The sequence below is a fragment of the Notolabrus celidotus genome, chromosome 15 (assembly GCF_009762535.1).
Source record: "Notolabrus celidotus isolate fNotCel1 chromosome 15, fNotCel1.pri, whole genome shotgun sequence".
Classification (NCBI taxonomy): Eukaryota; Metazoa; Chordata; class Actinopteri; order Labriformes; family Labridae; genus Notolabrus; species Notolabrus celidotus.
This window is the reverse complement of record NC_048286.1, coordinates 20,156,821-20,228,909: the sequence shown is the minus strand read 5'-3', so window position 1 is coordinate 20,228,909 and position 72,089 is coordinate 20,156,821. Positions and strand designations below refer to the sequence as shown.

Below are 72,089 nucleotides of genomic sequence, written 5' to 3'. Positions count from 1 at the left end.
CAATATCTGTTTGAGTCCTGCAATCCAGGCAACAACAGTAAACCAGGTGAGTGTGTCTCTGAGTGACAAGCAGGATAATGTATGGGAATATAAATATAATAACAATTTGCTTTATTCATCTAGCGCTTATCAAAACAAGGTTACAAAGTTATTTACAAATGAAAAAGAAAATAAACGAATAGATGGTTATGTAAATCAGTCAATCCTGCTCACCCTGTCGAGATTCTAATAAGCATAACTTTTAGCTCCCTAACGATTTTAACTTACGCAGTTACCTCTCCTATCCTCACTCAGTGCTTCCCTGATAGTGTTGCCTCTTTATAATAAGTAGAGTGCCTATATCAGAACATACTTTGCCTATTACGAAGTCAAACAGAAACTCTGCTCAAAATGATCAGGGGAAAACAAAGGGTTGAGTGTTTTGTAATGTTGACTATGTAAATTAGTTCCATTCTCTTCCTCCCACCTTCCAGCAGCTTCTGAATTATGAAACAATAAACAGTTTTATGCAAACACAACACATCCCTCGTTACTGTACCTGATTCAGGCAGGACACGTAGATCTCCGTCCTTGTAGTCATCCCACAGCTGGTACATGTACAGCACCGGGTCCTTCTCGTAGGTGATGTAATACCAGTGGGTCATGATGGGGGCTCGGGACAGCACCATGCCCCGCCACTCGTTTTTCTCCCCGTCCTCCTTCTCAAACAGATGCTCCACCGCCCGGCCCACCAGCTCCTCCGCCCCAGGAGGCACCTTGATCTTATTATTCACTGTAAAGGGAAGTCGCCTTGGTAAGCCTTATAACTGGAAAACGTTCTAACACAGTGTAGCCTTGCTTTCTCGTAACACTTTTTCCTCTCATGGTGCTAAAACAGCAGCAATCCAATCTGCAAAAAGCCCACAGTAGTCTAGCTGTTATGCTTAAAATGTATTTATCCAGTGCCTGATCATCTCTGAAGTTTTCCAAATGTTGTCATGTCCATATATTAAAATGGCTTTTATTGGGATTTTTGCATTAAACCGACGCTAAAATAACAGTTATTATGAACTGGGATGGGGGGGGGGGGGTACTACATAGAATTACATTTTTTTTCTTATTAAACATATGAAAAGTTTTACATGCTTTGTGGTGTAACTGCTTTAGCTTTTGCTCTATTAATAAGGGTCATTCTGAAATTAATGTTGTAACACTATAAAATGTCTAAGGGGTGAAACACTTGGGCATGATGCTGTTTTAGCTAATTGAGGTAAGGAAACGTTCCATGTCACCTTAATATCAACGATATATATCACATAAAATTGATCCCACTCACTGAATAAAGTTGAGTATTGATTGAGCTTAAAGCTAGGGTTGGTAGTCAGATTTAGATACACTTTTTGTTATACTGGTTAAAATTATCTTTATGTCCTGATGGCAATCAATACATAATGTGTTCTTAAAAAAGAGTGAAAAAAAAGCTGCTATCTACAGCCGGAGTAAACCTGGGAAAACACCAACCAAACCCCGTCATCAGGAGCCAAATTATGAAACCAATCAAATCCCTTCCTGCCGTTCTGCCCGCCTCCTGCTTGTACATTTCCCCGGCGTGCACTCCCCGTCCCCTGCCTCTGCTTCCCCTGCCTCTATTTACTGCCCCTCTCGCTCGACCTCGGGCCTGTCCCCTCTGACCCGATGAGGTGCTTTACTCAGGACTGTAGTCCGGATCAGAGTCTAAAAAAGCTCTCACCACGGGGGCTCTGACAAGCAGACGAATTAATGACATTTAGTAAGTCCTACAGAAAAATTATATGTATTATATGTGTTATAGCTTCTCTCCTGGTATCGTGTCACCGGTACAACTGGATAATGCTAGCATGACAGCTGTGAGTACTAACAGCAGCCATGTCTGTTTGTGTTTTTAGCTTTCACTATGATAATGTTTTGGTGTTTTCATCGTTTGTGTTTTGCACAAACCATGTGCTGAGGACCGGTTTTGAATCAGTTACGATCATATGGTTGCGAATCAGCGTCGCTCGTGCATGTGAGCGGGGGCGTCGTTTCGGAGGAGCTCAGGGTTCCTGAGGAAATGCTGCATTCAAATTCATGCAAGTTTTCCGTGACTACCAACCCTAGCTTTAAGTGATCACGTTAGTGTTCAGTCCAAGAGATTTCAATCACACTCTTACAAAACAGTTTCTTTTTGCATCTCGTTCTGCCTCTGACTTTCTATCTCTGACTTCACTTTCATCAGCCTTAAAAAAGGAAAAGAAAAAGATGGAGAAGCAGACACACTACACAACTCTTTCAGACAGAACAGTGGGGAATTTAAAACCAACAAAAGTAGAACTGTATAGTAAGCATGAGCAACAACAATCACAACACCAGAGGGACAGAATGAGAAATACACCGACTAAAACTTCAAACAGAGAATCCTAATGAAGTGCCAAATTATAGCTGGGAACAATTCCTGGTGTAGCGACACACACACTGAATATGACCAAAATAAAAACAGTAATTAACACTTCTTCTCAATTCTTAAATAAAAAAAAAATCACAAAGAAATATCAAATAGAAAGTTTGACACTCACCAACTTTCTCTGCTAGCACCTGCAGGTTTGACACCCTACTGTCTTTAAAGAGCTCGATGCCGTACACACAATCAAAGCCGTCATATTTGACCATGTAGAGGGAGCTGTTCACTGTGAGCCGCTCCAGGACAGTGCCTTTCCACTTGGTCACATTCCCCTTCTCCCTCCAGGTATGCTGAATCCTGCGGCCCAACAGGTTGTCTGGGTCTGCGGTCAGGGTCGACGCTGAGCTCTCACTCAGCTCTCCACTGCTACGCTTCCTGTGAACATAGAGGGAAGAGTTTAATGTATATCAGCTGTAGATCTGAAGTGGGGTCAGCTCTTTATGGGGCGCTTTAAGAGCGATGGAGTCAATATCAGTTGGGTTTTGTGGTTTGACTGTGAAGATAAAGCGAATATTTTCTACAGAAAAGCTACATATTGGTGTAGGCTTGTCTAATTATAATAATAATCATATGTCTCATGGTCTTAAATCTGCCCCCCCTCAAAGAAATCTTGCTTAATTGATTTCTAAAATTTAGTCATGTTCTCACTGATGAAAACTTGTTTCAGTGCCTTAAATATTGCATTACTAATATGAAACATTGCAAATTTAACCAAGTATCACAATATGGCCTAGGAGAGTAAAAAATTACAACATGGCATTGTTTTCAGTGTTGAAATATTTTTAAGATACAATTTTCTCACTTCTGTGTTTCTGTGTGCAGATTGGCAATTTTGTTCTTCTACTCCACAACATCTCAGAGATACAACTTGTACTTTTGTTCCACTACACGTATCCAACTCTTAAAGTTAATTTACACATGCCCATTTTTTCAGTAGCAATAAAACTCACAAATCTCCAATTTAATTCACTTTGATAAATTTCTTTCCTTTTTTTAAGATACATTTTTGGGCTTTTTCGCCTTTATTGGATAGGACAGCTGATGAGAGGCAGGAAATGTGGGGAGTACAGAGTGGGGGAAGACGTGCAGTAGCTGGTCGACCAGCCGGGGGTCGAACAGGCGACCTCTGCAATGAGGACTCTATACGTGGGACGCTTAGACCACTAGGCCACCAGCGCCCCAACTTTGATATATTTCTAATAAAATTGAGTTTAATGTAGTACAATAGTTAACTATTCAGAATTTAAAGCTCCTGTAGGAAACTTTTTGTTGTGGACAAAGTGGTACGTCTTATCTCTTAGATGATCTTGTGTGTAGAGGTAGAATTTTCTGACAAAAAATATAAATTCATTTTAACCAAATATATCACTTCCTATTAGGGTTGCAAAGAGGTGGAAAATTTCAGGTAAATTTGCGGAGAGTTCCTGGTAAATTTCCATGGGAAGTTAAGCTGGGGAATTTTGGAATTATTCCAAATTGGAAATTCTGGGAATTTATGGGAATTTAATGAAAAGGTATCATATTCAAGCATAAATAATAAGTGTTAAATATTTTATTGAACAATCAATTCTTTAATTGAAGAATAAAAACATGAATGTTGAGTTAAACATTACTCATCCCCCCGACCCAACTCATTCAAACATTAACAAAAATGCAATCCCAAAAAAGTCCCATTCTAAATGTTCAATGAAAAAAGCCACTCTCCCTCCAAAAAAGTCCCATTCAATCATAGACTGTATAAAATATGGACGTAGTATCCGTGACGTCACCCATCTGTTTCTGAAGCGCTGTTTTGAGGCCAATCATCGGGGCAGCCATATTGCTGCTGTCGAGCAAGAGTGATGTAAAGAGGCGGGCTTTGAGCCTCCTTGCCAACAGCTACAGTGTTCCCGCAGTCAGCTGTGCCTCTCATTGGAAGACTCGTAAGCTCAATATCTTTGAAATTGCCACGTTAGAAAAAAATTCACCCCCCTCTAAAGTGTGTGCCGATCGAGAAATGAGCTATCCAGACTACACTCGTCTTTTGTACCAGGCTGTGAACATGTTAATCTCTGCTGTAAAGATCGTCTTTTTCCCATTCATGTGAATGTGACTACCGATACTTCCGGAGCCAGCCTCAAGCGGATCCTCGATGAACTGCAGTTTTTAGCACTTCCGTATTGGACTCATATTTTTAGACTGGAGGTTGCCCCTTGCATTCAACATGCAAATAAAAAGTGCATGTAGGGGGCGTGGTCTCAATAGCCCTGCAGTAAGCAGTGTGCTATGTGCATGTGATTGAGGAACAGCATAGATATTCAAATGTACTTGCATGAAATGTGGTTGTTTTAGTCAGAATAATGCTAAAATATATTTTCCCCAACTTTATTTAAGTTCCCTATTAAGAGCCAACCTTCAATTTAGTAAATTCCCGTTACTTCCCATAAAATCCCATGAAAAGTTTCCAACTTTGAAAATTCCCAGAATTTTGCAACCCTACTTCCTATGGATCTTTGCTGTGTAAAATGTTATAAAATAGCTGCTCAGCAGTGTGCTGCATGTCACTTCGGCTGACACCTACCCCCTTAGCAGCAGGTTTAAGCATCGTAAATAATGATATAGAAATAACCAGTCTTTCAGCTGATGGTCTCCATTACTTGTGTTGGTCAAATGGAGGCATCAGTATTAATTGCATTCTATTTCATAACCAGTTAAAAGCTCTTAACAGGTGCTTTAACTGTCATGCCCTTTAATGCAGCAGAGATATATCAGATTTGATCCTTACCTGCCTCGTTTCTTTGACATGTTTCCATAAATTCACACAACCCTAAGAGACAAAAGACACATACCTTAGAGACAACGACAGAGCTTGAACCTTACATATATGAATGTAAAAGAGCAAGTTCGTGTACTGCAGATAAACCCACGATAGCCCAAAACTAACTCAGCTACAGTCATGCAAATTAGCCAACAGACTCCCATTACCGGATGTAAACAACATAACTGCGACAGGCAGAATGCTACAGCTACCTAACACAGCTCACTGCTAATTCAGGGAGAAGCTTGTACATTTATACAGCTAAGCGTGAGGCAGATAAATATGTAACTTCAGCAAGACTAACCGTGTAAATGTCGACGTGTCGAGTTTGGTGGTAGGCTTGCTGCTACATTGCGTCTAAAATTGGAAACAGCTAAGTAGACAACCTGAATAAACCCTCTCGGTGTGTGTGTCTTTATTTAAAATGAGTGATAGTTATGACCACTCGGCTCCAGTATTTCTTTACATAAGCTAGCCGAACAAAAGGAAATGCATCGCCGTGTAAGCGCTGATTTTGCACACTGGTTGTAACGTTAGCTTCTACATTAACATTATAAAAAATACAGAGGACCTTAAAATACACCTGGATTTCTGTGTGCAGCTGACAGTTTAATGAGCTGGAGCCCGTAGAATAAACAGTTTGTCCTACCTGGTCAATAATTTCACATGTGTTTGCCTTTGCAGAGCAGATTCCAACACCTAACGTAGGCTAGACACACGGAAACGATCATGATGTGCGGACTTCAAGAACCAGAGGCGACTTGCAAGCTCGCAAAGCATTCTGGGACTTGGAGTCCCTTTGAAAGGTTGCCATGTGAATAATCACATAGCTAATAACTTTGAAACCACGTGTAATGACGACGTCCACACGAGACGACGTTTTATGTTTTGTACCAGTTAGATATAAGTCTTTCTGATGTTTTCTTCTTTTTAAAACTTTGGGATACAGTCCAGCAAAATCAGTCCTGAAACTACATGTCCCATTAACCGCCAATACATATTCGTCAGTCATCAAGAATTTCTTAAACACCTCTTTTACGTAAAGTAAGTAACCTTTAAAGTCACAGAGCTAGAGAGCTAGAAGCAACACTTTGTAGTTTTAATTAAAGGCACTATGATGAGTTTTTAACTGGCTTAGAAACAGACTGAAACTGATACTGATGCCTCTTTATGACCTTCAAAAGCAAACAAGACCATCTACAACAAAACTGATACCTTCTCTGTTTTTAAAGCCTTAAACCACTCTGAGGGGGTAGGTGTCAGAACAGATGATTGACATCTCGCTTTAGAAACACCCTTTTCTGGCTGTTTTCATTGCAAATAATCACATTGTAAGATAAGTCCAAATGTTACAAGACAACAGGATGAGGTTATTGTCTGAAGACACTTATTTTGCATGTACAGGACAAGAGATAAGAGGTATCACTTTGTCCACAAGGGGGCACCAGAATCGATACAAGCTAAAAGTTCCTCACAGCAGCTTTAAATATAAAAGTAAATCATTCAGAGACATTAGCTCTTCAAAGAGTTTCTGTCTTTCATCTATTATAAATTAAACTACTTCCTTTTCATGAAGACTAATGACTTTTTTATTTTATTAAAGCTGCTGTGAGGAACTTTTGATTTATATCAATTTTGGCGCCCCATTGTGGACAAAGCGATACCTCTTATCTCTTGTTCTGCACATGCAAAAGTAGTGTTTTCAACAAAAACCTCACCCTGCTGTCTTTTAACAGCCAGATGTATTACTCAATGTGATTATTTGCCATGAAAACAGCCTAAAAAGGTTGTTTCTAAAGCCAAATGTCAATCATGTGGTCTGACACCTACCCCCTCAGAGTGGTTTAAGGCTTTAAAAATGACAACAGAGAAGGTATCAGTGTTGTTATTTAAGGTTTTGTTTGCGTTTGAAGGTCAGAAAGAGGCATCAGAGTTGGTTTCAGTCTGATTCTCAGCTGGTGAAAAACTCCTCATAGTGCCTTTAAAATATTAATTTAATAACCACAACCAAGAAAACCACTCATATTCAAATGATCTTTTCTTGTTTAAAGCCATTAATAAATATGGACAGCCATTTTTAATTTAAAAAAAATGCACCACACGAACTGCTCTGACGCTGAAACGCTATGACAACATACCTAAAGGTGCCCTCCTTATAGTTGAAATGCTTATTATTACCACAAGATGTCAGACTAAACACAAATTCTCTGCCTCTGGCTCTACCAGACTTCAGATGATTGACTGAACATTGTGCAGAGTGAGTGATGCAGTACCCTTGGGTGCCTGTCTGACAGCATTTTCAGGGTGGAAGCTTTGGTTTTATCTTGTGCCAAACCACCTGTATGTGCATGACTCACTTGTGCTGTGGTGCTAAATAAAAACAGTGTTGGGAGCAATCAGCAGCTCTCAAATGCAATAACTAATCAATGATTATGGTACTTTTTCTTATAATACCCCTTCTCCCCACCTGACTGTATATATTTGAAATTTGTTTTATATTATTACTGTATTTATATTGTCTTTTATACATGTTTTCTGCCTGTTTTTATTTTATTTGTATTTATCTCATGCACCTTCAGGAGCAGCACTTCTAATTTCATTGTACACCTGACAATGACAAATAAAGGCTATTCTATTCTATTCTATTATTGTTATTTTCATAGCATATTATTCACACGTTATTTACCTATTTGTGTTTAAAGGACTCACCTTAGTATGAAATGTCAGTACTTTCACAAACAGATATCTTTTTACATAAGGCCAGGTCAGGTCATGACCAGGTCAGGTTGATTAAAGTTTAAAATTGAAGTTTACAGAAATAAGCTTGACCATGGTGGGTGTTGTGAAGGCTGATTCCAGCACTTTTGGACTCAATAAATAAATAATATTAATAAAATGATAAATGATTCAGTATTCCTGGAAGTGCTAAAGCTTTCTAGCAGATAAATATGTACTTCTGTTTTGTCCTGCTTGAGCTGTAAAAAAAAATGTGTGACATCCAGGCTTTAATATCTAAAATACAATTAAAAAGTGAGTCAATTTGGCCCAGAGTCACCAGAAGGCACAGCCATATAGAGCCGAGTGTCATCAGCATAACCATGGAAAGAGATACCTTTCCTCCTAATGACAGGGGTAGCTAGGTGTGTAGGTCTGTTGTTGTCAAGGTTCGCTCTAATGTCATTCAGCGCTTTTAGCAGGGCTGACCTGACTGAAACATTTCTAATTTAAAGTTTAAATGTTGGAGTTTACTAAGCTTAAACATGGCGTTTTAGCTGCAGATTCCAGCACTCTTATGTTACTCCTTGTACCAATTTGTGGGGTGGCTGTGGCTCAGTCGTAGAGTTGGATGTCTTTCGATCAGAAAATTGCGGTTTGAGCCCAGGTCCCGCTATCCACATGCCAAAGTGTCCTTGAACAAGACACTTAACCCCGAACTGCCCCTGATGGCTGTACCAAGTGAATGGGATTAGTTAGGCTCTTTACATAGCAGCCTCTTCCATCAGTGAATGAATGTGGTGTGAATGGGTGAATGTAAATGTAATGTAAAAGGGCCTTGAGTGGTCAGAGACTAGAGAAAGCACTATATAAATCCCAGTCCATTTACCAATAGTTTTTCAAACAGGATCCAAATACAAGACCACAAACACGGTCAAAGGTTGTGTAACAGGTTTTTATTGCAAACAGGCAGGTGATAATTGTCAGCAGTAAACTTGATGGGACTGGGGCGACTCTGTGAATCAGTGGAGCTGGCAGGGAATCTGTGATAACAGAGGAACAGTAGCTGGGTAGTCGAGAAGAATGGGGCACAGGTAGCACAGACTGCATAGAGGCAGCGGTGTGGCTTACAGTTCTGACAATTAGAGGCTGGTCAGCAAGTTGTGAGGCACTGGAGACAGTGGCAAAAGGTGAGGCACAGTGAAATCCAAGAAAAATGCATAAGTAATGCAAAAAGAGAAAAATACTGAGGAGCCAACTGTACCACCACTGGGAGAGCGCAAACAGTCTGGCAGCATGTAGAGAGAAGTCCAGAGCTTGAGTGTGGCGGCTAATTAAGAGCAGACGAGGAACAGGTGCGTAAGTGGGGAGGCCGTATCCTGGAGACCACGCCCAGCCACTGAAGAGAGCACAGGAAAAAACACAACAGGCAAACACTACAGAAGAGTATCAGGGCCAGGGATTAGAAAACAAATAAAAGAGGACAATCTTTTTCTAATATGCACTTTGAGCAAAAGGTTAAAATGTTGAGAATAACATCAAACTTTTGTGAACACAAACTCTCATTCAATTTTGAGAACAAGTCAACATTAAATATAAACAATTATGTAAAAAAAGACATGTTGTTAAGTGATAGTTCTACTTGAAGCTACTTCAAGGTCAAAGCTACTATAGCGTATCACATTTCCAGTATGCTGTAGTACTGTGTTCATCACTGTTTTAAACAGATCAGTCTTAAAAGAGCTTCATTTTGGGGCACTGGTGGCCTAGTGGTCTAAGCGCCCCACATACAGAGGCCATAGTCCTCATCGCAGAGGTCGCCGGTTCGACTCCTGGCCGTGACCATGTCCTACATGTCTTCCCTCTCACTCTGCTAACAACATTTCCTGTCTCTCTTCAGCTGTCCTATGATAAAGGCACAAAAGCCCAAAAATATAACTTAAAAAAACAAAAAACCTTCCTTTGAAAATATGTATATATCTATGTGATGGAAACGAGAAGAAAAGATGACTGAAGTTGTTCATTTCAGTTACATTCTAAAACACCTGAAAAGTAAACTTAAAGTTAAGTTCCCTGCAGTTAGCATGAAGCTAGTTACAGATGCATCATAAACTGAAAAGATTAACAGCAATCTAGACGTTTAAAAATAACGGAATAAATAGCTGCAATAGGGCGCCATTGGCATCGCGGTTTAAACGCGTGACCCATATGTAGAGGCTATAGTCCTCATCACAGCGGTGGCTGATTCGAGTCCTTGCCACGGCCATATGCTGCATGTCTTCCCCCACATTTTCTGTTTCTCCTCAGCTGTCTTATCAATAAAGGCAAAAATGCCCAAATATATAACTCTACAAAAACAAAACAACAAAAAACAAAAACAAGTAGCCACAGTAAGAAACACAGCTAAGGTGTAAATGATCACAGACAACACACAGTTTGTGCCCAGTTCTTCTCCCTCTGCTGATGTGATTCCCTGCATTCAGGTTTCGGTTCTGTTATCACACAGATAAGGGGCTGCCATTTCTTAGCCAGCTGCTCAGTTTACATAAATTAGATACATTTTAAGATCCTTGTATAACAAAGTCAAGAAGAAAGACTAAACAAAGGCAACTTTTGTTTAGTGAGGTTGTGAATGATCGGTATTAGTCCAAATAGTATCTAAAAATCCAGAACATGGCACTCTTAGACTCAATAAAATAATAAATAAATGAATGAAGGAAGGAAGGAAGGAATGAATGATCTAGTACCTCAAGTTGTAATCCTGGAAGTACTAAAGCTTTCCTGGAACAGAAATGTAACTACTTTAATATTTTTATTAATTAATAATTAGGCAGGTCAACGTGTTTCCTTTCACTTTTATCTCATCTAGACTTCCTGAAACTTCTTTAAGATCAGCCACTCAATTCCTAAACTCAACTGTGGCTTTCTAGAAACCATTAGCTTTGACCCAGATCTATTAATTAGACATTTTAACACACAGAGAAACTTTGAGTCAGCCATTAGCAGCTTTGGTGGTCTGAGTGGTTTTAGCAAATTGTGATTCTGGATGAAAACAGTTAGACCACATAATTCAGATCAGTTCACTACAGACGGTATTGTTTGTGAGGTGTGAGTCAGTACTGTAAAGCTGACAGCCTTTGTGAGGAAGCCAGTCTTGTATCGACACAAAGCTGTCCAGCGTCCAAGGTTGCCTCCTTGTGTCCTTGTTGTTGTCACAGCAACAGAAAAAAAGCCTGAATGTTTGAAGAATGGGCTGAGGTTTTTTTTTTTATTTTATTGTTTTTGGTGTTTGTTGTGCATTTAGTCCCATGTTCCCTCAAGAGCCGAGGTCACTCAGTTCTCGGGACTAAAGGAAGTGTATGAGATATAATAGATATCTGATAATCTGAATTCTTGGCATTAAACTCAATGTTATATTTGCAATGCCTCAAAATCTTTACCCTCATGTTTTCTCGTCTGTGACTGACATCCTCCTCTGCTCATCTTGCAGGTTTCTCTGGCACTGCCATCTGAGGAGGAGAGCCCACAGCGGCCCTCTCCCACGGGACACCATGAGAATACCGCCTCCAAAAATAGAGGCTTGCTCCTTCCTCTCCCTCTGACTCTTCCTCTCTCTCTCTCAGGTATGTGCCTCTGCCGTTAATGAATGAAGGACAACAGTCATAGATCACACAGACTCCTTCTCAGAGCAATCTGCCTCCTGCAGAGAGACACTTGATGTTTCAGGATCAGCGTTGCAGGGAAATTGCACAGCAGACTCGTAAAGTCAAGCCAAGGTTACCACAAGGGTGTTTGTGTGTGTGTGTCCATTGATTAGATATCTCTACTATTAGCAACATCCCTATGCAACCTGAACTAAGCTTTAAAAGGATGGCATCTCATAGCTGTTCCATGCATGTCTGGAGCTGAATCGAACTTGACTATGACGTCTGCTGTGTGTGTGTGTGTGTGTGTGTGTGTGTGTGTGTGTGTGTGTGTGTGTGTGTGTGTGTGTGTGTGTGTGTGAGAGAGAGAGAGAGAGAGAGAGAGAGAGAGAGAGAGAGAGAGAGAGAGAGAGAGAGAGAAGCAGGGTGTTGGAGCTAAAAGAGAAGTATGCTGCTGACAAGTGTTTGTAGCTTTAATTAGCATGGCTCTGTTACTGTCTAGATCACAGCTCCCCTCTCTCCACTGATGACGAATGTAAACATATTTGACAAACCATGTGACCCAAATAAAAACACAAAGATGGAGAAACCAAACCTCAAGTATTATCATTCATCTGCAAAGACTTCTCAGATTCGGAACAACACATGAGCCGGCTGCTGTCTATGTTTTTCTTTCATGTTTAGATGAAAGAAGATTCCCCTCTCTCTCTCAAGCTAAATCTGTTTCACATGTTTGATTTAGATTATGTTTTTTTCAAACTGAATCTTTGGACTCATCTTTCCCAGGAGAAATGTTGTCTCCAACATGATATGAAAAGCTGTGTCATCAGGTTAACGACTTTATATTTTTTACTTGTTCTTTTTTTTAAAGAAATGGTACATCATGCTTTTAGAATGTGTATGCGCACACTTACGTAATGTCATATGCCACCCCTGCATATGTCAATGCCGCATTTGGGCAATGTCAGCCAAAAAATCTAGACACACCCCTCCTACAGGGATCCAATCAACACAAAAGACTTAAAACATCATATTGATCTATTATAACTTGTATTTCAAAACACAAATCACTTGGCTTTCTGAAACAACTATTTAGTAAAGCCAGAGATTATGAGTAAGAGTAAAATATATGGTGCAATTGAAAAACTACATGATGTCCTTTCTGAGAGCTGGTGTTAGTTGTAGCATCTGCCATCCAGCACTTAACCATACTGCTAAATGTTTCAATGTAATTATATCCAGTGGGTGTGATAATAAGTAAATCCTCTCATTAATTGGGTCTTAGGATTGTGTTGCGCTTGCTGTCACAGCTAATTGACCCCAAGAATGAGGTGGAGTACATCTGCCTTCATTTGTGCACAGCTCTAATTAACACCACCACCACAACCATGAGGGGACACATAAGTGTGTGCATACATCTGTGTGTGTATAAATGTGTGTGGATGTGTGTGACATAGGATCTCTTGACCCCAATCAACCAAGACCATACAAAGAGAGGAGCTTTAATGTAGTGGACTTTGAAAGCACTGACTCTACGTGTGTTAAACTTTGTATGATAATTGTATGTACTCACTCTTGCATGGCCTATGAACCGTATATCAGTGTGGAAGTGTATAAGAATTCTTTCATTTGACTATTTATAGCTTTGGTTAAGTCTGAACCCCTTCTGCTGCTACTCAGTTCTTTAAAGACAATTTAGAGTTTTCTGCTCATTTGTGAACTAATGGCCTTTTTCCACCACACAGTTCCAGCCCTACTCGACTCGGCTCTACTCGACTCGACTCACTTTGGGTACCTTTTCCACCAGTCACAACACAGCTGCGCCAAACTGCTGCGCCAAACTGCTGCGCCAAACTGCTGCGCCAAACTGCTGCGCCAAACTGCTGCGCCAAACTGCTGCGCCAAACTGCGTTCACGTCATTTTGAACCCGACACAAACACAACAATCACAAACAATCCAACTCCCGTTGGATCCGTTCTTCGGCCACTAGACCCAAAAAAGTCTGGACCTCGTCAACAGACCACGGAGAAACTTTGCGTGCAGACATTGTACAGTACTGATGTTGTTTTTCAAAAATGGCGGGTTTGATTCCTGTGTTGGGCCGGCAGCCGGCAGTCCGTCGACGTCACCTTTTAGTATCGGCTCAGCTCGCTTGGAACCAGAGCAGAGCAGGTATGAAAAACTGGTATCTGACACGAGGTACTGCGCCCGTGGAAACTCAACACAAACCGAGTAGAGTCGGGTCAAGTCAAGTAGAGTAGGGCCAAGATGGGCCGGTGGAAAAGGGCTATCTGTTACCAAAAACGATCAGTTTCATCATTCGATGAAAAGTTAGAGCTAATTTAGATCAATGGGTAGTTTCGTGCAATCAGTCTAGATTCTTGGCTGCAGAAACACGTAAAGTAACACACCACAATGGTTATAGTGACCAGTCCATTGGGCTGAGCTTCCGGTGTGTTTCATTTACCTCAGAAGTCAGATGTCAGAGGTAACATCTGAATTATATCAGATCCCAATTAACTAGTTAAACAACTGAAACAGCTGAAGCAAGGGGGGGAAAGGATACATAAGAAACTTCAGAAAATGGTTTAGTCATTAGCTCCCACAGTTGTTAGCATTAACAAGTTAACCAGACTAAGCTGCAAATAAACACTATCAGAAGAACTTTTCTTTCCCCCTTGATGCATGGAGAAGCCATCTTGGATGTCGAGCTTAGGGTAACTGAAGTTGCTCAGAGGTTTAGATTAGAATACGGCGAAGATGTATCGAAAGGGCATCTCAGAATTTCAGATTTCTGTGATCAAATGGAATGTACCACTCCATCTTGTGAGGGCATCCCAGAGTGACTTTGCGGGAAACGGCTTGTTTGGAGGCCGGCACCTTTCCTCTCCGAGTCTTCCATGAAATGTTCTGTCTCTCTCGTTTAAGGCTCACAGGTCCTGCCTGACCACAGACGGTCACTGTGAGACACTTTTACGAGCTGTGCTGTAAGGCTCTCTCTGATTCCAGTGTCAAAGTAATTGCTAATATGCAAAATGGGACTTTGACTTTTTGTCACAAGGCACAGCAGGGGGGGATGAAGACTTCAATGTGGATAGTTTTGGAGTAGAAAGATGTGAGGCTTCACTTTCCAGGTTGTAGCACGTAGTTATCGCACTTTTTCTATTGCATTTTGGGGGAAGAGATTCGTTGTGCTCAAACTTTTTGTTGCAACCTGAATCCACCTTTTGCTACCGAACAAATTATTCTGCCGCCCATCTGAAATATTAAATTCTAAACATCTTTGAAGAATCAAACCAGTACTTTTCTTTTCACTGACCAGGCCCTCTTAGGTAACATTGCTCCCATCCTCATTTGACTCTGTTGTTGTTGTTGCATACAGAACTTCTTGTTGTTAGTAAGCAGGGGGAAGGGCGTTTCGGTTTCGCTTGCAAGGAAGGTCATAATCCACGCCTCCTCCCTGTTAACAGATGGAACATTCATACTCAAGTGTTTACGACCGTTGTAGAAAAACAAAACCTATGTGGAAGTGTAAAAACTGCAGGTCCCCCTAGTATCCGTTTGAGGCTGGCTACAGAAGCCTGGGAAGCCCCATTAAGCCAGAAGTTAAAATGCCCAATTTCCCACTAAAGTTAAACATGGCTCAAAACAATATCTTGGAATAAATGGCTCATGTCTTCTTTCATACACACCGCATGGAGGTGAATTTTGTAATTACTCACTCACTTTTGATAATGTTGAGGTGGAGTTATACGTGATTAGGGGTGTGGTGAGCTGATAGATTGGTCAGTCCATTGTAGCAATTTTGCAGTGAGGTTCAGTCCAGCCTCAACTTCACATCTTTGCCAGTTTCTAGTATAGTAAAAGGGTGTAGACTCTAGCTCCAGATGGCATTGCCAGTGTCAGTGATTTATAATAATTTAATTTCACTTTTCCACACTGAGATGAGCTGGAGACGCATTGTCCATCTTTATCTGTGCTTCAGACAAATTTATCAAAGAAGACATTTAGGTGAGCAGAGCTAAAAGACACTCAATGAAATTTCACTTACAAACTGAGCATAAACTGTTTCACTCAGAAGTAGTTTATTTTAATGAATAAAAATATGAACTATTGTTTGTTTATCCTCTGAACACAAACAAATGGTCTGGTCTTGTTTATGAAAATATGACTTCCTGTTTTCTCCTCTTAGTTGAGCCACTGCTCAGTCTCTGCAGGTGCCTCCTGGTGTTTGCAGTAGTGCCTTATGGGAGATGAGAACAAAAATGAAATTAAATGAATACTTTCCAAACAACCCACAGGTCTTTTCTTTTTGTGCAATTGAATTGAAGGTCAATTTACTTGTCACGTGCATCCCAAGTGACTGAAGTAAACAGAAAGGGTTTAGATTTGCCCAAGGACACTTGGATAGGACTGTGTTATTGATGGACAGTGGAGATGTGGTTTAAGGTGTAATCTGGCACTGTCTAGTTACTGGACAGTGTCATTCAGCACCTCAGAGGACACACACGTCTATCCTTGTACCCCTTGCAAGGTAATAAGGGATTTGAACTTCGTATTCGTCTACTGAGATAATAAACATTATTGATCACTCCCTCTCTAGAGGTGTTGTGAATCTAATGTTGATTACAGTTTATTTTCATGAGTAATAGTGAGGTGTTACTCTCAGTATTCTCTCTGCAGGACTTAGTGGACTCTGTCTGCCCACGCTTTCACTCCCTTGTTCTTCAATCCTTTAATCTCTGCATAAACCCACTCTGACTTCATAGCCCTGAGTCATACTGTATCACATCAGTCTCCGCTTCTCTCCTCTCCTCTCCTCTCCTCTCCTCTCCTCTCCTCTCCTCTCCTCTCCTTGTGTTCATCCTGTCACTCTTACACGAACAGTAGAGGGCACTGCTCTGTCAATGGATTGCTAATGCTCCTCGCTGATTCTCCCTTGCTCCATGTCTGTATACGTAAATGTATGAAAGAAGTATTCTAATATTAAACTTAAAAAATTAGAAATACTGAAATTAAGGAATTAATTGTTTCAAACAATGACCCTGCATTCAAACAGGCTGAAATTAATACAGATGCAAAAGAGACCATCGACTGGAAGAGTCACTGTTTCTGATACTTTTAATGTCTGTAGTGCATTCGTTTACATTTTCCAAAGAAAACCAGGTAGAAGGCCGCAGGTAGATGTTTTTGGTAACAGGAGATTACTTATGCATGGGCAGGACTGTGCAGCAGGAAAGCAAGAGTTATCACTTTGTCCACAAGGGGCGCCAACATAAAAGTGAATGAACACTCCTTACAGTAGAGTTAAAGCAAGCGGCAACCTTCGGTCTCAAACTATGAAGCCCATGTGGAAGTGTTATAAACTGCAATTCATCGAGAATCCGCTTGAGGCTGGCTGCAGAAACACCGGAAACCATATAGACATGAATGGGAGAAAGACGATCTTTGCAGCATTAATAACATTTTTACAGCCTGGTTCAAAAAACGGCTTGGCTCTTTTTTCTAACGTGACCGTTCAGAAGACATTAAGATTACGAGTTTTTGCCCAAATAAGGACATGACTGACGTGACTCCCGGTCAGGAACGCATAGCTGTTGGCTAGGAGGCTCAAACTCCTCCTCTTTACGTCACACTTTGACTGGTTGAGTTCCTCATTTCCAATATGGCCTCCGACGATTGGCTTCAAAACAGCGTTCAGGAACAGATGGGTGACGTCACGGATACTACGTCCATATTTTATAGTCTATGAGTTAAAGTAGTAAAATAAGACAACAAAATCTAAATTAAAAATCCACAATGTATGTCCCCTCTCAATATGATATCATCGTATATCCATTTTGAAAGTTTTTGGTAGGTTCTTTGAAAGCAATGTTTTATTGTAGTAGCTGTCAAAGTACTTATAACTACTTAACTCACTATTTAGTTGATGAATCTCTGATGATACATCACATATCTTGAACACATGTTTTTTTTAAGTAAATACAGCTTTCAAAAGCATGTAGAATAAGAAATCATTTCCCTATAAATTGTAGCAAAGAAAGTCCTCTCTAAATGTAGAAATAAAACAGAAATACTGAAGTGACTTAAGCACTAAAACACATTTATTACCCGGCTGTGTTGAATACTTCACTCTGATTGGTAAACCCCTATAACAACGGTAATTATTTCTAAGCAACACCAGAGACAACCCGATGGCACAGGTCATATCTAATCATTCCCTGGAAACTATTGGAAAAAAAAATTTTGTTTCTATTTCAGGTTCATCTTAAGAGTCGTGAAATAATGACAGTTACTGGGTAGAGATGTGAGCACTGCCTCAGGAGCACCTGGACCCCAACCATCTCTGGCAGGGGAAAGTGGAGCAAGATCCTGTCTTGCAATCCAGGCAACGGCAGCAGAGCTGCTGAGTGCATCTTGAGGTGTGTCAGGTGTAAAGCTCTGAGAAAAAGGAGCGCTGAATGAGGACAGAAATGTCAACATGAATATTCCTGTAGAAGACTTGTTCACTGTGTCTAATGGAAAAGTTCAATTTGATGTAATTTATAACAAATGAACAGGCTCATACTGACCATGAATTGAAATGTAGGGTCTAATGTTAAATAAACTGCAAGCAGGCTGACTAGAATCCATTACCACAGAGGCGTTACTGACCATGGAATCATAATTAAATCATCTTAAAATCAATATGTTGTGACAACTTATTTATGTCTTTGGTTAGTAGTCGGGTAATAAGTGAAAATGAATGGGTGAATGTGCAAATTAAAATCCAGGCAAGGTAAATATGACCTTAACGCAAAGTAGAAGGGTTTTGTTTATGTACTAAATATTATACTTATGTTCCTTCCGCTACAATTCACTTTTGTGGAGTTTTATCCCCTAAATGGGTTTTCAGTGCAAATGAAACCCAAGCTTTACTACCTCATCTCCATACAGTTTGTTTATGCTGCTGTTGTCATATAGTTGCTGTTGGCTGTACAACTATAAATAAAATCCATCCTGACCAATCAAATAAATGCTTTCTGCCCACTGAGCAGTGTAATAGATGGGATTATCAGGCTTTGCCAATCACTGATTTGCACACACTAATTTCTGCTCCGGAGGGCTGTGAATCTCCAGTAAGTGGAGCATGTACACTCATATGGGAAAGATATGTTGATCAGGGCAAATTTCATAGCTTTTATGAACTCACTACAAAAAAAGGCTCAACAGCAATGTAATTATGTACACATACATAAAAATGTCATCTGTGACCAGGCTGTGAAACTAATCAAATCTTCAACCTACTTTTTCAAATGAGTACTTTTGTGACACAAAAATGACAATCTGATGTCATACACGCATCATCTGACTGCAAACTGCAGCAGTGGTTGTATAAGTGGATGTTTTCTCTCTTTTATTTTCTATTTTTCTCCTGTTTGGTGTGATGCTGTTTGTTGTTGTGAGTCTTTATGACGAAAGCAAAGCCGAGAAAGCTACCACGGGATTGCTGTGGAGTAACAATATGCCCCATCCTCCCTCCTGCACCTCTTGCTCTGTTTGTGTACGTGGGTGTGTGTGTGTGTATGTATGTGCGCAAGTGTGTGTTTGGTGGTGACGGTGACGGTGGGGTGGGGACAAGCTGTGTGTCTTGCTGTGTGTGTGGGGCTTGTGGGTGAGGAGTAGACAGAAGGAGAAAGAGGGAGCTGGTCTGCAGCTTTACCCTTCCAGTGACTCAGCAATTTCACAGATAATTTTTTTTTGTAAATAATCCCCTCTTCTCATTTCTGCTCCCTTCACTCCTTATCCCCTTTGCCCTTTTCGCACTCCACTCCCTCCTCTCTCACTCTCTTCCTCACTCTCTCTCTCTCTCTCTCTCTCTCTCTCTCTCTCTCTCTCTCTCTCTCTCTCTCTCTGTCTTCCCTCCCTGCTCCCAATAATCATTTATGTCTCATTACTTAATTGCTTTTGTGTATAAAAATAACATCTCATCACTGTAATGACTCTCAATTAGACAAAAGAGGGACAGCAAATTTGAAAAGTCATCATCAAACATCCGTTGTCTTATTTTTGCTCTGTTTCTAAGAGAGTGATCAAGGTAGGAAACATAATCTGGTGAAATAAAAAAAGGAAAGAGGCATTATTTAAATTCAGATCTTCAGCTGAATCCCCATCACTGACAGAACTCATGTGTTTAGTGCAGAGAGAAAAAAGAGAGAGACGTCAGCTGCGCTTTGCTGAGCGCAGAGAGAGACGCAGGGACAGAAATAGAGCATGCTGGGATATCTGAGGAGAGGGGAGAGGCCCTGGGTATTCTGCCATCCCAGATAACACCAACTCTGCAGCATGGTGGGGTGGAGAACTACTGCTAACAGTGACAGTACAAAGCAGGAGCGTGCACTAGGTCGTAGAGTGTGTGTGTGTGTGGTGTGTGTGTGTGTGTGTGTGAGGTGGGCTGATTGAAGAATTGAATACAGGGAGAGGAAGTGGAGGAAATGAGCTTAGATGTCATAACTATTGAATTAGGATGAGAGTCCACCAGAGTTATATGGACACTGGAGGATTCCCATCGTACAGGAAATCCCATGCGTCATGTGTGTAAAATGTAAAGTAGGCAGAGGATATTGTTCACTTTCACAATTTCTTTCATTTACATTCATTATGAGCACATTTTGTTGTATGGATGATTATATGCTAGCCTGATCAGCTAGCTTAATTCTGTTTAGTTTGACGTCATGATTCAGTCTGACATTCATTGTCTGTGTTTGTCAAATTAGGGCAGTGACTAACACATCTTTCTGCTAAACGTTTAAGTTAATATGGATGCAAAAGCAGTTTCAAAGGGCAGTTAATGTAACACTTTCCACTTCATAGAAAAGAAAGAGGCCAAATTGATCTTTTTGTCTTTACCTTAACCTCAAACAAGCCAACAGCCATCATGCTAGCAGCTCAGTTGTTGATGTTAACTGACTTCTATCATCAGCATGCTAACATACTCACATCAACAGTGCTTTGAGTCTTATATTAGGAAGACACTAAATATTCACCACTGTCTAAGATGATGATTTAAAGGGTTTCTTCAGAACCAAATTGCAGAACAGCGTTTGACCTACTGGTGGCAATAGAGGAAAGCCAAAGCATCTTTTAAGTTATTGAGAATTGTCCACAGGAATTGTCCTGTGAAATGTCTGTACAGTATTACTATTGCAACAGTTATTACTTTTACTGCTGGTTTTCACCTATGGTAAACCCTATCTAATAATGGTCCAGTGGTTAGTTTAGTATGTGAAGGTGTTAAAATCATGCAACAGCACCACTGTAAAAAAGCTTATTTGGAGATCAATGAACAACCTTTTTCAAGGAGCCTCTGGCGGGGTTGGTAACACATAATGAGGAGCAAAAAGATGAATCGATCGTGTTTTCATTATGTTCTAAATGTAACTCAAAGTAACTAATGTCATTTACATAAGATCAGGTGATGTATGTACAGAACTTGAATACCTTAAGTTACTGTTGCAACCTGAACCACAACCTTTTCTAAACCTAAACATGTAGTTTTGGTGATTTGATAGTTCTTCCAGATTGAGCCTTGGTGACCAAAGACAAATTTATATTGAACACACCAAAACAAGTGGATATGTAACAGCATTTAGGGCCTGTGTCCATCAACAGCATTTTTTTCTGCTGGCAGCTCCCACGACTTTAGTTTGAGAGCACTTTAGATCAGTACTTGCTGTTGCTACGTCATAAACATTATCCCATGGCACTTTCACTTCTCTTTGTAGTGACTTTGAATTTAAAATGCTCTGTCTACTTTACTTTCATTCATGGAAAATAAAAGAGACACAAAAATAATCATTAGAAAACTTGTCCTGGCATAAGCCGTCTCTAGAACTAGAAACTGTATCCTTTAAAAAATCAGTGTGTTTAGTTTGTCCAATGTACGGACCTCTGCCGTTGTTGTTGAGAGTGTTGATATCAGAAATTTCGCCCCTTCTTGATTTTAATATTAATAATAATAATAATACATTTTATCTATATAGCACCATTTAAAAACATTTTTACAAAGTGCTTTACAGAGTGCAAGACGTAGCGAGTGAAAACACTAAAGCACATGACAAAGGTAAGGAGAGCTAAATTGAGTTCAGTAAAAACAATAATAAAAAACATGCAGAAATTCGACCAAGAGTCAGACCAAAAGTCAGAGATGAGTTAAGAAATAAAAGCACATTTTAAAAAGTGTGTTTTAAAAGAGATTTAAAAGAGGACAAGGATGTGGCTTGCCTGATCTCCTCCAGCAGGTCATTCCAGAGTGATAGAAAAGTGATAAAGTGTGACCCTGTTCCAAAAGTTGAATTTGAGAGCACCATGACAATTGACAGCTGACACATAGGGCACTTTGTATAGAACAAAGGGACTTCAGGTATTAAAAGAAAAGGTCTCGAATCAGGCAGGAACTCTTGGTGACCACAGTTGTGAACTAATGACACCATTGAGTCAAGCTCACCAAGCACCCCTAGATTCAAAGTTATGTCTCTCATCATGTTAGTCCAAAGTAAGCAGGTGCCTTAAATCAAGGTTAGTATGACTTGTTCCAACTTTGTCTAAAGACACAAAGTGCTCAGACCTTTCTCCCTCTTACTCAGCACTAATTTTAACAATATGAAGGCCAAATATAATGTAGAAGACCATACACGCCACTTTTTACCAAAGAAGCCAAGTTATAAGTACTGAACACAAAACTCTGATTTGACTTAATAAAATGCATTTATGAAAATGAGTCACAGAGTCAAATATAAACTCATGTATCACTGTAGAGGTCTTTTTTCCAAACAGTGGTGGATTGTCACAGTACCGACATCCAAACCTTTGTGACACACTCCTAAAAGGAATCAGACAGGCTCCATTGAAATAAACAGAGATAGATATGTCATGTTGTGGTGACAAACAGTTACAGATACAGAGCTGGATTATTAAACACTCAGCTAAGCAGAAAGGATTTCAGTACATTTTTGCAGTATCAGTTTATCTGAGCAGGACTCACCGAGGTCTGTTTGTTCCCAGCTGAGAGAGGGAGCGGAGCGTGCTGTTAGGACCCAGGGCTGCTCTGTGTGAAGGTGACGGATGCTGTGGGGTTTCTCTGTCCTCCTGACAAATACACCGTCACTGCTGTTCAGAAACAATGGCCTCTTTAAGATGCCTCAACGTACTGTCATCCATCTCCTCTAAGGCCACTTTAAATGACTTCTAGAGATTATGTTTCTGCAAAGATAGCTGGATACAACTAGGAAATGCAAACCCCACAGCAGTAGGTTAGTGATAATGGTCATATCGCCAACACAATGGCAGAGCAGAACAGACCAGCCCGCGGGCTAATGCTCTACAACAACCACAGACCCACACAGCAGCTGCACTAAAGAGCTCTGTTAAAGGGTTGCTGCTAAAAAAAACACTTCAAATTATTTGTAGTTTTCTGTGTTTTCTGTTATTTTTTTCTATACCTCTCCTCACACTTGTTATCTGATCTATGTTCACAATTTTCAATTCATCTGTACCAGTTCAGAAAACAGAAACCCTGTGATTTGTGCAAAGCCAATTTTGTGCATCCACACGTGTACTTGTGTACTTTCTTTGAGAGTACACAAGTACATGTGTGTTTTTAGCTCAAGCCTGACAAACACAGAAGTCATTAGAGAAAATAGAAGACATTTTTCAACCTGAAGCTTTTTCAAGAAACCTGGGAAAGGCAGACAATATGTATCAGGTTGAGCCTTTTAAAAAAGCAGGTAGCTAATTTAGTTACCTAGTTCGCCAAAAAGTAACTCCATATGCGGTTAGTTGCATGAACTTCTGTGTGGACCGTCATTAAAAATTGACTCATGAAAATGAGCCCAAGGCTGAGAATTATGGGAGAGAGTAATTCTTTCAATAATGGCCTTTATGGCTTCATCATTACAGCTGTGAAAAAAACAAATTCTGTTCACATTGTGTGTATTTCTATATTGAAATACATATCAAATGGAACCAAATAACAGTCGCACTGCTTACCCTGTTGTGGGTTGCTGTGGTCTGGAGCCAATCAATGAACAAGAGGCAGGGAACATCTTGGACAGGTCACCAGTCAGTCACAGGGCTGACAAATGTAGACAAACAACCAGTCACACTCATATAGCCAATCCCAAATTCACCTAATGAGCATTTCTTTGGAACATGGGAGGAAGCGTGACTACCTGGAGAGAACACATGCATGTACAGAGAACACTCTTGCTGCAGTGCTAACCACTGCACCACTGCATTGCCCAATGAAAATGACATGTGTGATATAAATCATACCCAGCAAAACATTTACAAAACTGGTGTCTCTTTTGCTCCTCTTGAGTCCAGATATCCTGTAATGAGAAGAAAAAAATATGCATGACATAAGAGATTTTGCAGTGACTGTTTATTTCCAACCAGTCTTCCTCTCTGCTGTTTTTGTTCTTAGGTCACTGCAACTCTCCGCATGTTACTGCCACCTGTAGATCAGGGGAATAATATTACACATTTAACAGGAATGTGTGTCACCTGCATCCTGCTGAGGGCAAGATACAACCATGTCAAGCCATGAAAACATGGCTCCATAGTCCTACAAATGGACAAAAGCTCCATAGGGTACCTTTCTACTTCATGGACTGCTTGCTTTGATTTGATAACACACTCATAAAGACGGTTTAGTAACTTTTATAATATATGCTGTTGTCTCTTATTAGTTTTATAAAAGCCACCATCCAAAGAGAGGGGCTCTCTGGTATTTTTGTCTTTCTCAATGTGTGTGCGCGTGTAAACGTGAGTGTGTGTCAGTGAGTGTGAGTGTGTGTGTGCCGTGATGAATAGCCACAGTGTCAGTGAGAGTACAGACCTTGACAGAGCAGAACAGATGAGATGATTCAGAAGCCAAAGCATTGTCCTGGCTCTCATCACTTCAGCTGGCGGCCCAGAGCAAATATTATCGGAGGAAGTGGATGATGGAGGGAAATCACTGAACGGCCGCCTTCGTTTCCTGTCGCAAAACAATCAGGGCTGAAAGAGCCTAAAGACCCAGGGAGATTAAATGTTTTGCCAGCAAAACAAATGAGCCTATACTGAGGACAAGGGGTAATATACGTGAGGAACTTCTTTTTCCTTATTTCCAATGCATCACATTCCCTGCTCTCCATATTTCTGGAATATATATCACTTCTTTGCTTTCTCATAGACAGCTCAGTGGACACATTACAGCTCCTCCTCTGTCTTTTTCAAGAGAAGGAAAACTTCATGACAAAAGATTATAAAACTTAAAATACTAGATCGTAAGTTATCATTTATTTTAGGGGCCTTTTCAGGAAGCTGCATGTTAAGAGTTGATAATTATCCAAAAGCTGTGTGCATGAGCTGCATACCGAGCCCTGCTGCTAATGCTCTCTTCATCCTCCTCCTCCTCCTCTTGTCCTCCAGGAGACACACAACTCATTACATAAGTTGTTGTTGAAAGCAGATGTACAGTATAGTACTGAACACAGACTCATGTTACAGTTTGAATTCATCTAATGTCTTATAGACATTAAATAAATAGTATAAATATAAGGTGTATTGAACCTTAAAAATGGTCTTTAGGTGTATTGATCAAAAAGTGTACACCGCAATAACAATAATTCATAGCATTTTATATATGTTTTATATAATAACAACACAGCATGGCCATATTGGTTAGCTTGGATACATAGTTGCTAATGTATAGTATCAGGGTTACACCGTCAGTGTTTGAAGGAGAGGAACACAGATACATAAGGCGTTTTTCGGCCTCAGGAACTTTACCCCAGAACTAGGGACTTTACCCCTGAACTACATGCGTTTTGAACGGAGCAACCAGGGTCTAAATTTAGTTCAGGGGTAGATAATCTCCCCCTGAAAAACCCCTGCTTTGGGTGTAGTACTTTTCAAAGTCACAGTGTTTGTGGAGTTTACAGAGTTTTTGAAACACAGTGGGAGTTCCTGGGAATGCATGCTAGTTTAGTTTTTTATTAAGATTTCAAAATATTATTTAAATTTTTTTTTTTCCTCCAGACGTCACTGGCCAGATTTTCACAATCTACCTGGGACTTCAGCCTGCAGTCGAAACGCAGACAACAATGGGGGCACAGGAACCTTTTAGTTCAGGGTAAAGTAGTTCTGGGGGCTAAAAGACCCCGGAACTCTTGGTCGAAATGCACCTATAGATATGCTTGCAGAGGTGAACTGTCAGGCCCCTCAAGCCCCTCAGAGAGGACCTCATTTTTATTTATAAAATATGTGTTATTCATATTCATTTGGAGCACTTACATTCATCACATATTTTAAAGCCCTCACTCATCACATTCTGCTGTATGAACATGTTAGTTGGCACTCTGTGTCTGCACATAGACTAAAACAGTGCTGTATTCTCATTCATAGATCTATTTTAGGTCTGCTTCCTTCATACCTTCTAACCCACACCAATCAGAAGAGTACAGAAACTTATACTTACCTTTGGTCCCAGGATCTTTCCTTACTGTCTGTTCCAAAGGTCAGAACTGAACAAAGGCGCTTAAGTTAGCTGTCCCTTAACAAAAAGAGGTGAAACTTAAGGATCTGGTCTCAAATCTGCTGATTTGATGGTGATGTTAAACCAGTTGAAAGCAGGCACATCTGACAGTAGGAGTTCTACCATATGACTTTGGTTGATTTGGGCAAATGATTGCTATTCCACTTAGTTATGTCTTGTATTTTAATATATTACAAACATTAACTTTGTATTATGTATGTGTATTAGCTGCTCATTGTCAGAAGCTTTGGATACTGTTCTGCTGTCTGCCTTGGCCATATCAATCTTGAAAAATAGATTTTTAATCTCAACATGTTTTTCTCCTGGTTTAATAATGGTTCAAGAATAAAATTGAAACAGTCTGATTTTGTTTTGCCTTTTCATTTCCTGTTGGAGTATGAGGGGTTAAACGAAAGAAGAAAGTTTGTCAGCCTTTCAGGATTTTCCAGCTCTGCTGTTGCTGGGAGGAAAAACGTTTTGCTTCCAGCTCTGTGATTGGTGGTCCAGCAATGAAATTATGGAGGGCCTTATTACCATCATAGATGATGCATAAACTAGCACCTGGACACCCTGTAGCTGCTCTGCTGTCATCAACTGTTGAGTACTAAGTGATAGCCACTTAAACTAGGCACGGTTACATTTGTGTGCTTGTAATGTATGATTAATATGTTTATTCAGTTATTGGAATAATAATAAATGAGTTATAAGCGAGCAGGTCAAAAATAGAACTCATAATTCATGTGCTGAGTAAAAGAAAAGGTAGACCAATGACACCTGTGGTCCTTAAACAGTGTTTGTTACAGAATGTGAGAATGCTTTGATGAGTATATATTTGTTTTTTAAAGTCTGATTTATCATTAGATAAATTAAATATTGATATTGTGCTAAAAGGTAAGAAGCAACAGAAGAAGATGTCTAAGTGACCAGCTTGCTAGCTAACCTTTACCACAGTGTGTGACTCCAACTGCAGCACATATCAACTCGGTGGAGATGACACATAAGATCAAGGAACTCACACCAAAAAAATAATTCCTCACAAATAAAGTAAACCAATAACATAAAACAAATATAGGTCAACTCAATATAACTGAATCTTTTTTCTTCTTCAAATAAAATGACAGATGTAGTAGAGCATGTGACCCCTCCCTCTGTCACTAACTGTGTTTTTCTCTTGATCATTTCAGCTTCACGCACTTCTCACTTCTCTCTCAGCCCACTGACTGTCCAACAACTGAGATGTGACTGAAGCTGCCTGTGGCTCTAAAATGATTTACTGTATCTCTTTCTCTCTTTCTCTCTCTGTCTCTTGCTCACTGACTCATTCATGGAGCTCAGACCAAATGCTAATCCTGGCATTCAGATGTGAGCTGTGTTCTCTGGTTGCTCCCCAGTGCGGAGAGAGACATTGGCAGAAGCTGCTCGACCAGAGGGCAGAAGGGTGAATGCTTGAGCCTGTGTGACCTCTTCCCATGCACACAGACAGGGATATTTTCTTTGCACTTTCACAAGAACACATGCAAATGTTAAACCATTATCAGAATGCACAGGTTATAGATTAAAATGTATTTTTTGTATCTATTTTTTTGTTGTTGCTGGGATGGCCCCTGAAGACTTCCAACGTTTTAGCTTTTGAATAATGGACAGAAAAGTAAGTTTGCAGTTGGAGCTGTGAGAGGAAAACCTAGAAGGAGATGGATGGGCTGGCCGAGGATACCAGAAAGAAGCTAAATAAGCAAATTGCCCTCTGGAGGTAAACAGCCAGGGGGGGTAGTGCAGGAGATGCTGATATGATTAATTGAAGTAGGACAGCCAGGGACACAGCAGAGGACCGGCACTGCAGAGGGAAGCAGGTAGAGGACAATCCTTGGCCATATACAGGATGAAACTATATACTGCCACTACATATAGCTTCACTACCTGCTGTAGTATCTGCCTGCAGCCACTATCAGTGCATTGTTTCCTCATTGAATTACAATGAAATGGTTAGAGAGAGAGAGAGTTTGTGTGTGTGTGTTATAGAGCTACAGCGAGAGGGAGAGAGAGGACATTATGTCACGTCAAGGTAAAACTCTGAACGCGCACTGCGGATGGCCTCACCACATTTGTACCAGCCGCATGGAGGCAACATGAATGGTGTGTCCAAAGCTCACCTTGCATGTAATTTTAATTTTTCTATCTCAGTGTGCCATGCATAATCAGTGAGAGTGTGTGTGTTGTGTGTGTGGTGTGTGGTGTGTGTGTGTGTGTGTGTGTGTGTGTGTGTGTGTGTGTGCACGCGCATAGGGAAAGAATAAGGAAATAGCCAGAGAGAAAGAGAACGGGTGGGTGCTGCTCCTAGGCTGCCAGAGGAGTGTGTCCTTGGACTGCCCTCATCTCTGACGCACACACCCACCCACCCTTTCACACACATATACACATACGCACACACTACTGCTACTGGTTCATTTACTCTCTCTCCCCGTATCAGACAAACGCAAAAGTAGGGCTTGCATGTGCATGCACGAGCTCTTAGGTAAAGAAATAAATAAACTTGCTGCTGTGCTCTGCTGTGTGCATACAACACTCACACACGTGCAAAGCTCTTAGACTGAGCTCAGACATCTCATCAGGGATGCAGCAGAGCCCCTGTCTGCAGAGAGAGAGAGAGAGAAAGAGAGAGAGAGATCTCATCTTATGTGGGGTAGAACAAGGGTGGAGGGGTTGTTGGCTGATTTACAAGGTTGACGTGTGTGTCTGTGTTTTCGTTGCAGTGACCGTTGTAACCCTAGTAGCTACAGCAAATGCTCACACCACACTGCATCAAGCAATGAATAAAAAGTCCACACACAGGGGTAGTATGCCAATGCGCTCATCTTTTTATTGCACAACAATGTATCGTCTTTTTACGAACGCTTTTAAACGACATTTGCCACTGACTGACAGACCAGCTTATTGAGAGAGACCAGGGTGTGGCTCTGTGTTCTCGGCCAGCAGAGGTGGTGGACAAGACGCCTTTTGGACACAGGATCAAATCAGAACCCCGGGCCTCACTCCAGCTGTGCATCTCAGCCTGAAAGGACTTAGCTGCACAAATATCACCAGAATTTAAAGCTTCCCCACTCTTTTCTTCCATGATCCTTTGAGATCAATTAGGAAATGCTCGGGCTCAGAGCTGATTGTTCCTGGACTGTAGACATCAACTTAGACAGAGCTGGAGTTCTGAAATACTTTTAGTTAAGAGCAGAAGCCGAGCACAGCCTGAGATGGTTGCAGATTGGCCTCCAGAGAGAGAGAAAGAGAAGAGAGGACACACACTGTGTCAGATATCTGTGCTGTTGTCTACATGGTGCTGGTAAAGTGTGTCTGAATGCCCACACCGAGCTGCTCGTGCATGCTGTGGAATGCTACTAAAGTCTAGGGATGTGCTAGAGTCATTTATTTCTAGGAGCATTACAGGGTCGGTTTTCTTTTTAGAAGGAGTGGATTTGCGACCATGTAACACTTTCCAGCTTGTGCTGGCGGTCTCTTCAGCTTCACATGGGTTTAGATCCCCCACCCCAACCCCTTTTAATGGCGTCGTATTCTCAAGTGGGACCAACATTATAGAAGGAAAGGCACAGGAACACACGCACACACACACAAACAAACTCAAGCACCGATACACAGAGTCCTGAAGCAGAGAGAAGGCTTAGGTAAGCTAAGCAGGCTACAGTAGCTACGCCACAAAGGTTAACTGTAATACTAAATAAAATCATTTTACAGTAGTTGGTACATGACAGTGTCTAGTCTGAAGGTCCCCACTAAGAATCGTACACAGAGCTTTGCTTAGAGGAGAAAAATACGAGCATGCACTCTGCTGTGGGCTGTCAAGGTAACCGACCGTGGGTCGAGCTCGTGACTGCCGAGGCTCATTCAGCCTTGAGAGATCTTTTTTTTTTTTTTTCAAATGGCAAAACACCAGCTTAGAGTGCAACAGAGTTAGTGTGTAAAGACCTGTGCAAACACTATAGTTTTAAACATTTTGTCCAGCATTACATGTTGTGTTTTTGTATTGATATTGTGCAGGCGTCTCCACCTTTCTTGTTTGCTTTGTCACTTTAGTTTCTGTGCAACAAGCAGGTCATCTAAGCTAACGTCCTAGACTGCCGATATCCACCAGAGCCTGCGAGCTCCCCTCTCACTGTAGAAAATGTTTCTGATACAGCAGGTTGTGGACAAACACGACAATGTGCCCCACATCTCTGTGTATACCATATGTACAGAACATGAAAGTACAGTAGTACAGCGCGCATGGTGTTGGACAGGTCTTCAAACCAACAAAATGTGCAATTTTGTGTTTCCCAAATCAGGGAAAATTTATATCACTGACATTGTCATTTTAATCAGCAATACTAGTCTTTATCTAATGTTTTTTTGTTTTTTTTTTACATATATTGCAGTTGAAATAAAAACACATTTGCATTTTTACAGGCACTACATACCACCAAAATAGGACTATGTGGAAACTAGATATACTAGGACAAGGTATATACAGTCCATGTGCATGGGGCCACATTGCAAAAACAAGAACCAAACAGAATATACCGATAAATCAAAGACACTTTTCAAACAAAAATAATACCCTGATTTGCTAACATATCAACACCAAGGCATTCAGTACCTTTTTTATATCTGGTACAGCAAGAATGAGAGGTTTGAAACGTAGAAACTCTCAATAATTGTCAGTCAGTGTCAAACACGTATGAGGGATTTCAATCCCACTTCACAGCAAGGTCCAAAGAAGAACCATTAAACAATCGCACTTTGAACCACCCGTCATCAGGCGAACACAGCGCTGTGTCACACACACCTCGACAGTGGCTTGAGGCCAGACACACTCGTGACACGGACACAAAACAAGATACCTGACAGAAGTGTGTACTGTGTTAGTGCTGTATCAGCCTCATGGCGGAGGGTTTGAACAGAGTGGTACTGATCAAAGTCTGGGATGCCATTCTTTGAGTGGGAGTGAATTACACGTTATCTTACCGGATGGATGCAATGAAATAGTGACGGTGCCTGATATTGCCTGAACGTTCCTGTAGCTCTAAACTCTCTGTCCATCTCGCTCTTACTGACTGTGGAGTCATTCAAATAATATCAGCACAGTCCTGATAGCAGCTTAATAGGGCAAACTCTGGTATTAGCACAAAGGAACAGGGAAGAGGACCAATGATTGCACTGGAACAGTATCGAAGCACACAACAGCTATTGACTCAAATGGACTCGGTTCATTCACAATCACATTGGCATTTGGCATGTACCTTTCCCATAAAAAAAGCAATACAAAGTGATGCTGATGAAGCAGGTTGAAGCATTGTGACCCAACAAAGAAAAGTGTTTAGTGCATGTTATTGATTAAAAAAAAAACAGGAAGTGACAGTGTGGCAGCTCTACAGAAACAATGAGCAGGGGTTACAAGCCATAATGAAGCCCTTGGATTAAAAACAATCACCACAACTTGTTTCAAAAAGCTCTCAGGGAAATTGGTCAAAGCTAGCGGCCCCAGCCGAGTTTTGTAATAACAATCCAAGATACTCTTTGTGTGTCTCAGCCAATTCAAAATTCAGGGGAATCTTCGGCCATGGTTACTCAACAGGTTGATTATGGGAGGATGGACGAGTCTACAGAAATCAATGGGAAGCCATGCTGCGGCGATCAATACATCTCTCTGGAAAGGTAGCAAACCTGAGTGAAATGTCCATCGCATCGATTTTACAGTTTGGCTCCGGATCGATTCTCAAAGCAGACAAAGTTGGACGTGGTGTTTATTTAACACATTGAATCAGCTGCCTATTTTCTACCCCAATTGGATTCACTTTTCGTCCTTACTTTTTAACTAGATAACAGCTCCAGGAGAAGTACTGCAGCTGTTCGGAAGAATAGAGCATTGATTTTTATTTTGATTACAAGGTCGAAGTGCAACAGAAGGTGCTTAATTGAATGTCCTCAGTGCTCACTTTAAACCCAAGAGTTCAAAGCGGGTACAGCTTGCTCTCGATCACGCTCAAACCAATCAATTAACAAAAAGGAAAAAAGGTGTCCTCTTATGTGTAAGGGGTGGTGTTAGGAAAGGGGGTGGTAGCATACAGGTTAAATACGGCGATGTTCCACCCAGGGAAGCATCATTGAACTTAAAAGGTCGCATAGACACTCGTCAACACATACAGCAACACCCACAAACCCCCCTTGCATCATAAAAGCCTCTTTTAACCTCTGTCCCATTATTTACATTGGCAGTTTATTTCTGATTTGCTGTCTTCCTTCTCGTATGGCATACATTCAGCAAGAGAAGGCTTTTAGGTTCAGCAGGATCAGAAGACTTTGAACAAATATTACCAAAGCTTCGAACTTATCACAAATTTGAGTGATAGGATCCAAATTTTGAAACATTCATGGGGGTTTCAGGTGATATGGGGCACATAGAGACTTTGATATGGAGCAAAGAGTTTTTTTTTTTTTGTTTTGTTTTTTTACAAATGAGGCATTTTTACCCCATGTTGCCCTCCCCCAAACCCCCCCATTCAGCTTACAATTTATTCTCTTCCAATGGGCTTTAAAGTGACGTTTTAGAGGATCTGACTTGCTGAACTCTAAGCATGTATCCTCCTGTGACTCTGAACCTGTTTGCTTTTGTTTTTCTATGAAAATTGACACAGCACGTCCTCTCATTACCCCTGACATTTTTGGTTAAGGTAACAACATGGTCACTGGATTACAATACCTCAAGTGAAGCCACAATAGCTGCTGGATTCTTTAAGGTTTCACATTGAAAAGAAAACAAAAGGAAAAAAAAAAACAAGTTCACTTTTCCTGTACAGGCTATGTATAGATATTATATTCATATATATATATTTATATATATATCTATAGCGGGGTCGCGTATTGCAGAATTATATTGAATGTGTAATCAATAAAACCTAGACGAAAACAAGCAAGTATACAGTATGGGTTGTTCACAAATGTTTCCTTTCCATAAAGCTCAGATTATTTAACCACCTTTGCCTTCAGGGTTACAATCAGAGTGCTGAGTGAACATCTGACCGCCCAGAGGTGTTTCATGAAAACAGGTCAGAGCCAACGTCAGCATGTCAAACCGATCACGCTCAACAAAGCAGTGTACAAAGTATGTGTCCATCCTCTGAAAATAGAACCAAAACGTACCAACAAACTCACGCACACAGACTTACGCCCACATATACACAAACACACAAACCAAATATATGGCTTCTAACGTTGAATCAAGGCAGTTAAATAAATGGCATTTTCTTCTATGTTTCTTTTTTAGTTGATACAGACACAACCAGACTTTGTGTTCGAGCTCAACTTTGGTTTGGGTAGATACAATGAATATAATCCCTCCGAACTTTTTTCATCAACTATTTACACATCGATGTAAGATCGACCAGCGGTCTAAAACACTACTTCACTACTATTTGAAACAATATGAAGAGCAATGTGTTCTTTTGCTACGACAGCTTATACAGAAAGAAAATTACACTCAAAACTTTTTGAACGCTTAAAATGTCATTGTCATTTGACCTCAAGTCCCTGATTTTCATTTTAAAGTCCAGCTCCTGCTAGATTGCATTGCATGGATTCTACACAGTATGCAATAGTTACATTAATCGTACTCTTCTTCATATCTTTACAGTAAAGACAGCGATATACAGTAGGTGTTTGGAAGCAGAGTGTAAGGGGTGATACTAAGACTAAAGGTGCTGGCACAGTAGACTAGACCAGTTCCACCTTAAGTTATACTAGTTTAATTGTATAGACTCCTCCTAGTCAAAGTGTCTCAAAGCTTTGAGTTGCTCTTTTCTTTCTGCTGACTCCAGCACAGTGCATCCAGGTCCAATGACGAGTGGCGCTGGCGGTAGCTGATTGGTCATTTAGCAGGCTGACAGATCAGCTGGACTGACCTACAGAACAAACAGATTCTCCTACAAAAAAGGCCTCTTTCCTGAACTCTACCAGGGTCACAAGTTGGAAGACAGCCGGGATCTGGCAGAGTCTAGCTCTGGAAGGCTGACAATTGAATCTTTCTTGGGAACTCCAGAGTCTGGAGGTCCCGATCCAGCAGCTGCTGCTACTGCCACCACCCCAGCAGGTCCACCGGGAGGAGGTGTGGAGGCAAAGGCCACCCTTTGTTGAGCTCCCGCTGGTCTCCCCACCCCCGATGGCCCGGGTAGGCTGGGATGAGATGCTGAGGGGGGCCGATGGAGTTGTTGGAGGTGCGGGGGATGTTGGAGGGCTAGGGGCCGCAGAGGCAGCTTGTGGTGTTCCGTCCTGGGGGAGTGAAGGCTGGGAGGCAGACAGGGGCCCGGGTATCCTGGCTCAGGCTACCTGTATGAAGGGAGTGGGTGCTCTTGTGTGGAGGCCGGCCTCTGCTGGGTCTGTGTGGGGCTGGGTGCATGGTGCTGTACTAGGGACAACTGGGAACCAGAGGGTCCTGCACTCGCCATGTACTGGAAAGTCCGTCCTGGAGCAGCAAGGGGGCTTTGGACAGGTGGACTGGAGATCGCTGACCCAAATGCCCCTCCAAATGCCTGAGGGGGCTGAGACTGAAGAGGAGACATTGAGGACAGGGCTGGCCAGGTTCTGCATCACCTGAAACCTTCGAACCCATCCGAGGAGACTGCAGAGTTCCAGGACCAACCAGAGGACTTGCCATCTGAGGACAGAAGCTCATGGCCACCGCCTGCTGTAGAGTAGCGATAGCAGAGCCCGCCTGCGACTGGCCGGGTTGAGCAAACATACCACCCATGGAGGGGGTCATTGACATGGCCCTCGGCCGCTGCAGGTCCACCAGCTTCACCATCTCACGGTCATACTTGACAATCTCCTGGATCATTTCGTTCTCCTGATTGTTGAAGACCCCAGAGTTGAGATCGTGCTGAACCTTGTGCATGAGGATGGAGTTCTTTTTACCTGAAGAAAGGAACAGAATGATTATCACAGAGCTGAATGAGAGTGGAGAGGACAGAGAGGACAAAGAGCAGAACAAGAATACATTTATGGAAACAAGAGGATTTGGAAAGAGAGAACAATATGAGTTGGATATAGCTTGTGATGTCCTTCACACCAGGTACATCCTCTAGCAGAACAAGCCCTGAGGAAAATGAACATGTCACCCTGCACTCTCATCTACCGTTACAGTGTGCCGTGTCATTTCCAGAGAACAGCACGGCTCATTTTACAGCATTTTTCAACATTTATGATCTGGAAACATTCACTAAGAGTAATATTATTTCATTTTTCTGTGTATGGGGTTAATTTCTTTTATCAACAAAGAACTACATGCAGAGATCTACTGCTGCTTACAAGACAACATTTAAACAATCTTTATTTCCTTATTGGCATTGCCCTGTCTGCAGACTTAATGTTTTACCATAATGATAAAAAGATAATACAATGTTGTCCTGCCAGACATAGATGTATTGTGTTACCTATGCGGTCTAGCCGATCAATGGCAACGGTCTCAAGGCTCGTCTCATCATGGGGTACTCTTCCAGCACCTCGTTGAAGTGGTCAACAGACAGCGAGTAGAGTCGACAGTAAGTCTCCGCTCGCACGCTGGCTGTTCGCCGACCCCTCGTCAATAAACAGATCTCTGAAATAACGAGGAAGAAAGTGAAGCATCTTTGAATAAAGGATCTAACACCAGCATCAGCAGAAAGCAACAGATGTGAGCCACACGCTTTGTCATACCTCCAAAATAAGAGCCATCAGAGAGCTTCATCGCAAGAGTTCCCTTGGTGATGACACTGCAGACTCCATGCTGAATGAAGTACATTTTCTTCCCAATGGTTCCCTCTCTTATGATGTAATCCTGAGGCTGGAACACCTCAAAGCGCAGCTTGGTTAACATGGCGGTCACAAAGTACGGCTCTGCATTGGCAAACAGCGGCATGGACGCCACCAGCTTACGACAGTTGAAATTTACGATTTCCTTCGAACAAACATAAAAACAGTGTTTGTGTGGGAAGAGAGGCCGATCAAAAAAATCCATCTGGAGTTCTGTACCCCGATGAAGTGTATTTTGCTGCATGCATTAAAGCTGTTTATTCAGGGATTTAGTTTATAAACACATCTTGAAAGCATCTGTGATAAAGAGTCTACAAAATGAAGGCTACAATCAAGTACTGTTTTTTGTACTTCCAAAATCAAACATGCAAATCACTGAAAGGAAGACCTCCGAGAATTATCTTAGGTTCAAACAAAACAAATTAAGTAAAGCACTGAAACACACTACGACTAAGTTGATATGTTTATGTGAAAATGTTCATACCTCTTTGAGGGGCTCGCTGAGTTCTCCCAGAATGCTCTCCTCATCAAACATCTTGCCCTGGTACCTGTGCTCATAATAGTCATGGATTTTCTGTCGGAAGTCTGCAGGCAGCTTGTGGAAGGACATATACTGCTCCACTTGTTTGTACTGTTAAAGAGAGAGAAGGGCAGACAGAGATAATGTAATTTATTTGATAAGAAATCCTTTTTCAACTGTATCAGAGTTTAATTGTTGTGTCTCAATTAAAGGGGGAAGTCTGGTTACAGTCTATAGCTGTGTTCTAATTCAAGGTATGGATCCTTCACAGGAACCGGCCTTCTTAGCCTGCGTTCAGAAGGCTGGAAGGCTGAATTGATGTGATGTGAGATGGTCTTGTCGACTGAGGATTTCCTGTTTACGTCATCCGCTGTTCCTGCCCTTAACTGGTGTTAAGTTAGCATCATGTAACCTAACCACCATCATACTCATGTTAAAGATCATTCAAAAAAAGTTTAAGGCCTGCCATCTTTTGTAGCATTAGTATCCTTCACCATTACACAATACTAATACTCAACAGTGTGTTAATCTGCTGCTTGAGAATTTGCTAGTTTTTTTAAGTGATGTGCAAAAAATCACATGATATGCATGTGTCAGCTGCATTTGAAGGAGCCTTCAAAAGAGGACAGCCATAAACACACCAGATGACTAATGAAACTATAACATTCAAAATATTTATGTATAACTTAAAGGTTCATGACAAGACTTGGGTGAATGAATGGGCGTGTGATTCAGAGCCTATGGCAGGGTAGTTTTTTTGAAGTATTGCAAAACACATTTCTGGTAGGGATGCACCGATCCGATCCTGGTATCGGATATCGGCTAGATCAGACTCAAAAAGCTACACCGGATATCGGTGACAAAGGGCCGATATATAGTGCCGATCCATATGGCAGATCTATTCATCTCAGTTCTATGTTTTTCTGTGTTTACAACAGCCATGCATGTGCGCCTCCTACGACATCACTGCCGGCCGGTCTGTGCATCTTTGCCAGGTGGAGCATGATGGAGGATAACTATAGAGGCTCTGCAGTTTAGATGCACGCTTCTTTTGCTAGCAACTCCGCCGGAACCTTGCAACATGTGCAGCGGTAATGTTTCGACGGATGGCAGTCGCACTGAAAATATAATGGAAGCCCAAAGGAGGAAGTTTACATCAGCTGTAGCCGACTGCAAAGAAGGAAGAAACCTTCAATCAATGGATTCAAATTGTGAAAAAACGGACAGGTTATTGGATTTAATTGTTCCGGATCCTTGAAATAAAGGGATTCCAGCCTCTGGTTTAGCACTTGGAACCCAGGTACAGTTCACCATCTAGTCAGAAAAGCCTGAAGTTGCCAAAACAGGATTCTATCCTCCCATTAAGGAATAGAGATCGTTAAATCAATACCAGGATCTGATCGGCTAGTATCGGTATCGGCAGATACCAAAGCCCAGGAATCGATATCGGTATCGGGACCTAAAAAGTAGGATCGGTGCATTCCTAAATGCTTGTTTAGAATATTAACAGTGACAAAGGTTTACAATAGTGCCTGTTTTAGCTAATTGATACACACATTAAAAACACAATATAAAAGCTTTGAAACAAGACAGTCACCCAAAAACCTGAAAAATATCAAGAAAGGTTATGAAGCATTTGAAAAAGTGTTTTGAAGAACGAAGGATCTGATCCTAAGTGTTTTATACAACCAGCAAGAAACACTAGTATGTCAGTAGCCTCTTAGCTGTAGCAACCTCAGAAGCACAGTATAATTTGTTATTTGTCACGATATCCAGTAAGTAATACACTTTTTATTTTTTTTACCCACACTCAGATGCCAGTCTAAAGTAGTAAACCTGCAATAATCCCACCTTTATGACGGTCATAATGTTCCATTTATATTTCAACTGTTGAGAAGGAGCTGGTGCAAAGCTATGGCCCTTTTGGAGCCTGCAGTTTATGGTACTGATGCATCCTCAGAGATTTTTTGAAACATTTCTTCTTCACACAATGCAAAACAATTCAACAACACCACAAACTGAGAAACAGCCCATCAATAATACTACACACGGTTCCTTTGTGGGATGAATCAACAGTGTTTCACCCGCTTTCTCCCTGTGAGTCAACAAACACAAAAAGCACAAGCACTTGCCCTTCAGCTGTCAACCAAATGAACACCCTTGCCCTCGGATCAATGCTGTGAAGAAGTCAATCAATGCCTGATCAATGGAACGTGAAGGGTCCAACACAGCAACAACACAAACAATCGGCTTTTATTGTTGAGATATGCTAATCGCAATCCATCAAGAGTGACCATTTAGCAACAGCATGGCTGAGCTGCAGAAGAAGGGCAGAGGTAGCTAAACAGAACAAGCAGGCAGACATCAGTCGAGAAAAGGATTTCTGTTAGACTGTGTACCTCCACCAAGCCCAAATGTAAAGCTATATAAGATAGACAGCTCACCCCTGCACCTATGAAGCTGTCTATAACAGTTCTGAGAGGCAGAGTGACAGCTCAGCAGGCAGACACATACTCACTCTACACACTGAGGAAGTCATCGTCTATACTATCTCCATCCCAAAAAAAAAACTCCACTGAATGTCACAGAAACTATCAGCTGGAATTAAGGGACACCTCCTGACGTGGTGTTTAGCAGGTTGGCTTTGAAGTGGCGAGACTAGCCCACAGCTGGGTGGGGTCACTTCTGTTTCCGACAATATTGGGTATAATATCTTGTCAGAGGCCCAGAGCCAAACAAAGAGGTCCACCTGCTCCAGCACTGTTATGAGCTCTGGGCCTACAAAAGCAAGCAGATAAACGCGTGTGTTTGTTCTCTGACACAGACAGAGCAGCTCCCTGTTTCCTAAAGAGAGGGATATTTGGCAAACAAAGATTTGTTGTTACACATTATTGAATACTTGTTACACTGGGAGAATCCTGCCAGAAATCCTATGAGTAATATGAGTCACATTTTCAGCCTAAAGGATCCTACATAGCAAACCTGCTGACTTTCCCAGGTGTTAGATACTGAGGCTTTGTCATGGCCTATGCAGTCTTATGCAGACACACTGAGTACCATTACAAGAAATGCACCAAGCTCTTTACTAACTTTAACAACACAGCAATATGAGATACTCAGGGACATGGCTGTAAGAGCTGAAGTTAAAGACAATGTCCATGCAGATAACAGCGATGGGTGGGATGAACAACACAGCACCTCACTTTGGAGAGCTTCCTTTGAATATCATACATAGATTCATTATTTAACCATACCTTGTGATGTTACCCCAACCTTTAGTATTTAGTTTTCATGCCTATACTCAAAAAATACACTCATACTATGAGTGTTGTTGCAATCTTTAGAGATTGTGCGTTTGATTGAAGCCAAACTGTAAAGTGTGAATGTTTGATGGCCAGGGCTTAGAGCGCTTTTACGTACCCAACAAAACTCCAGCTGATTTATCTGTACCTGAAAAACCATTTCTAAATTTAGGTGCACTGTACATGAACTGTTGCATTTCATTAGACTTTAGTCCTTCAGTTATTGAATAAAGTAAATTAATGCAAACTTAAATATTCATGCATCATTTTTGGGTGGATATCTTTTACTATCCATTCTTGGCTGGACTCTGTGACCCGTAGACATCAGCAGACGCTTGGCATCTTCCCTGGTGTTTCTCTGCCAGGTTTGTACTTCAGCTATTTTCAGGCCCTGTTTATTTCAGGCGCTGCACTGTCTGGTCTTCAGCACATGAAATACGTTCTCTGTTGTGTCCTGGTGCAATATCTGAAAATCCAGTGCAACCTTGTCTTCCAAAATAGAAATGAAAACTCACAAATAGCATCACCCCTTCAACACAGGTCTGCCCAAATCAAATAAAAATCACTTTGCAATAACTAAAAGGTTCCTTCAATCCATTATTGTCTTCCAACAAGCTCCAAAGGCCTGTTAAGATTTGGAAAATTAGCTGACATTACTTGTCTTGTAGAAAAGCAACAAAAGTACTCCACCAACCACAAATGTACGACACTACAAGGCCAACCACACTATAATTAATATAAACTACTAACATGCCAATTCTGACCACTTCACAATTTTTCCATATACTTTGTTGATTTCTTAAAATGTCCATGTTTGGTTTGTGTTCACTTTCAGGGGGTAGGGCAACACAATTTTACACATCATTAATTTAGCTGTGGGCTAGTCCCATAGGAGAGCCTGCAGAAATGCAGATTTATGGAAAGGACTCAATTTGACATTGAAAAGTCTGCATTGTAGTCCCAGGGTTTCACAGTGGTACAGCCCTGATCCCTCACAGTTACCCCTAAGAGGCATAAACATACTATTTCTGCAAAGAGGGTGTTAGTATATCATGATCTCACAGTGCAATGCTGGAAGAAGTGTTCTCACATTGTCAAGAGAAAGACATGCGTGTCTGACTGATGCAGTCATACAGACGTCTTCCTTTTACCATATATGATAAACATAAACAACCCAACATGTCAACATTTGAATTATTCATAAATCTAGGTTAGAAACAGTCTAATGTTCGGGGGCAACTGCACAGCTCCTCTCATGGAGTTACACAACAACAGTCTCACCTGCATGAGTGACTCTGCTTCCTGACATCTGCAGATGGAGAGTGGCCCGCAGAAATGACCCTGTGTCACAACGTTTTACTCGACGTGTCAGAGCTAATGCTGCAGCTGGCGTGCCGCTCATATAATAGAAGTGCTGATTGTGGACAAAGTAGAGGTGTGAGGTAGTCTGACAGGGAGGGAAAAACCTTACACAAGGCCATGACGTGAAACTCATGCCACGCAAGGGATTGTGACTCGGCTAAGTGTAAATGAGTGAGGCAGCAGAAGCAAATCTGATTGGACGTACATAGTTGCGTATAATGATTTGAGTTTGTGAGCCATGTCACAGTGTGCTGTATCAACTGCAAACAGACCGACCTGAAATCCCGTCAGCGTCACTGAGGAAAGGAAGCAAGCGTCACTGAAGCCAGAGGGGACTGATTAACACCCATATGAGAGTGAAAATGACATCCATTTTCTGTGCCAACATTATGGAACTGGATGTGACAGTAAGATGCTCCATTGACATTACATGTAGAAATCTCAGGTGATGATTTGTAAGGGGTTCCACTCTTAGCAATTTGCAATTTTCAATCCAAATGATCATCTTTCACCGTATTCACAATGCAGTCCTTTTCCTTCAACGTCACCCTCTAGGTGGTAGGATCAGAGGCTTTTGTTATGTCGTTCTTTTTAGCTCACGGTTGTAAATTGTAAAAAGTAAGGGGTATCTGGTGAATCATTACCAGTCACATTTCTCAATGAATTAAAGGCAAGCTAGTAGAGATTTAGAACATAATACAGATGATTTACTGACACTGGCTGATGATACACTTGCCAACTGACTTAGAGTACTGTCAAACAGCTAAATTAGCTTTCAGCTCGTGCATAGTTGATTTTAGTAAGTAAGGAAGATTTATTTATAGAGCACCTCTCAAGAACAGAGGTCACAAGGTGCTTTACAACAATAACAATTAAAAATAAAAATAAAAACACTAAAAGGCAAAACAGAGATTGAAAATACATACATAAAAATGGACAGATTAAACAAAGGCAAGTCTGAAAAAATAGGTCTTCAACTGCTTTTTGAACATGTCATCAGTTCCAGAGGGAGACTGTTCCAGAGTTTAGGACCAACAACCTGGAAAGCACAGTCCCCTTTAGTTTTTAATCTGGTACAAGGCACAGCCAATAGATCCTGATCAGAGGACCTCAGAGTCCTGCTAGAGTTATAAGGCCTCAGCAGCTCCCTGATATAGACTGGAGCCTGACCATTGAGCGCCCTGTACACAGCAACAAGAATTTTAAACTTAGCTTATGTTAGGAAATGGCTTAAGGCTAATATTACTTGTTGTTAGCGTCAGACAGTACAACGAAAGAGAGTCGGTGATTCCTTGCTTGCAAAATGTTTGCTAGGAATTAACTTTCTGGCTAACGCAATGTTAGCAGAGTGGATGAAATAATAGACTGTACAAAACATGGACATAATCTCTGAAGTCATCCCTTTGTTTCTAAAGCGGCATTATGAAGATTATCATCAGCAGTCGCCATATTGGAAATACTACCTCAAACTAACCTTTTGGTCGACCTATCTTGACTCAAAGAGGTGGAGTTAAGGCAGGCTTTTAGCCTACATGTTACAATGTGCCTTCCTATCAGTCAAGTCAGGCATGTCCTAATTATGGAAACTGCAAACTCAATATGTTCCAAAAAGACTCAAAATAAAAATAAAACTGAGCTATTCAGACCAAAATCGATTTTTGTACCAGGCTGTAAACAATGGGCTTTTCTGAATGGGTTAGTAGCCTCAAGCTGACACTGAAGCAACTGCAGATTTAAACACTTACACATTGCCTTCATCTCTCAAGACCAGAGGTTGGATGAAAACTAATGATAGCTGTTGTCTGATGATAGCTATTAGGTTTGTTGTTAATTACTGTTTAAATAGGAAGTCAGGCAGATTTTAATTTTTGTAGTCTTCCAGTTTCCCTATCATCCAGAAGTAGTTTCAAAACAATAAATATGAGATATCCACATTTACACGCCTAACAACACAGCTCACTCAATCAGCATGTGAGCTGCTATGATCAGAGGTGAAGAGCTGCCTCTGATATGGTTATATTTCTCTGCTCAACAATAAAGTCCATTATCTCCCTTCTTTGTTTCTTTACCTTTCTCATCCTTTCCTGTCCTCTCCTTTCCTCTTGCTCATTCATCCCACAACCTCTCTCCTTTCCAAATTCTAATTTGGGTGCACCCATAACAGCCATGTTGATGGGAAATTCATTCACTTAATTCGCTGCGAATCACCTCATTATATTATGTAGCACATTCACCAAAGAGAGGAAAATCAGATAGTGGTAAGTCAGAGCTTGTCTTGTCTGTCTTCAATTGGTGAATGTGTACACAGGGAGAAACAACACACTGTGGGGTCTAACATAGCACAAAGTCTCATTAAACGAAACAAGGTTCTGAGGCAGCACTGAAAATCCTTTATATCAGTCAGAGGGAGGGACGACCAAAGGAGACCATCTGATAAGTGTTTGTTCATCAGACGCCTTTTCTACAACAGTAGTGGACATCATTTGGCTCAACAACAGGGACACTGTTTTTGTTGTAGACACTGGTGCAGGAATATCTTTGGCCACAATCTATGCAAAGTCAGCCTGGTTCTGAATAATTGGAGTGATCAGTGACAAGCAGTCTGCCTATTAGAGGACAGATCATTGTTGTTGATGGTGGCAGCCGGATGAAGAGGGAGAGGAGGAGAAAAGGGAGGAGTGAAAGAAGGTAGAAAACAATCTTGTTTCCTGTCCTGTGCAGCGTCACATCAGAGAGCTCAGACTGCTGTCTGTTCTCTGTCTCAGTCTTGCTGACTGAGATAATTCTCTACGACTCCAAGAGAAGGAAAAGCTGATTCAATGTGAAACCTCCTGTGAGGCAGTTAAGAGCTGATTATTGATGCAAAACCTGTATCTGTGTAGACTTAGACAGTGTATGATCAGTCTACTGTCTGTCTTGTGTCTGACAGGTACAGCCTCTGAAGCATGAATACTAAAACTGTTGTTTGCTATTTTTCTCTAAATTATTTACAAGTCTTCATACGTACGAAAGAATAACTTAGTGTCAAAGTTCTGCAGAATTTCTGATTTTATAAAACTTATTTTAATATGACATGATATGATATGATATGATATGATATGATATGATATGGTATATTATAATATGAAATACAGAGTACAGTATGCCTGTTATCCTACATACTGACGTGTTAAGTGCTAATCTTATCTCTATAATCAACACTCTTTCACCAGGAGTGCATATCGTATCTTAGGTATGAGTTTTATAATTCAGAAAAAGGTTTTATGAAAGGCTTGTTGATTCGACACATTTCAACATTACATCTATCAAAATGTATGAAGACTGAAGGCTATTTAGCTGCTGCAATTTCCATGTCCTGGTGCTGATGTTTTCTGCCCTCTAAATGTTATTAATAACAGTTAGTATTTGTGCTATTACAATATCTATCCATCTATTATCTGTGCCCTCTTTTTAGCAGTCAAGGAGCTGAGGAGATACACAGGGCGGACATATAGAGAGAGACAACCATACGTAGTGGAAATTTAGAGTGACTAATTAGCCAAATAAGCATGTATTTGGATTGTAGGAAGAAACCACAGTTCCCACAGAGAACCCCAACAGGCACTGGGGGAGAACATGCTAACACCACATACAGGCCTCTGTGAGGATTCGAACTAGAAGTCCTCTTGCTGACCACTGCCCCATCTCATCCCCCTTTAGCTACAGTGACAACTCGATGTGTCTGCAGTAAGAAACAGTTCCTCTGGTCACTGTACAGCATAACAGGGGGGCAACATTTTCAAAGCAGCTGCTAAGTGCTGAGTTTGAGATAGGCAAGCTCTGACAAAGTTATGTTAAGGAAATATTACATGTCAGCAGTCTAATGATGTGGTTCAAATTCACTAAAAGATGAAGGCGGTGAATAGCTGACTAATCTAAATCTGTTTTCTTGTTATTTACCTCTTAGGAGGAATGGTGCCTGGACCGTTCTCAGTCCAGGCACCATTCCTCCTTCTCAGCTTACACTGTTTTACCATGCAGGTTTCAAACAAACATAAAACAAACCATATTTCCCATCTCTGCTCTCACAGCTTCTGAACCACCTGGACGGTGTAGAGCTCTATGTTTCTGGTTCAAAGGCAAAGAAGTTCAAACCCAACCTGAAGCGAATGTGGATCACATCTGACAGAAATGTATCGATGGACTTTTGAAAGCCATGCACACCTATGCAGGTCCTTAACAGACCAAACTCCATTGACAAAAAGCATTCTGAAACCTTCCGTACCTTAACTAGATTCGGACACACACACACTTCTTGTCCAGCTCATGTCACATTATTTGACTATGTGACCCTCACATTAGCCTCTGACTTGTCATCCTCAGTTTGAAATATCAGAAAGGACAGTATAGGTATCTCTAACAAGGTCAAAAGGACCATGTGAGTGTCAAGAGACTGCGAGAAAAACCATCACACCTTTCTGTGCCATTTAAATAAAATCTACAAATAACACTGAACATTAAAGACGTTAGTTTCAGAGGGCAATCATGCAAAAAAATGCAAATACATAACACCACAGAAGAAGCAGAGAGGATAGTAAAATTCTATGTGAACCCTAAGGTCGTACTAGTGTGATGTTTTTGTGTTCTTCTTATTCTGTTGGTTATACATGAATGCAGAATAAGACATTTAATATTGCAACATGTTACATAAAACATGGTAGAATAATGTTGCATCCAAAAAAGTATCACTGTTGGCTAAACATGCAGATCAGATACATGAATTCTGATGTGCAAATTTCCCAAAGCTTGACTCACCACACACACACAGTGTGTAAGGACAGAGTATTAAAGGTGGCACAAGTGAGACTGCCTCCATGCATCTATGTACTGTATGTAGGTCTGTCTGCCCCTCTGCTGTGTGTCACTGTGCACCATGTATAAATAACTCATAGGTTACTGCACCAAAGCCACTGAGTGGAAATCTCCCTAAATTTAACTGTCGTGGATTGTGAGTCTGACATTACTGCTGGGCTGAAATGGAGACCTCCACACAGTGCTAGCTGCAGCCTCAGTGGGTTAGCTGCACCAGACTGCCAGCAGACGTGTTGTGCTAACACTCTCCCAATGATAAAAATGTCACTCACAGTCCTATCTGGAGGCATGGCGAATTCAGCCAGCAGCATCAGCATCAGCCTTACTGGCGTGGCTGGCACTTCTCTACTCTACTCATTTTTTTTTTAAATAAACACGTCTTCAGCTCAAATACTAATCCTCACAGAGCAGCCGAGAAAAAGAAAATCTGACAACTGGTCAGAAAAAGGGTTCTGGGGAAATGCACTTTCCTGCCTTCAGCAGAAAAAAATATTTATGTATTCTGGGATGGGGTGAGGGTGGGTAAGAAAATGTCTAAATATGAGCGAATACACCAAGACCAGACTGTTTGAGGAACCAAACTCTGACATTAAAAGCATGCATGTTTCCTACTTCTCAGTTTATCCTTAAACTGAACAAAACAGGCTGTTCAAGGATTATACACACTCCAATGACTCATCACGCCTCCTAAATACATAAGACTTGAGTTTTTGTCAGGGTTTAGACTGCTTATGCTGCAAATTTAACTGGGTATTAGATACTCAGGTGAAAACTTTCACCATCAGACGGGGCAGAGGACTAAGTACTAGTCTTATTCTTGGACAGGTTGCTTTTTTTGTTGACCCCCACTGTAGAAGAAACTATTCCTGAAGGATGAAACAAAATGGATTTCCACTTTAGCCTTTTATCTCCCGTCATCCAGGACACACAGCAAAGACAAGAGCACCAGAAAACGCTTAACTTGCTGAATCGTTGTCTTCTAAAACCTTTTATTGGACATTATTTATACTCAAGGGTCCATCCTTACAGCTAAACAACCCTACAGGGATTCGCACACAATGCCAGCTAGACAAAATGATGGCAAAAACACTTGAAACAAAAAATATCTCACAGTGCACCAACAGGACTCGTTTCCATCTCCTACAGGTTTCCCATCCCCCTCTCTGTGCTCCCTGTAGCAGACAGTTAGCAGTAGCAGTGCACCTCTCAAGGACACCAGCACCAGAGAGGAGAGAGAGAGGGGCAGAGAGGAAGAAAAAGGAGAGACATTTAGAGCGAAGGGAGAAGAGAAAAAAGAGAGAAGATCAGGTTGAGATATTAAGGAGGCGGACAGGAAGACAAGAGAGGATGAGGAAATGCAAAGAGGAGTTGTTAAAGACGCATAAGAGATGATACAAAGTGCAGGTGGAGTGAGAGCTGGTGAGTGAGTGATCAGGAAGAGAGAGAGAGAGAAAAGGCAGCCATGGTTGCTTACGTCACCTTCAGGATGACATTGGCAGGACACACAGGTCTGCTGCCTCATCAATTCGACTGCTGCCCAAAGGGACATCATATCACACACACACACACACACACACGCACACACACTCCCTCTCTCTCTCTCTATACGTCTCGGTCTATCTCTCTCTCCCTCTCAACCACATCACAAGCACACACGCGCATACGCCCAGGCCCTGGCAACGTAGCTCTACCTGGCCGAACACACCCGCAGCCTCTGATTGGCTGCTGAAAGCCAGCAACACTCCCCCTGCTCCCCATCCAGCGAGACTCTGCTTGGAAACAGACAGGCTGCGCTGTTACCACCACAGGCCACTGCTGCAGCACAGCTCAGCACCGCTCTGATCCACATCATGTTTCAAAAAGGGATGTCTGACAGGCAGAGAAAAGCACTATCTAATGACAATAAACATGAGTGGAGGGGTTAAACAGAAAGCGTGTGATGAAGGTTAAGACGCAGAGGGAAGTGTGACAGGGTGACCTTATGCTTCCCTGCATTACAATGCATAGTTGATTCAAAATAATTACACTTTTCATAGTTAATATTCATCTTATTCAAATCCTGCACTGGATCAGATTCACATTTCCACATGATCAGCAGCAAATATTCAGTGATGTCAAATCCACCGCAGTCAATGATTAACAAAGAAATGATGGAATCGTTAGCTTTAGCTCACTTTTTTGGAAAAACTAAAAAATTTTTTCATTGACCACAGATAGAGACTATCAACCACACTGACAATCACTTGACAGCTTATGCAGCGCAGCCTCAAACAGTTTAAAAAATCCCAAATGATCTCCCTTTGATACAGATACTGACACCCAAACGTCAGGCTACATTTCTCTCTATGTAAGAGTCGCGAGGCTTTGACTTCATACTCTGTGTTTTTGAAGTTGTATATTTTTTGGCATTTTTGCCTTTAATGGATAGGACAGCTGAAGAAAGACAGAAAATGTGGGGAGTAGAGAGTGGGGGAAGACATGCAGTAAATGGTCGACCGGCCGGGAGTCAAACCAGCGACCTCTGCAACGAGGATTGTAGCCTCTATATGTGGGACACTTAGACCGCTAGGCCACCAGCACCCCATACAGTGCGTTTTTAAGGGACATACATCCCACACCTTTTTAGGATTGTCCAAGTCAATGCTTATAAGCAATCTCCTTCTTCAAGGTCTGTAAGCATGTAAGTTTGTCCTTTTCATCCATGCAAACTATCAAAAGAATGTCAATGAGCATCTGGAGTTAATCTTAAACCGACTGTAAGGAACTTTTGGTTTGCATTGATTTTTGCGCCCCCTGTGGACAAAGTGGAATCCCTTGTCTCGTTTCAGATGTTGTCCAGCACATGTGTAAGTGAGTTTTTTTTTATATTAGTGTCTCATCCTGCTTTATCTCAGCAGTGAATTAAAAGAAATTTATTTTATTGGGGTAAACCCCTTGAGATGTGCCATCTTGTTTTAGAGGGGGTCCCAAAATGTATCAACATTGGAAATCTTTGCCACGGAAAAATCTAAAAAAAGATTGTTTCCGCAGCATGCAGTTAATCACTACAAGCTGCACCTACCCCACACCGCCAGCAGTTTCAGAAATAAAACATCAGGGTTAGAAATGATTGGTCTCACTGGCTTTTATAGGCCATACAGAGGCATCATTATCAATTTTAATCTGTATAAAAAACAGATGAAAACTCACAGATGCTTTAGGTAACATTTTCGGAGCATCCAAACACTTTGAACCACATAATGAACACCTACAACTGCTGGTAAATGATCAGCACTGCAGGGCTGAATGGAAACCTTTTAATCCCAATATTTGTACACCGAGGCGCGATCTACTAAAGGTTTGCTTGTATGCAAACACGTTCAAACTTGATAGCGTGTGCAAAGCGGATGTACTAACCGGGTGCACCAAGGATTGTGTCTGTCAAATGAGCAAAATAATCACTTTTTTTTCCATTCTCCCAAATCACATTTCTTTTGACAACGCTGAGATGTCTCTGCTGGAGCTCATCAGTGTGTTTATTTGCCTCCTCCACCAAGACCTCCAACTCCATGACTTCAAACTTCATTATTCGTTTACGGCCACTCTGCTCTCCCAAACTCTCCATGGTGACAGCCGGTAGCACACTTAAAATCCTCATTTAAGGGCGGTCTGCATCACTTTAGCACCTGTTATTAATTGCGCACGCAATCATAGTAGATCACCCACAACACGCCCCTAAATAGCATGTGCAATTGTTTTGTTTGCACATGTAATTTAGCACTTGGGATCTTAGTAGATCAGGCCCTGAGTATCCAAAGAGAAACCTAATAGAGATCACTAAGTTTGAAAAGATGTTCACGAAGCAGTGGAGTCCTGGTTCTGATTTTTCTCATCTTGTAATCTTCAGAGTGGACAATGTTCACTGGAACAAGCTGATGCAGATTAGGGTTAGTTTCATACTTAAAGATAAACTTTTTTTTCTACATTCTGATTTTTAACTTTAGTTATTCAGGTTACCCCCCTGAGGCAATTTGTCAATTTTACAACTCAGTTCTTGTACAGATTAAACAAGCAACATAGGATGTGTATATCTGGAGGGATCGAAAGGTGTTGATGCATGATTTTGTACCCTTTGGACAAAGCCATTAGTTTTTTTCTTTAGGACTTTATGGTGAGCTAAGTTGGCCAACTGATGGTTGTAAGACAGATGTTAGAGACTAGTTCTGAGTAATAGAGGGAATAACAGTCTTTCCCATTAGATTAAATTAATCTTTTAGGATACTGAACTTTGTTGTGAAGTGATGAAGAGCAACCAGAAAAGTGTTGACAACATGAAACATGAGTAGATTTAGTGGAGCTCCTCACCTTCTCCTGATACTGACGTCTGGAGGAGTCCAAGGATTGGATAAGAGCTGTTGCATGGCCAATGAAAACCGCATAGCATGTAGCCCCCACAATCATACTGAGCATGGTGAGCCAGATATCTGATAGACTCTCCGGGGCCTGTCGACCGTAACCGATGCACAGCATGTGGCTCATTGCTTTGAATACAGCAAAGGAGTACAGCTCTGACCAGGTATCATTCTGTGGAGAGAGGAGAAATAGAGATAGTTAAAGACATCAGTGCTCCATAAAAAGGCATGTTTTGAGGCAGAGAGGGGGGACTAAAAGGAAACCTTCAGGGACGGCAGGGTCATGGAATAGCACTTAAACACATGAGAGCTCCAGGGAGAGAGCTGCATTAGAAAGAGAGAAAGAAGAAGGATGTGGAAAACGACATCAGGGGAATCCTTCTAGGCCTAATCAGTAAAGTAAAGACAATTTGAAAATTATTTCCTCAGTGAGTAATGGTAATGAGAGGTCATTAAATATGCCCTCTTAGAGCTGTGTGAATAGGAATGTACAACAGGAGGAGACAGCTGGACTCCGGGGCAGCTAGTGTTCAGATTTATGAATGAGCAAATCTCTGGCTTTAACTTGCAGAAACATCTGGATATATCGGACATTCTAGATCTCTATGAGACCATGCAAAGAATACTCAGCATCTTTAAATAGTGGGCTGTGTTATCCCTCTGATTCTGTCCGTCAAAACTCTGCGTCACAGGAGAAGGAGGGTGACTGGGCAACCCATAAAAGCTGGACTGATCTGATACTTTTGTCTGCAGAACTTCCTTTGTTTCCCTTTTCCCTTTCATTAGCTCTAAGATGTGACTGCGGTGACCTCAGCCCGAACACACGGCTGATGCCAATCAATTCAAGATAAAGCCAGAAAACTAGGATTGAAGCCAATTTCTTGTTGGATCAGAATTATTCTCTCAGACAAGCTAGTATCCTGGGTAATGAAACTGTATTATTAATGCTGTGATAAAGTCAAAGACTGCCTCCTGAAAACCTCTTAGAGCTCAAATTAACTACATTTATTTCCCATAGTTACTGACTAACCCACACAAAAACATGCGTATGGAAACACACTCACTCTTCTTTAAATTTCTTTGGAGCTACACAGAGGTTACAGTGTACACTCAGCAAAGGCGATCAACGTTGTCCTCTTGTGTAACTTATAGAAGTGCATTAGCAGTCTATTAGTGCATTTGAAAGCACATTATACAGAACGCTTTCCCTTGTTTTTTTCCAAGTAACTTTATTACCCCAATCACTGTATCACTGTCCTGTAACATTTGTGTAACACAAAGCATGTGATGCATGTTTAAAACAATTCAAATTGTTTTAGAATTGTATGCTTCAAGAATTTCTGAATGAGAACATTTGATTCTTTAGGTCAGGTCACCATTTTCAGAAACATGGTTTTCACAGCAAAGTAACTTTGTATGCAAGTCAAGGTAAAGGTGCTGTATAGTATTATAATGCAGTGTACAGCTTAAAAAGTTAAAGGTTGATGTACAGAGATTGAATGTTTTGTGTTTATTTTATCACTGTAAATTTGAAGTTTTGATGGTTTTTAAGTGCTGGCTGTAAGAAATTGTGAGTATTTTTAAGAACAATATATAAAACCATAACAGAGCACTTCAAACTAACTGATCAGTAATTAAATGTCGCATTAGTTGCACCACTTAATAAGTGAGCAAATTGGGAAAACACATGTACAATAAAACAGCACGTGTCTTGTGTAGAGGGAACTGTCATCGTCATTAAAGGGCCACACTGTGATTGAAGAACTTCTCCATCATGAGCAGACTCCAAAAATAAATACAGCTCCACCAAGTGGGCTGAGGCTAAATGGTGTATGTGCAAACAGAAAGAGAAACAGTGGAGTGAAAGAGATTGAATAATAGATGAACGATGAGCACTTTGATTCTGAAATAGCACAGGCAGGAGAGACGGAGAGAGAGACTCCGTACCCTCATAAGTCTCAACAGCCCTCCCCGGAGATTTCAGTTTGGGAACTATCCGTAGCTTTGTTGGTAATCACCGTCTCCTTTAGCCGCAGATAGTCTTTGTGAAGTAGGCTGATAACGCAGGGAGGCTTTGAATATATCTTCCAGTGTCCTAATATGCCTTTTTTGTTAGTGTTGCTGCGACCTTGCAGTGCAGCAGGCCTCGTATATCTTGCATGCACACTCAAACATAAATTTCACCTGCCAAACACCATGACTGTGTGCATGTGAGTTTTCTGCCTTTCAGAGAGGACAAAGAGTTCCAGCATTTGGCTCTGGATGATTGTGTTAAAAGTCATGTTAGCAGGGAGGAGAGGCTGTCATGCTCTGAAAAGAAACCAAAAAAACAAGATGAAATAATTTTTTGTCTCATACAAAAAGGTTCTTAGGGAGAATAAATCAGAAAGGCTTATCAAAGGTTGCTCATGAACATGTAAGCATTAGGATGTGTGCGTATGAAAAAGTGACAATGGAGTCAGCAGAAAATGGTCACACTTAGTCATAGGTGAGATTTCGTGATATCTAATGTTGGCTGGGGTGAAGAAATGCATGAAACACAGCCCTTTTTTCCTGTATTCATCAGGTTTTCCACCTCTGTCTAGCATGTACACAAGATGATATTTGTTCGGTAGCATGGACCACAAAATACAGCTGTGGCTGAAGAGATTGTCATTTATTAAGGAAACACCTGGCCAAACGATTCATGTTTGGACACGTCACTCTGAACCACAAACTTCAACTTCAAGATAAGAAAGTCAAGAGATCCCAAAAGTCATCAGGATTTGTCTTCTAGGCCAGTGGTTCTCAAAGTGGGGTCTTAGGACACCTGGGGGTCTGTGAACCATAGCGTGGGGGTCGGTGAAATTATTATTATAAATATCTAATAAATTATAAAATTGTGCTATGTCATTTAAAACAGCATATATACAGATGAGGACCATTTGCGCCAATGAAACCAGCATATTGTGCCCATTACTCCCACTCTAGTTAACTTTGGGCCAATAGAAACTGATATGATTGTGACACGTCACATCAATCTGTCACATATCACTCATACACACTTCACTCCGGTCACAACTGTGCCCGCTACTACTTAGCTTTGCCTACTAGCCATTGTGCATTTCTAAATCAGTTCACATCGTCAAGTGTTGCTAAGCCCAAGCAAGCTAAATTAAGAAAATATGACGACAGGTTTATAGAGTTTGGTTTTATTAAGAACAGTGACGGGAGACCAAAATGCGTCATTTGTCTTCAGGTGCAAGCCAACGAAGCTATGAAGCCAGCCAAGCTAAAGCGCCATCTGATCACCCGGAATATAGGACAAAACTAAATACTTTTTCCACCAGAAAACACAGAAGGTGAAGTGTTTCCTGTTTATCACTGTGGAACAGGTCTGAAGTATTTAGGTTGATAAGTTTTACAATACAAACAGTTCCAAGGGCAACTAAGAGTGAGAATGGTAGTAAGCATGTGCTTAATCTATGTTACAATTATGAGGGGGTCCTGGAAAATGTTCTCCCCTGTAAGGGGTCCCTGGCCCCAAAAAGTTTGAGAACCCCTGCTCTAGGCACCATAGTTGGCTGTACGCGACTTAATGGCAATCTAATCTAATCTAATAGTTGTTGAGAGAAACATCAGTCAAGACCAGAATGGTGGACTATCTGGCAAGCAAGACAAATCGAAGAGTAACACTGCCAGCTTGGTTAAGAATCATGAAAGATTCACCCAGACGAACAGGAAGGTTGACCATGCCCTTTTAGCCCCCTGTTTCCAGTCCTGTCACTTCCCTCCACACTCCTCCAAAGTGTTAGAAACTGAAGTCTGAGAGGTGAAGGATAAAATGGAGTTATATCACGCTAAATGAACGACCACTTAGTTTGTCTGTCAGCCAATAAGCTGGACAAAAATCAGAAGATAATCAACAATGTAACAAAGCTTTTGGCCTGGCCCATCACACGCCCACCGCTTTAGTTTACAAAGGCTTATCTGAATTTATTATACAGTCATCTCTGTCTGCTTCCTCTCTCTCTCTCTCTCTCTCTCTCTCTCCTCTCTCTCTCTCTCTCTCTCTCTCTCTCTCTCTCTCTCTCTCTCTCTCTCTCTCTCTCTCTCTCTCTCTCTCTCTCTCTCTCTCTCTCTCTCTCTCTCTCTCTCTCTCTCTCTGTCTCTGTTTCTTTCTTCTAGTCTGCCTCAGTGCGTGTGTGTGTGTGTGTGTGTTTGGTCTCTTTGTAATCTGCTGGGTGGGCAGTGGAATATGTTGTTTCTGGATGTGAAAGGCAAGTCATCCTTTGTTCCCTGACAGTTCATTGTAAGGCCAAAAAACAAAAAGTCTCTATTTTCACTCCATCAATACGAACAATGGCTGCCTTGACTTTTGTACATACTGTTTTCATGCTTACTAGGATTCTTATCCAACTTGAAAAGATTCATAATAATGTCTGTGGTTTAAGTTAGCAAGCTTGCTACCTTAGCACGCCACAAAGCTGAGGGATGAAGACTTGCCAGTTTTGGCATATCACTCTGTGAAATCACGACTCTTGTTTCAGTTTTTTTCTTCGTGTCTGTTGGTTTTGGGATGAAACAAAACAAAATGTGACTTCAGTTATCTTTAGCATCAGACATGTTGTTTGGTTTGCCTCTTTCTTAACCCTCCTGTTATGTTGCAGGTCGAATTGACCCATTTTAAAGTCTATTTTAGGCAATATATGCCTTCCAAACCAGCTAAATGCAGGTAAAAAATCTGGGCAGCATGTGACAGAAGAGGAGTCTTGTGTTCATTTATCAACATCACTTCATAAAAAGAAAAAAATCTGAATGTAAAACAAATTAAACAAAAATATATGTCATGTAAAACTATTGTATTTATATTTAGGTCTTTCAATACACATTAAAAAAAGTTTTAACATGAACTTTAATGAAAAACGAGTGAGTTATCCTCATTGAACCATGATCTGTGAGAATTAAACAACACCAATGGACTAAATCTTGATTTAAATGGTTAGTAAAGGACTTAAAAATTATATTAAAACAAATGTGTATTGGGATTTTTTGGGGTTCTGACACTTTTGGATAGTTGAATATGCCCCGGGTCAAATTGACCCAGGAACATTATTGCTGTTCCAGAGAAACAAACATAACAAGAGGGTTATGCCTGACTAGCTGTTTCCCTAATGTCTAAGGTGACCATATTTTCAGACCTCCAAGTAGGGACACTTTAATTTTACCACATGTATTAGCTCATGATACAATTGGAATTTTAATGAATGCTCCTTTCAACACCATAGAAAATGCCCTAGCAGGTGAAAAATTGGTCACAACAGGGCCACTTGCTGGCTTTATTATGGCTACGTCGCTAATTCCTTCACGGAGGACTGATAATGAGCACTTGCAGTGTGTGCAAAATGCAGCACATTAATTGCTTGGTACTCTTCGAAGGACACTGTAACTCTACTGGAGCTCTTTGGGAAATGCTGACTTCCTTTTCAACATGACAGCTAGCTTACCTGAAAATATGCAGCAGGTCCCCTCAGGATGATGAGCAGGGCTAGCTAAGCCGAGATTGACTGACACGTGTACAATCCAATCAGTATTGGAAGCATGCCAAATTGTTTTTCTATTTCAGTTGGCTAAAACCAGGAAAAGAATTTTCAACAGTGTGACATATTAGTGTTTTATTGCTATCTGTTGGGACTCAGAGCTTGAAAACAGGAAGGTCCTGGTCAAATCAGAACCTTACATATGTCACAACTCCTTAACTTGCTTTTTACATGCCTACTAGGATTTTTTTGCAGTCATTAAAAGATCCATAAAGATTTCTGATCGCAGAGTTTGTGTCTAGAGTCAGCCAACTTGCTGCCTTAGAAATGAGTGGAAGCAGTATGATGTTAACTTTTAGCATGAAAATTTGTAAAACCCTGATATCTTCACTTTTTTTATTTCTGTTTGTTTCAGGATTAAACAAAAAACAGGCAGCTTTTAAAGCACTTTAGTCATGCTGATAGATGTGTCTTTTCTCTGTGACAGTGCAAGGCTAGCTGTTCCCCCCTCGTATCCAGTCCTAAAAGAAGCTAACCATCCCATGGCTCTAGTTATCTGCTTAGTGTACAGTATTTATCTTCTTGTTCAATTTTCAACTCAAAATCAAAAAAATTCTTACACTTACATGTAGAACTAACACAAATTTAGCAACTCTAAGTATAAAGAACTTCCTGCAAGTACAATCACCACAGTGGGGAAAGTAGATTCAATGCAGTTATTTTCAAATATGAACTATAAACCCACATTCAACAGGTTTCTGCAGAAATTCAGCACTAAAGACTGAGTCAAGTGCAGCACAGCTAACTTCCATCAAACTTCATGAACTCAGTTTGTAACATAGCTTAGTTGTAAATAGTCCCTGAACCAAAGCTGAGACAACCCCTATCGTTATGAGTGGTTATCCTCCTAAGATCTGCAGTTTTGCAATCATTGAGTTGACTTTAAACATTTTCTCTCATGGGACAATGTTGCAGATGGTTGTTTCTTGTTTTCTTCCTTGGGTATAACTAAAAAGAAGAGGGCTTTCTTTGCAAGATGTGCTCAGTCTGAAAAGATTTGAATCAGCGTTGGACGTTGCTCTGTAACAGCGAGCATAAGTAATTGTTACTCAGTCCGTCAAATGGCAACATTTGCACTTCTGCTAGAGTACATTTTAACACAAGTTTTCAAAGTGCTGCTTTGTGTGAAGTTTAAGTGCAGTAACAGTACTTCTTTCCTGACGTGGATATTGCAGAACTGCTTGTCCTCAGCACAATGAGATCCTTCAGAACAAAAACACCTGAGTTCCTCTGGGACCAAGATAATCACATCCTCTCCTCTCCTAGGAAGCAAACACCACCCATTCCCTGGTCCATTTAGAGGCTGCACTGCTTCTTTTATTTTCCATGTTTGTCTGCTGTTCGGGGCCAGGGGAGTAGTTGAAATCAAATTTGCAAAGTCCAGCAGCAGATCTGTAATACTGTTTGGTCAAAGTGGGTGCAGTGAGTAAATAAATTGATTTAACACCTTACATGACAGGCTTATCTCTGCAGAGTCCCCTCCTGCTGATGGTGTGGGGGATAATAAGAGAGACATCTCTGTGATGTAGATTCTGTCAAGGATGGGTACACACATAGTTGTAATTACAGTGATGAAACTATACACCCTGTGTCTGTCTGTTAGCGCTGCTGTCACTATTATTACTCAGTCGCCTCTGACGCAGCAAGACTCTGCCACCAAGCCACACTTTGCTGTGAAAATTAACAATGGCTGACAAGACTGCGTAAAGCTAATTCTAAATATAAAGTAATAGATGGAAATTTAGGTGTACTGCAGAAACAACCTATATCCTCAGAGGTATTACAACTTCTTGTGAATCCAATTACTGTTTGGTGGATGTCATTCAGAGTTACAGAGTGTTCTCAACGCCCTCCATGGGTCCCGCCTGTGGGCCACACACCACCACAGCCTCTGTAGGGTGCAGGGCTTGATGGATGGCCTGGCTGCAACACAATGGCTAATGTTACAAGTTGTCAGCCACTCAATAGGGGGGGTGGTCTCAGGTGGCTGTAGGCAGCCTGTACCATGCCAGAGCAGCCCTTTAGTTTCAGAGTGACGGCTCTCTGGAGACTGAGTGTCTCTGATTATACACAGAGAGAGAGCAGTGGAGGAGTCAGTGGCCTGTCAGCCCCAAACTTCATCATCCTAAACCTCAGACCTGGCTCTGAGTACAGAACAAGTTGTCCTCTGAATTGTCAGGTAAGTTAATAAAGGCAGGAATATCCAAGTTTTTGTGATGTGACGATCGATTTGCTTGCAGGGCTTGGCAGGGAAGGTCAACATAAGTGTTATGCTCATTACTTTTACATTTTAGATTTAATTTATTAATATATTTTAGCTTTATCAAATATGATGCTAGTACTTACTACTGCTTTTAAGAATTTGTAGAGCTTTATATATCTTGCTACAAGTGCTGGGGTTTATTTCCTCCATTTATGTTTTCAGTACTTTATAAGCTCTTTCAATCTACTGCTGTCACATCATAATTTCCAAGTTAAGGATAAAAAGATTTGCATTTATTTATTACATGTGCCTCTAGTGGTTGATTGCTGCACGTCAGTATTTTTTTTAAGTTATATTTTGGCCATATTCACCTTTGTTTGAGGAGAGACAGGACACGTGGGGAGTACGGATTGGGGGAAGAAATGCAGCAAATGGCCATGGCCAGGAGTCAAACCAGCAACCACTTTACTGTCAACTAAAGTCTCTGCAAATAGAGCATGTGCTTAAACTGCAAGGCCAACAGCGCCCCTGTAAGTCAGTATTTTAAATCAAGGGCTAGAACTTTCTTTAGTATAACATCATCTGTGTGTTAAAGCTGCTGTGAGGAAATTTTGGTTTGTGCTGATTTTGGCGCCCCCTGTGGACTAGGATATACCGCTTTGCTGATCTCTTTTGAACATGCCAAGGTAGTATTTTGTTGGAAAAATATCATCCTGCTTTGTTTAACAGTCAAATGTGTCACTCAGGAATATTTTCGACTGAAAGAGGAAAAAAAGGCTGTTTCTTCAGTGTGCTGCCAATCCTCCGGTCTGACACCTACCCCCTCACAGTGGTTTACAGGCAGAAAGAATTACAGTATAGAAATTGTTAGTCTCAGTGCTGAAGGTATTGTTTTTTGCTTTCATAGATCATACAGAGAAATCAATATTACTTTAAATCACAACCATTAAAAAACTCCTCCCAGGGGCGCAAAACTAATACGAAGTGTTTACGTCTGTTTAACAAACAATGTGGTTTAAAAGAGATGAATGATGGAGTTTTTAAAATTTTGTGGCTTACAAGATTTATTGTGGTTATGATTAAGAGTGGGCCTAAAGGACATTCTGGTGATTGTAACATTGAGGTAAAGCTTTTATTGGATGTGTTCTTATGTTGCTGCTAAATGAACATAACTGAAATTTTGGGTTTTAGCGATGTCATGGGAAACTCTACAAAAAACTGTTGTTAACACCTCCAATGGTTTCTGTCTAACACATTTAGCCAAGAGGAATTTCTCTTCTCGCACCAACATGAAATATTGAACATTCATTCTCCTTGTCACATTAAGTTGTTTTAACTGGAATTACTTTTGTACAGCAGTAAAAACAAGAGTCACTGCTGTCATCCAGGCAATACTTCAGGTCTTAAATTTATAACTGTTCACGGCAGGCTCTGGCAGAAACCGGGAGCTGGACCCAATCTGTTTAAAGCCCCATTTGGACCCGTGCCTCTTGTCTCGTGTCTGGGTTAGTGTGTTCTCCCCTCACTTAGTAAAAAGCTCGGCTGACAGACAGACCTATAAACAAGCAGCTTTTATCTCTGTGAGAGAGACCGGGCAACAAAGAGCCCAGCTGCCTGGCTGTATCCCTTCCATCCCTCTGTTTTCCCCTTTTATCTTTCCTGTCATCAGCCCACCATGAAGAGGAGGCACGCTGGCTTCCAGAGGTGTGCTCAAACCTCTCTGCTTTCTCTTTCACAGCTTCTTCATTGGTATCCTACTGTTGTTTCCTATGTCTGGCACAACAGCTGAATGCTACCGCAGAGGGCAGTGATATGAGTAATTTTGTTGATTTGTTGGAAATAAACACGACTTTCCAACTGAATCAGTAATAGCATAATTGCAACACTTAGGATAATAACGGTTCCCCGAATAGTGCAGTGCAGGCTTTTCAAAGAGGACCACATTGATCCAAATGACAGTATATGTAACAATCAGAGATAACCTAGAGGACCATTCAATTTTAGCCACACTAGCAGCATAGCTCTTGAGATGGAAATGACCACCCTCTACTTCAGGCCAAACAGAAATATCTCATCAAATATAGATGGATTTTTATAGGAAAAATGTCAAGACATTTATTCTCCTGTTCAGAAAAATCCCAACTTAAACAAAGGTGTCAACTGAATTAAAACATGTCATTTGTCCACCACAGAAGCTGATGGCATTTTACTCTGCCTCAGCTAAGCTTGTATAATGCTGACTATGGAATATTAGTCTGCAAACTAAAACTGAGCACATGGTAAATGTTACACCAGCTAAATTTCAGCATGTTAGCATTGTTACTGTGAGCTTGTTAGCAGTCTTTTGTTTTCAATAAGTCCCAACAACAGTATGCCTAATTAAGCCTCACAGAGCTGCTAATGTTGTTGCAGCTTTGAGTCTTATTTCACAGTCCAGTACCTGTGGTTGTCCCTTAAAAGGGAGGCTCCATTTCTAAGAAATTCTTTATTTGAAGAATGACTCATGTTTGCTCAACACTTAAAGCGACTGAACAACCAAGCGGTTTAATTTTGAGGCAGTTAAGATGAGTTTACAGGGTACTGAACCCATTTAGTGATTTTCAACATAAAATTAAAGCTCTTTTAAATGCAAACACTGATACACAGGTTGAAGGCTTTCCTCTGTTGATGTTAACTGGGCTGGAACTCTAGAATTCCATTTTAAGGAAAGACAGGGAAGTTTCCACCCTGGTTTCAAAATTATGTATTGATTAACACCCAGTCAATATTGTCTAATGATAGTCAGAAACGTTAGTCAATATTCTGTGACCAATGTTTCCTTTTTCCCAATCAGATCAGAAGATGTGAATCCGCTTCACACGTGTGACTTTGTATGCACAGTCATGACCCTCTGACACAAACCTCCATCTTGTTGAGGGACACCCAGCAGTCTGAGGGGAAGTCCTGCAGCATAGGAACCAGGAACTGCAGGCAGCCATCCCAGTGACAAAGCAGCAGCATCATACCAATCAGGTTAAAGATCCGCATCACCGCACTGGCCAGGTCATAGGTCATATGGAAGATCTGGAGCAAGACAATGAGAGAGGGAGGACAAGTTAAACAGGACTGAGATGTGTGTGTTGGATTTGGAAAATGAACTCAGATAATAAAGATTTCATTTCTTGAGTTTATTTCTCCGTGGCAGGACAGGCGTCCCACTTGGCTCCACAGTCTCCTTTGGATCGTACCAAGTTTGATTAATGAGTAGGGGAGGCAGGTTCCCACTGGTCCCAAATGAAACACAGCTGGAGATAGCCACATATTTTTTACAGAGATACATGACATCAATCAGAGGCTCCCACACACACACTTGCACACACACACACACACACACACAGTCCATTCACACACAGAAAACGCTCACGCAAGCCTGCAGGCACACTAATATAAAAACACAGACAGACATGCCAACACGTACACAAACCAACAGAGTGATGGACAGGGACCATCATGATCCTTAACAAGTGATAGTCTATGGTGTATGACACATCAATCATTCAGAGTCACTGGACAGTCATTTACTTTAATTACCTGATGGAGTCCAGTAAAGCACTTTTTTGGTGTTTTACCCTTCAATTTCTGTATCTAATAAGCCAAAATCTTTATAAGGATTAAATCTAAAAGATATACACCACAACAACAGTTGAAGACTTATTGGTTGAAGCCTACTATGACGGACTGAGAAATGGGTCATCTGTTACTCAGTGCAGCTGAGAGAGGAGTGATACTCTGTGATGGGAGTGATGCAGAATCAGACTGGACATAAATCACATGTGCTGATCTTTCTAAATGCTGCTTTAACCTCTATGGGGTTCTCACTGTCAGTCTTTATCAATCAGCAACTCACAAAACAGACTCATTCGTCATATCTTCTTGGCTGAGGGTGAATGAGTGAAGCTGTGCTATATGCAGTCATGCTATGCTGTCTGATGATGTTCAGCACCATGGACAGCCCCCAGAAACTTACAGGAACTAGAGTAAGAGTTGTTCCAGTTACAATATCAGTGAAGAGAGAGTGCCACAGATGCTGTCAAAAATGAATTATTGAATATTGGTTAGTAGCCAAATCCATGCAGCGATCTGATACTGTAATGAAAACAGTGGCGAACAAAGCAATAATACATAAATTATATTAATATGCAGTATATTATGGCTGCTACTGGCCCAATGTATAAGAGAGACAAAGGAAAACTGATGTTAGGTACTAAGACAGTCATGTTAGTCAAAGCTTGCAAAATGCCAAGAAAGTGAAAGAGTAAAAGCTCTGATTTTGAAGCTGCACTGTTTTTTAACATAAAGTAAGGATAATTCCGACTGGACAAAAAAAAACAAAGTCGAAAATTAAAAGGAGACCCAAGGGAGGACACAGAACTTCAGAAGGGGCTTTAAGCTGAGCTGCAGCTAGTGTTAGCTTAGCTTGTATCCAGGTACATCCCAGGCCATAAAACAATGACAGCAAACATCACATCCACACAGGATTAGTACAATACAAGTACAAAAAAATATCAATGATACATGGATATTCTTGGGCTGGAAGTGTACTCAGTATGGGCTGATACTCAAGTCCAATTATTGGAATCTGTATCAGGAAAACAACAGACGTTCCTAGTGCATCAGTTTGGCTGAGCAGTTAAAACGCATGCCGCATATTAAGAGGCTGTAGTCCTTGTAGCAGCAGTCTCTACTATACTGACTCCTGGCCATGACCCTTTGCTGCATGTAACCCCCCTCTCTCTACCCCCTACATTTCCTGTCTGTCTTCAGATGTCTGTCCTATACAATAAAGGCAAAGATGCCCATAAAGCAACTTTTAAAAAACAGAACAAACAAATAATTGAACTCCTTTTTTCAAAATAGTTAAGGATTCAGATTCTTGGATTTTCAAAATAACACGATATCATACAACAGACATACCTTTGTACCTACGTCTCTCCTCTTCTAGTGTCTCCACTCTCCATAACGTCCCCACTCTCATCTCCATGCATGCCAAGTATCACTTCCCATCCCGCACCACTCTCTGTGTGTGTGTGTGTGTGTGTGTGTGTGTGTGTGTGTGTGTGTGTGTGTGTGTGTGTGTGTGTGTGTGTGTGTGTGTGTGTGTACATAACATCATATCTTCAGAAATCCAATTATCCAAAGGTCAAGTTCGCAGCCGGGCCCCACTGCGCTGCTCACCACTGAAAAATGCCAACACCAGGCTGCCAATACTGGCATACACAAAAAGTCGACTGATGTCATGACATGGTTGGACCTCCAGTCTCCCAGGTCGCTGTCCTTCATTTGAGGAAAGAGAAGTAGGGGGAGAGTCTGGGGCAGCGTCCCTGACAAAGTGCATCCCTCACAGAGTAAATAAAATCTGAGTGTGCCAGGAAGAGCATGAGGGGGCATTGGGTTCAGGCTGAGTTCAGAAAGCAGGATTGCTACCTAGCACCTATCTAACAATGTTACAATTTAATTTAGCAGACGCTTTTGTCCTAAACGACGTGCATGTGGGCATGAGTACAACTCATGTTAGGATCTAGACAAGAGGGAAACAACAGGAATAAGTGCCACAAACAGCTTCAAGTGCAACCAGGCCCAGGTGTACCAGTAGGCCTACTAGAGGCGACACTCAGATGTAGAAGCATTTCCCCTTTCCTTAGTTTATTGTCCCCACCATGTAAATCATCATCACCACAGCAACTAGACAACATATTATCATCTTCATGAAACTTCAATATCATCATCATCATCAGTGCCATTGTCATCAATATCATCTTAAGAACCAAACTACCAAATTCTGGAGTTGTTCACAAAGAGCTGGGCCTAAACGTTTTTAAGAAGTAGGAAGGGACTGTGTGGATCAAATGTGGTTGGGTACCTCATTCCACCACTGGGGACTACAAAGGACAAGAGTCTGGCTTACGTCTGTAAGTGTTCCCGGACGAGCTGGGTCTTTAGCTTTTTCTTAAAGGTTGAAAGGGACTCTGTGGATCGAAAGGAGTTGGGTAATTCATTCCACCACTGGGGACAACAGAGGAGAAGAGTCTGGATAGTGACATAGGGCCCTGTTGTGATGGGAGTACCAGGCGCCTTTCAATGGCAGAGTGAATGGGAGAGAGGGAGTGTAGATCTGGATGAGTTATTCCAGGTAGGCAGGGACCATTTTTATTGGTGTCTCGTTAGCAGGAAGTGTATTTTGAATTTGATCCAAGCTGCAACTGGAAGCCAGTGGAGAGATATGAACAATGGGGTGACATGTGCTGTCCCATTCATCTCATAACTGTGATTCAGGGGATGTGTCCAGCCCTTGAGTAGGGAACACTTCATCATGGGTAGCACTAAGTACTGTGTCCAAATAGCATGTATTAACCTATGTGATCTCCACTTATTACATCTACTTTAAAGCCGCTGTGAGGAGATTTTAGCTGGTTGAAGCCTTGATATGATCCACAAGGGTAACAAGGTCATACAACAAGATTTACTTTTTTGTTTAGTTAGTTTAAATTACAGTGTCTGCTGCCACCTGATCACTATCACACAAGGCTTATAACAGCTGCACACTATAAGTTCCTCTATTTATATTTTCTTTTGAAAAATTTCACGATGGGTAATGTGTTTTGAAGCTAGGAGGATGACAACCAGAGGATTATTTTGGTTAAAAAAATGACATTAACATGTACAGAGCAGGATTGGGAAGGAGATAATAGGTGCCACTTGGTCAACAGTGTTCAGAAATATGGACAGAAAATAAAAGTTTCTCTGAGAAACTTTCAAGCTCCGATGAGGAACTTAAATTTATTTTGGGCTTTGGGCGCATACATACATGGACAAAGCATTGTCTCTTTACTGATTTTGTCTTGTACATGTTTTTTCCAACAAAAGATCTCACCCTGCTTTCTTTTATCTATCAAATGCACTGCTCATTTTAAATGTTTGACGCAGACAATGTTAAGTCTTTTTTCAGCACGCTGTAAATTTCTTTGTCTGTTATCTAGCCCAAGCCAATGGTTTCAGACAATAAATATTATAAAATAGAAATAGTCCAAATTTACACAAATGGCCCTGTTTGCTTCTATAGATCATAATGAGACAGCAGTATCACTTGTAGTCTATCTCTATTTTAATGACTCAAAAAGTGTATCCCCAAAGATCACAGTAAAAAGGACCGAAGGAAAATGATCTATATTCCCTATACAACCTGTTGCAACAAAATCCCCAATCAGTTGAATTTGAATTTAGCCCCATTTCTGACTGCATAGATAGTCCACCAAAGTTTATGGAGTAGCACGTGGGCTGGTCAGATATCAGACAGGGCCCACGCCAACACAGGTGCCATCCACCAGAAGCTCCACTGCTCTTAGTCCTATAAATGAACAATCAGTGACACACATAATCATAATAAACAGCCCCCTAGTGTTGCATATTATACTCACCCTCTACCCCACCTGCTCTTCCTCTGGCATCTTAATTGATTAACTGTGTTCTCCCATGCTAATAGGCTTTTTATTAGATCAGCTGATGCCACCTGTGGGACTGCCAGGTCAGACAGGGAGACAGAGCGGTAGGGGGGGATTGTGTGACAATAACAGTAATTAGAATGCAAAGTTAGTTAAAGCTGCTGACATTATACATTTCTCACCAGGTGGCAGGTGAGAACATTAATGTGAAGCCTGCAGGCAGAGGAGAGCAGGCCGCTTAGAGCAGACAGCGAGGCAGATTGTCGGTTTGGTCTCCAGCCAACATCAGCATATTGGAGGGAAATCAGTGACCTTTCATCACTGGCTAGATTTGGTGTTTCTTCGTCTATGGCTCAACATCGTGCGATTGGAGTTAGTATAATATTTACACAGGGACAGTCATGAAACATATGTTCTTACCTCTTCCCATTGGTGAATGTAGCGTATTAATCTGGAGAGCCTCAGCAGCCTCAGGAGACTCAGGATCTTGGTAAAGCGGACAATCCTCAGGGCCCGAGCAGTCTTGTACACCTCTGAGTCGATGCCTTTCTCCACTATTAGGAATATGTAATCCACTGGGATGGAGGAGACAAAGTCCACAATGAACCAAGTTTTTAAGTATTTCTTTTTAATAGTTTCAGGGTCCAAAATGATGTCTGAGTTGTCCTCGATGATGATTCCAGTGCGAAAGTTGAGCACCAGGTCCATGAGGAAGAAGGTGTCTGAGACCACATTGAAGATGATCCAGGGCGTCGTGGTCTCGTCCTTGAAGAAGGTGATGCCCACAGGGATGATGATCAGGTTGCCCACCATGAACAGCAGCATTGTGAAATCCCAGTAGAACCTAGCATGCGTGTGAGTGTGTAGTTGTGGCGTGTACATGAAAGTGTGTTGCCATAGGTGTGTGTGTGTGTGTGTGTGTGTGTGTGTGTACAGGAGGGGAAAAGGGGGTGGGGAAGGACAAAAATAGAGTCAGATAAGAAAAGGGAGTTGCAGTGGAAAGCTGATAGACACAGGAGACCTCTTAACTGAAGATGGAAAAGTGTAAACAAATAGCAGTAGTCACACGTCACACTACTTTGCCAGCTTGAACATGCAGAAAGGCAATGGCAAAGAGATATTTAAGCTTAACGTAGCACTTTCAGATTTACCTTACATAATAATATTTCAAAGAGCAATTGCTCCCACATGCTATATCCTCAAAATAAAACAAAATTAAACATAAAAAAAATCAAGGTTAGGCTGATTAAGTTTATTTTTTATGCATTATCTAGAATTACTTGCATGAGATTATATGAGGTTATTGTGCTTTTTCAAATGATGGGTTACAAGATGGAAAAAACTTTTATCCTCACTTCTTACCTGTCTCTGACATTGGTTTAACTTAGAAGTTAAATTTAGTTACATGAATAATAATTGAAAGTGTTTCTTTTCAACTTGATATTAAAACTCACAATGTAGGATGGAAAGGAAAAAAAAAAGTTAGTAAGCTGATTTGTAAAAAAGAAGCAACCACATTTTTTTTCTTTTTCATGTGCTGCATGATCCAGTAAACATGATGATTTTTCTTTAAAGTGAACAAATTACCCTTCATGGAGAAAATGCTTTTGTAGAAATCTAATCAAATCTGAGACAAGGTCTCGATCCACCTAATTGAAATTTGGAAAGGGTTGAACTGTCTCCCCCTCAGTCATATTTACCATGTTTTAAATCCAGAGTTTCTGTAGCCACACAGTTCATTTTTGCTATTTTTCTGTAGCCAGCTTATTGGATTTACACTTCATTCTCATAAAATTAAGAGAACTCATTTAGCACTAAGCTGATTAAAACACATTAAGTATGTTTCTTTGAGCTTTTAAAGAGGAGTCTGGGTCTCCAGGACTCCAAATATCCCATTAAGTGTAACCATTGACCTTTCCATACATAAGAAGGTGAGTGACTTGCTATTTGCTGCCTGTGGTGATGTAGCAGTTGGGTGAATGGGACAGACAGAGTAAGAGAATTGGGGGTTTGAGCCCGTCAGAGGAGTCTGCAGGACAGGTGCAGCGCTGAGTCATTACACTGCGACTTATGCAACAAGCTCTGACTCCTCCACTTCCCGATAACAACAATAACCGCCGCGTCGAAAAGGTAGCCTAATGTTGGAGACAACTTTGGCGTTTAACCCTTAACCTTGCATCAATTAGCATAAGGGACATGGGGGGAGCTGTGGCGTCGCACGGTGGGGGAGTTCACACGGCAGTAAGGTCTCCAAAGTGGCCTGCAGTCAAATTATATCTCTACTGTTGAAAACGTGTCTCAAATTTTGCTTTGGTGGTACTGACTCGGCGATAATGTGAGACAAAGGGCCGAGCGTAAAGGTGGTGTGTTTTTGAAGGTAGTGCTCCGACGCGCGAGCCGACTCCAAATTAGCTGGGAGCTGTCCACCCAGTGTGGTGCTGAAATCAGACAGCCCAGTCGACAGCTAAACATACTGATCTCAGATTCAGGTACATGTCGAGAAAAAAAAAAAAAACAGAACATGCTAATTCGTCGAACCAAAGTCACGAGGAGCGTCTTTGGCTCGTGCGTGTCACTAAATGATTGTATGACTAAATAGCTGCTGCACGTCCAGCTGGGTCATCAGTGTTTTGGCCGAGATAAACAGAGCGCATCCGTCATTAAAATGCAGGATCCGGGGAGTCGAGCAGGCGGATGTGTCTCCAGTGAGCATGCTTGAGGTTTTCGCACACTTGGCTCAAGGTGACATTCCATTACTGAGTGCATCGCGTAGACACATACATACACACACACATAGCCTACATCCCGTCAGCACGGCTCTTGTCGCAGAGCTTACACTACCACGAATAATAAGCCCATCTTTGAATAATAATGGCATTTTAAATTAGCTGAAATTAGCGTCAGAGCGCTGTCCTCTTTGTTAAATGTGCGCGTGCTTCAACGAAAAGTGGGGTTGTGTTAGCAGGCCATGGCTTGCTGGGCATCCCAGACATGCTACTGTACATATAGACTAGAATAGGATTTGTTTACAACCTTGAAAGGACACTTCTCGCTAAAGTCCATTTGCCTGACAACAGGTTGTTTGGGGGGATCAACGGCTGCACGTTGCAATGCATCGATTAGAATCTCTACAGATTCACTCTGAGGGGATGAGATCCAGAATCAACTGCATGTAGCCTTCTACCATAACCATACATGTGTTCCCCATGAAGCTACAGTGGTTTCGCACAGTAAAGTGAGTTGTAGATGACAATGAGGACCCACACGGGCCCCTCATGACTTTCAACGTACAACCAATAGCAGCCCCAGCTCTTACCTGAAATCGCTGTAAGGGTGGATAATCCAATTTCCAGCTGATTTTACCCTCTCCTGTTCTCTCTCCACTGCTTTTTGACTACCATACATGCGTAAGGAGAATTTGTTAACTCCAGGCTGCAGCATACTACTAAACTGCCGCTGCATGAAGGTGCTGCCCTGAGGCTCCGCGTCCTCGGCGGGCACGATTGGCGGTCCATCCTCCGGCTTCAGGAAAGTGACAGAGTTCCTGGGCTGCTGGGTCTGAGTCTGAGTCGGGCCGTGCAGCGAGGACGAGGCTTTCCGGCTCGGTGCGTTGGAGAAGGACACCTTGGAGTCCTTTTTCTCGGGGACGCCGCTGGACACAGGTGTAGTGCCTGGGTTAGCGCTCTCTCCTCCTTGCCCCCCGGTCAGAGACCCGCCTGGAGTGATGGAGCCATCCATGCTGGCGGTGGCCGAGTTACAGGCTCCCCGCTTCGCGCTCCCTCCGTCCTCGGCCCTCCCCGACCCTCCTGTCTGCTTCTCCTGTTTGGAGATGATTGAGCGCAGGCTCCCGGTACCCGAGTCCCTCCTGCATTCTCCGTTTTTGTTGCATTTCATGCTGGAAATTGGAGCGACGCTGTTGCAACCATCACCCACTGTCGCGTTCAAAACCTCTAACGCGACCGCTGATTCCGACGCCTCCGCCCCAGATGCTCGGCTGGTCTCTCCGCGCCGGGCAGCATCGCCCGGACAGGGTGTCTGGGTCTGGGCAGATCTGGAGGCAACAGTGGGCCGTGGAACGGCGAGAGCGTCCTCTGTGTGCGTATGGCAAGGCTCCTTGTTGGAGTTTCTCCTGGAACCCGAGGACGCGGCTCCCCCTCCTGGCGTAAAGTTCTTCATCCTGATACTGCCACCGCCTCCTCCTCCACCTCCACCGCTGCCGCTCCCCCCGGCTCGGCGCAACCGCGGATGCTGAAACTTGGACTCCTCTTCTCCGTCCTCCGTCTCGTCCATCACGACGTTGTTGGCCGCACCGGGCTGCTTAGCGCTCGGTGCGCCTGGAGAACCAGAGTCCAGACAGTTCTGGCTGCTGCTGCTTCTTGTGCATTTGGACGTGGCAGCCTTCGGTGCGCTGATGCGGCTACATCCGCTGCCGCCTACCGCCTTCTTTTTCATGGTGGCAGCAGTCGCCGGTGAAACCTCATTCCTGTCCATGACATTGAGCACATCAAATTTTGCCTCCAATTATCTTTGGAGAAAACCAATCAGAGGTGGAGGAGAGATGGAGAGAAGAAGAGGAGAGAGGGAGAGAGGAAGGAGAGAGGGACAAAGGGAGGGGTGGACGTGACTTCTTTGCAAACTACTGCGCTTTTACTTTCACCAGTCATTGTGTCAAAGATGCTCCAACATCAAACTAATTGAGCCCTTTAACTACGTCAGATATCATTACACTATTAGCGTACACTGCTGCTAATTCAACTCCAGCTGCGTGCTGTTGAGGCCTTGCGGTCATGACCTAAAGCTAGAATTGCCTTAAGTATCTCTTTTCAAACAACCACACATCAATACATGATTTACGTGTCGTCAGTCAGGACTTAGACTCGCATCAAAACTTTAATTACCGGGCGATAATGAAAACTCAAATGATGTCATATGTTTTAGAAGGTGTTTTCAATGACATCCTCACTGTGTAGTAATCACTCAGACTGAGTGTTCAGCGCACCCTAGCGGCCTCTTAGGGGTAACACAGAGAGGGCACAGTCAATGATATGAAGTCTTACAGTGTTTCTTGACATCCACCGAGCTTTTCTCAACACTATAAGCACAAAACCCAATTTTCAAGCAACTTCATCAAACCTCTGACTCTTCCTGCAAAACCAAACAATGTTGTCAGACCATACCTCAAGTCAATCAAAATTAAAAACAATACTGAGCAGTCATTAGACACTACATCAAAAAACGGAAAACACAAAGCTCAGGACATGAAGCTGTAGAAATAATGTTTATTGTTTACAGTAAGCTAAATTAATTTTGCAAAAAAAAGGGGGAAAAAAGCCCCTCGTTGAATTTAGAAACTGCATACAGTAAAATAAAGTCAAACAAATATAAATGAGAAGAACATGGTCTATTACAGTAGCTCGGATTTCATCAGAAGTTACTGTTCTTTGTCTTTCTCCATTTCTCTCCCTTCCTCTTCCTCCTCAACCACCTCTTACACACTCTTCCTCTGCCTCTCAGATTATTTCTGTCCATCATACAACCTTCAACAACAAGTGCTCTCTGAACTGGCCTATATTGGTTTCTTCACATCATTAGCTACATGTGTGATCAATTTTGAGTGGTTGTGTTTAAGCTGTGACACCTGTGCTTCAAATGTGTTTAACTTTTGCTGCCTGTACATTACCATTATGCAACACAAGTGCATCAAACCGCAAGTAGTTGTGTCTAACCAGGTGAAAAGTGCTTATGATTTTGCCTAAATAGTGATTGATTCACTACATGGCTTCAGGTCGCCAAGGAATTTGGTTTAGACAAAGGTTTTAGTGTTTTAGCAATTGAGAAATACTGTAATAGAACAGAAGTGTCAAACTTGAAACGCCTCGGACAGATTAACAGAAGAAGGCTATTTCCATACAGAAAACAACACATGTGGCTTCCACATCAGTGGTGCAAGATCATATACGTGTTGTAATTCAAGGCCATGTAGAAGCATGCTGCACTTTCCAATTCTCACAAAGGTTTCCCAGAACGTTTTGGGTCCATGCCTTTGCAGTTAGATCTGCTTAGTTTAGAGTAACAGTGTTGATGAATGATAAGGTAAGTTACTTTTCACTTGGGTAGAACAGAATGGAAGCAAAAAAGGTTGGATTTTTTTTCTCTAAAATTGTGAAGATGAGAAAACAAAGAAGAAGCACTCAGGAGAAATCAATACACATCTCCTCTTTCAGCAGCTGCCAAACCATTACTTTAACATTCAGAGGCAGAGTCTGCTTAGTCAGCTACTGCATTATAATCCTTGAAAAGACTACCTGTAATAAAGGTGAACACGTTACAGCAGATGGTGTTTATGTAGCACACTCATTAACAGGGGTTATGTTGTTGCTCTCAGATGCAAGGGCAGCATTACTGAAGT

General features: G+C 41.5%; 1 protein-coding gene, 1 long non-coding RNA gene and 1 pseudogene across 4 annotated transcripts in view; all 3 read right to left on the bottom strand.

The window, feature by feature from the left end:
* Window positions 1-6,029, bottom strand: part of LOC117826873 (spindlin-Z-like) — a 12,835-nt gene extending 6,806 nt beyond the window's left edge. Inside the window, exons 1-5 of one of the 3 annotated variants that reach the window (XM_034703277.1) lie at window positions 5,902-6,001; window positions 5,557-5,609; window positions 5,220-5,261; window positions 2,571-2,830; window positions 539-772 (exon numbers count right to left, since the gene is read on the bottom strand). In XM_034703277.1, coding sequence (XP_034559168.1) covers window positions 539-772; window positions 2,571-2,830; window positions 5,220-5,239 — 514 coding nt within the window. In that variant the 5' untranslated portion in view covers window positions 5,240-5,261; window positions 5,557-5,609; window positions 5,902-6,001. Of the gene's footprint in view, window positions 1-538; window positions 773-2,570; window positions 2,831-5,219; window positions 5,262-5,556; window positions 5,610-5,835; window positions 5,855-5,901 lie in introns of those variants that run through there. The other 2 variants (XM_034703276.1, XM_034703278.1) reach the window with 2 other exon arrangements.
* A 16,344-nt stretch (window positions 6,030-22,373) lies between these two features.
* Window positions 22,374-24,703, bottom strand: LOC117827226. Its single transcript, XR_004634166.1, has 5 exons — window positions 24,490-24,703; window positions 23,925-23,980; window positions 23,640-23,724; window positions 22,636-22,760; window positions 22,374-22,473 (listed from the first exon to the last, which is right to left on the bottom strand). It is a non-coding gene; the product is annotated as an uncharacterized LOC117827226 (long non-coding RNA).
* An 8,366-nt stretch (window positions 24,704-33,069) lies between these two features.
* LOC117826323 lies at window positions 33,070-70,725 on the bottom strand (annotated as a pseudogene).
* Between the last annotated feature and the right edge of the window lie 1,364 nt (window positions 70,726-72,089).